General features: G+C 41.2%; 2 long non-coding RNA genes across 3 annotated transcripts; one reads left to right on the top strand and one right to left on the bottom strand.

The window, feature by feature from the left end:
* Window positions 1-4,748: 4,748 nt before the first annotated feature.
* Window positions 4,749-20,346, bottom strand: LOC134738566 (uncharacterized). Its single transcript, XR_010124370.1, has 3 exons — window positions 20,320-20,346; window positions 19,454-19,532; window positions 4,749-4,798 (listed from the first exon to the last, which is right to left on the bottom strand). It is a non-coding gene; the product is annotated as an uncharacterized LOC134738566 (long non-coding RNA).
* A 582-nt stretch (window positions 20,347-20,928) lies between these two features.
* On the top strand, window positions 20,929-51,476 carry LOC129015704 (uncharacterized). Of its 2 annotated transcripts, none has more exons than XR_008494637.2 (4): window positions 20,929-20,985; window positions 47,612-47,851; window positions 48,568-48,820; window positions 51,306-51,476. It is a non-coding gene; the product is annotated as an uncharacterized LOC129015704 (long non-coding RNA). The 2 variants fall into 2 exon arrangements; XR_008494636.2 differs by lacking the exons at window positions 20,929-20,985; window positions 51,306-51,476 and adding exons at window positions 45,695-45,743; window positions 46,876-46,921 and having other exon boundaries at window positions 48,568-49,221.
* Window positions 51,477-72,089: the final 20,613 nt, after the last annotated feature.

Raw genomic sequence — 72,089 nt, forward strand, 5'->3', positions numbered from 1 at the left:
CACTTAATTGTGCACTTTAAATGTACATTTTATGGTATGTGAGTTATATCTCAATAATAATAAAAGTAACCCATTCATACCCCTATACTCTAATGACTCAGCCCAGTTAGAGAGCAAATGTGAATAATTCATCACCTCTGATGGCTTTCCATCACACTTAGAAAAAGTCCAAATGACTTTCAGACATTTAGCAGACTCTGAGGGTGCCTGACCCTTGTCATCCAGCACTTACCCTTCCTGATCACACCTGCACAGCAGCATCCCACTGCAAACACTTGCAACTCCTCACCTGGGGATTGTGCCTTCTTCAGAAGAGCCAGGAAATATAAATAAATTTAATCTTAGGCTCCTTAGGGAGCCTAAGATGGGTGGAGGAGTAAGAAGCCCACTTCTCTCTGGAGGAAGCAGTGTGCAATGTGCTGTGTACAGCCTCATGGACAGTCCCCGTGGGATAGAGCCCCATATGGTAGCCAGGTCAATAACACACTCTTAATTGGAATCTTTTCCCTCCCTCTCTCACTTCCCACTCACCTTATTGTGCCCTCCCAAATAGCTGTTTGTACTCAAACCTTCATCTTGTGGTTTTCTTCTGGCGAGACCCAACCTAAGACAAGGCTTTTTTTTTTTTTTTTTTTTTTTTTTTTTGACATAGCTGCCACCTATCTCTTTGACTTCATCTACAATTTGCTTCCTACCTGACTAGGTTACACCCATACCGAACTTTTTTCCCTTCTCAACACACCAAGTTCATTCCTCCCTTAGGTCCTTTGCACTTGCACTTGGTCCTTTTTGCCCATACTATTGTACCTTGGTGGCCTCTTCTTGTTTTGTGGCCACAGCTCACATGTCACCCTCTAAAAGAAATATTTCTTGAACTCTGCCTAAATAATCTCAGTGCACCATCCCATACCCAACCAGACCCCATTTTGTTACTGCAATGCATCTCCACATAGCAGTACGTGCTGGAAGTTTTTGGTTTGCTCATCTAGCTATACAGTCTCCACCTTTCCCCATCCTCTTCTGTGCCAAGGGAGGCTGATCCTTATGGACTGCAGTAGTGGGTTCCCTGAACCTCAGGCTTCCAGTTGGATTTAGCTGGGGGAGGGCAGTCAGGCAATAGGAGTATGAATCAGAATAATGATGTCCCCAGTCCCCTTCCTGCTGGGCTGCCATGGATTAAGGACACGCTGCTTCTGAAGGTTGGGTTTGAATCGGGTGGTCCTTTCCTTCAAGCCTGGGTCTGGTAACAGCTCCCTGCAATTGCTAGCTCTGGGGTACTGCACCATCCTTCCTTTGTCCACTGTGAACCTACTCACACCTTTATAAATAGTCCTGTATGAAATTCTCCTTAATGATTCGATTTGTGTCATGGGTTTAGTAGCGCGCACGTGTGTGTGTGTGTGTGCGTGTGTGTGACAGAGACAGAGAGACCTAGCTATTAAAACTCACAATTAAATTGTTTCATCATTTTCAGCATTTACATTTCTGTTGTCTAACACCTTCTACAAGAATATAAACCCCACAAAGGGAGACACCTGGTCTTCCTTGTTCACAGCATGACTGTATTCTCAGTAGCTGAAACCATGCTAGGCATAGATTAGTCACTTAATAATTTTTTTAAATGTATACTCTATTTATCTGGAAATTTTTAGCAAAGAAAAGCTGGCATGTTGCTAATGGATCAGGTTACCTACATTTCTTGGGGTGACCCTCTTTTTCTAATCCTGTTGCAGCTTCCAGGCAACAAGGTTTTCTGAGTTCATGCTTTTTTTTTTCTTTCAATCTCTTTGGCCCTGGATGCTGCGACATCGGGTTGCAAATGAGTTTTTCTCTGGCATGGATTCAGCTGTAAACTCCTTCTGTTACAGGTTAATAAAACCTAGGAAATTACCTCCGAACAGCCAGAAATACATTGTGGAAAAATGAGGAGACAGTTGAGAAATAAGGATTTGAGTTTTCAACATTTTTGTTGGCTTTCACTCCTAATAAATATTTAAGTTAAATTGAATTTTACTTAACTTGATGATTATTTAACTTTAATAGTCATTGTTTATAGCAGTATTTTCAGCAAATTTTTAGTGAAGACTCTTTGGCTCTTAACCAAAATGCATTATCAGAAAACACCTTTCTCTTTCTACTATAAATTATAACTGGAAGTTTACTCATGTAATTGTTGTATGAAGCCAATTTCAGTTGTTTTTCTTTGTAGAAAAACAGATGGAAAAGAATTCCTTCGCATTTGGAATTTACGTAGTATGATTTACTTCATAGGATAAGTTAGAAATCGCAGTAGGCAGAATGGTGCCCTTTTTCCAAGATGTCCATGCCCTAATCTTCAGAACCTGTGACGATGTTACTTTCCTTGGCAAAGAATTAAGATGGCACATGAAATTAAGGCTGTTAATCAACTCAACTTAAAATACAAAGATTATCCTGGATTATTCAGGCAGGTCCAATCTAATGACAAAGGTTTTTAAAAGTGGAGGAGAGGGCAGAAGATGATCACAGAGAGATACGATGTGAATAAGACCCAACTCACCATTGCTGGTTTGAAGATGGAGGAAGGGGCCATGAGCCCAGGAAACCAGGTAGACTCTAGAAGCTGAAAAAGGCAAGAAATGGGTTCTCCTGAGAGCCTTCAAAGGAATGTAGTCCTGCTGACACTTTGATTTTAGTGAGACGCATGTTAAAATTCTGACCTTCAGAACTCTAAGTGATGAATCTGTTGTTTGAAGACACCAAGTTTTTGGTAATTTGCTACATCAGCCATAAAAAAACTCCTGCAGGAAGTTAACTGCATTCTCCCCCTAGAGAGGTAGGCACAGTATCTCTCTTCCACACTAGATATCTTTATTTTTGTATGAAATTTCAATCCAGCAAACATGAGCACAGATTCACTTGGGTACACTTTTAAGTTTCCATTAAGTCATTTATTTTACAAGCATATAGTACATTCCAAGTATTCCCATCAAAATGGGAGGTGCCCATAAATCAAAGTAGATTTAATCTTTCAATTCCCAGCTCTTTTGCAAGAAGCAAAGAAGAGAAAAAAATGCAAGCACCTAACATTGTGTTGAATATGGAAAGAATATAGAAGTGCAGCTCTTCACTTTTTCCACCCAGCAGAGGTGGTGAACTGCAGTACCAGGGTTAATACCCATGAATAAGATTAGACCTGAATTGTGAGGGAAATAGTAGATACCTAGAACAGTATGTTATTTTGAAATTACATTTTCCTACTTCTTGCTTTCCTGCTTCCATGGCGTGAAGGGAGCTTGTGCTTCTCGACGTGTTCCAGCTAGCTGAGACGCTCCGAGTGCGCCAAATGACTCAGTCTCTGGACTACTACCAAAGTTTTTTAGGATTGAATCCTGCTCTTATTTTCTAAGGAACAATGTTTAACTGGTCTCTGTGGCATGGTGTCAACTGACATCACCCTTTAATTGCAGATATGTCACGTTAGACTATCCCCAGTATTGAGGGAAGGATCCCAAGGCAAGTTAAACATTATGATGGAGGCTGTGGGTGCATTTTTTCACACTCCTGGTCAAGGGGAGGGCCCATGTCATGAGGATAGGTATATTTTGAGCCCTCTCAATCTGACCCCAAAAATGCTAAAGCAAGTCCCATTTATCAAACAGCTATATAGCAAGCCAGTATGAAAATCCCTCTGGAGGGTACATCATTTTGCATTCATCTATTTTAAGTAACTCTTGTGAATCAGATAGTGCTCAAAACATACCAAGCTCAGTTCACACCAAAAAGTGGTTTTTGTAAATTTCTCTTTGTGATTATGAATGTATGTGCAATGAATTATGAGACTTAAAATAAGTATTCCCATATGATTGCTTAGGGATTCTGAAACTTAATATCTACATGGAAGATGATGAAGTCATCTGCCCAGTGGCCTCTGAGTGAGCAAGGTCCTGTGAAATAGATCCTGCTCAAACTTGTTTTTAGTACCAGGAGACTAGGAGTGAATACAGGGAGAGCTGACCTTTGTACGGGTCCTTTACAGAACTGTTGTTCATCCAGATCTGATCTCGCACAAAGTCACTGGTTGGCCCTAGATAAGACATTCAACTTTTCTTTTGCATGAAAAACAACACCTGACTTTATTATCTTAAAATGATGAGAGTTGGTGATCTCTCACACTTGTGAGAACTGAGAGAGGGGATCTGCTTAAGGACCCTGGGGAGGTCTTACGAGGCTCTCTACTTCCTGGAGAATGAAGGTAACCAACCTGTAGGAGCCTTGAAGGAGGTGTGGAGACAAAAACACATCAACAGAAGACTTACCACAATGCTATTGGGGGTCTTTGGATTTTCCTTAAAAGAGAATTTAGTTCTCTGGCTGAGGGGTACAGATTTTCCTCCTTTATGGGCAGATATATAGAAGAATGTAGCACAGAAGCCAGCTCTAAGTAGAAAGCCAAGACGGGAAAACCAAGAAAGCAGTTTATGAGCTAGACATAGAATTGGGGGTATGGTGAGAATCAGATAGCAAGATGGCAGACCAGGAAGTGTCCATTTGAAGAAGGTTTTCCAAGATATTCACAAAGCACACTGGACTAATTTCATACAGCCTCTTTACTGTGGGGTTTCTTTTCTCAGTTGTATTCTGATGCCCACGTGTTAGCTCTTTCAGTTTTATGGGTATGGTCTTCTGTTCCTCGTATTTGACTGGTGAGCTCTGATCACCTGTGTTGTCTGCCCCATTGCAGCTCTGCAATGAAGGAGGGAGGGAGCCAGGGATAGCATGGGCATGAAGGAGCAGGGGACAATTGCTTGGATGACAACTGCAGAAGGAATGAAAGTAGAGCAAGGGTCACATATAGCCTTTGTGATGGCCCCTTCAACACCAGCTAATGTCAGCTTTGTCAGTGTCACCCACTTGGACTAGGGACACTCCTCATAATCAGGACATCGTTTAAATACATTGGACATCATGTGCTGAGAAGCTTGTCATTCGGTGTCTCCATCAGAAAAATCATTGTCCTTTCCAATATAATAATACTTGATTTCAGGCAAAATACTAGGTACTTTCCATGTACTATTTAATATTTCCCTGACACGCTCTTTCAAAGAAGCTCAGTAAACAACCCAGTAATTTGGCCAATGCTCTCCTGGATGATCTGGCTTTGTGTCTGTTTACAAAGATACTGGATAAGGCTAATATGTACATTGTTTAAACTAAGGTCAGATTTGAAAAGGACCTTGATATTCTAATGCTTGTGTTCTATACTTTTGTCACTCAAGATGACTTCATATTCTGAGGCTAAAAGGAGGTATCAAGCCGGACAGGATGATCTCTGTAGAGTTCAAATAAATCGGTGAAAGAAAAAATAATTGTGATCCTCTCCGATTTAGCTGTGTTTAGTTTCATATAATCTTGCTGTCTCCCTTAAGCTTAGGCGTGTTCCAGAAGAGTTTTCAAAGCATGGTTTTTGTCAGTCTTACCAGGTCGAGGTCTTTGAGTGTGAGACTCTGTAAATCTAAACTTTTAACAAACACTCCCAGGAACACCTACTCACAGAAAAGTTTTAAAATCACTGTTCATGAGGATAACATCTTAAACTGCAGAACAAAGGGTCTCTTCCTCCTTCTTTCCCTCCTTCCCTCCTTCTCTCCCTCCCTCCCTCCTTTTCTCCTTCCTTTCCTCCCTCTCTTTCCCTCTCCTCTTCTTTTTCCTGTCCCATGCTTTTTTTTTCTTTTAAGCTTTAATCACTTCTTTTCTCCCATATTTTCTGCCAAAGCTTACTCTTGTCCACATGCCAGTGACAACCAAGATAAGTACAATGAAATCAAATGTATTTAGGTAGTTAGATTTAATTACATGATGAAAAATGAATTCACCAGGCTTTCTTTCAGGAAGAACAAGTTATTTAGAAAACTTTCTTGGCAAGTACTTAGGATATGAGCTGAGGCCTCTAGGGGCTTGATATGAACAGCAAGGCTCTGTAGGGGGCAGACAGGAATGTGTTTATTGCTCCTGAGCTGAGGAGGAGAGATAGGGAGGTTGAGGCCCAGGAAGTGGGAGAGGACCAGAAGGATCAACTGGGAGGGGCTTATAAACCACAATGTGGCTATTCCCAGCACTCTCTCAAAATTTAAATAAAGTATATCAAAAGGCTTATAAGATTTACATTAGTGGAGATTTTGAGTCATGCAATGAAAGCTGAATTTTGTATCCAGGTTGGTAGGAGAGAAAAAGAAAATTCAGGGAGGCACAAAGAAGCAAGTGGGAGTGAACCTCAGGAACGCACAGATTTCTGGGAAATCCCGGGGAGGGCTTCAGCTTGCTTGCCCCAAGCCATGAAATTGGGGTCTAAGCCAAGTTGAAAGATCTCTTAGGAATTGAGCGGCTGCATAATTTGTCAGAAAATCAGGACACTTTTGAGAGTTAAAGGGCACGTTTGAAATAACCATTTAAGGACAATAGGCATACACTGGGGAAAATGGCCATTCTCTCTAGAAAGGCCTTTGATATTTTGGGTTCATAGGAAAAAGGAGAGAAAAGGTTTGTGGAGGTGATTTAGAAGGTTTCTCCTAGACTGGGCTCAGGCTGGTAGGGACAGAGGTGAAGTGAAAGCAATTTGACAGCAGCTGGAGAAGCTCAGGAAATGAATCACAGATGTCTCCACTTCTGTGAGAAGATTAATTTTCACGTGCTTAGGTAAAAGATGATAGCAAATTAAGTTTTGATAGGAGTTAAAAGATACCCAGGTAAATTACCAAAACTGATAAAATAAAGAAAAAAAGGATAAAAGAAAGAAGGAAGAAGGGAGTAAGAAAATAAGGAAAAAAGGAAAAAAGAAATGAAGGCAGGAAGGCAGGAAGGGAAGGAGGGAGGGAGAGAGGAAGGAAGGAAGGAAGGTAGGAAGGGTAGTTTGAGGCTGTTTGTTCCTGGCTGTTTTTCTGGGTAAACTGACTGCAGAATTCAGAACTTTGATTTGAGTGATGCATCACAGAACTAAGACATGGCTGTCAAACAACTGCTCAACTAAATGGTAGGCAGTGTGGTAATGTGAAAAGAGATGAGGCTTTGAAATCAGGGAAACCTACCCTGCAATCCCAGGGAAACAACACGGTGGCAAAACAGAGTTGACTGCATGGAAGAACAGTTTCTCAAGGCGAGTCACAGTTTCTAAAAACACCCTCTCCTTTTGCTTTCTACCACAAATCCATTTTTTAAAAACTCTGTCTATTGTTGCATCATGTAAAGACAGTCAAACAATATCACAAAATTTTCAGGATTTCTTTGCAATGGGTTTCCTTCTACTGTAAGCTTTATGGCACATATAAATTTCAGTGTAGGGGTTACAGAGGTTTCTAAGAAATAGTTATTCTCCAAGTAGCTGAAACTGAAGTTCAAGGGAAGATCCTGTGATCTCTTGGTAGGAGAGATGGCACAGATACTGAAGATGCTATATACAGAAAATCATCACCAATAACATCAAAAAATCCAAAGCATTCAAGCAGGAAAGACACATCAAATGTCACAAGAGAGAATGTTCCAGGCTTGAGAGGTTGATTTGCAGTTGGACTTCTCACATGGGCAAGTTGATGGAGCACTTTCCTGGGGTATGTTTATCTGGACTAACACAGGGAAGGCAGCTGGTCTAAATTAGATCACATGTGCAGAGGCCTTGCAATGGCGTGTACATATGAGGGGGAGGTGGGGAACCATGCGATGGGTAAATCAAGTGAAGACAGGACCAATGGCCACAGTGGGTCACTACCGAGCAGGGTAACCACTTGTTGAAGCCACCAGACTTGAGCAACAGTGGTGTATATGTGTCAGGACTAAAACTGCCTTTCAAGTCCTTGCCTAGGTCTTGTCAAAGCTGGAAGCTCTATCATTTCAGATCTGCAGGCAGTTTTCTGCTAAAAACATGACTACCCCTTTAGGGACATAGTACCCTATTTTCTTGTCTGAGAAAAATTACCTGGATGGGCCCTTTGGTGGTGCACATAGAAAAAACCAGCATTGTCCAGGGTCCTTGAGGAAAACCTGTAAGGAGCCATGAAATTGAATATACATTTTTAGAAGAAGTTTGGTAACTTAAAATGGAATGTTTGGCTGAGCCATAGCTCTGTTTTCAGGTGGAACAGAAGTGGAATTTTTTTTTTCCATTGAGATTCCATTTGCACTGTGCCTGTGAACCAGGGCTTGTCCTTGGTGGTATTAGCGTGTTTCTGTTATAATGTATAAGGCAGAAGATGGCTGGTGAATGCTCCTGTCATCTTGAAAAAGCATGGTGAAAAACAGAAAGTAGACCATCCTGGACAAAGACCACCCTAAACCATTGTGTTGATAATCTATGGGCAGAGTTCTTGAACATTTAATGGCTCAGGCTTGGATAACTGCCTGGATGTCAGACAACTGCATTCTGATCACCTATTTAGCGTTATGTGTGTGTGTGTGGGTGGCAGGTGTGGACGATGGGGAGGAGATGTGTTTTCTTGAAGACAATGGAAATCCCCATTGTCTATTATCCAGGATTGAGGTCAATACTAGGACAGAGATAGAAAGCTGGTCTTAAACATGATGCAGGAAGCACAGTTCCCTCCCTCTGCATCCCATGGTGAGTAGGCATGGACTCTGGGACTAAGACATGCTTGAGATTATTTCCTAGAGAGAGAAGCTGCTCTCCCTGCATGGAGAAGTTTAGAATGCACACAGCGAGGCAGCTCTGTGAAGACCTCATGAGGAAGGGTCTAGGCCTAGGGTGGGGGTGTTCTAAACAGGCTCACCGTTAGTTGCAAAAATTGATAGGTTCTTGTTTCCTTTCATTTACAGCCCCAGATACAGTCAAATATTCCTAAAAACAAAACGCAAGTCAACCAAGCAACATCAACAGCAAAGTTCTAACTTTATGCAGAGGAGGCTTTGAAGGGAAGGGAGGGCAGCTCCCCAAAACCTGACCCCAGAGTTCAGCCTCGTGGGATGAGCACCCACCTGAGGAGGCTGAGCAGAGGTCTCAGCAGAGTGTGAGAGAAAGGAGGATGGGGCAGGAGCCACACAGATGCCAGAGAAGGTTTAGGGCACTGCCACTTTCGACACACTAAGGAAGAGAGAGAACCTAGCAAGCATGGGGAGCTACAGCAGCCCGGCAGGCGAGGTGTTGTCATTCACGTCCAGTCTCTAGCTCGGTGACCTCCTTTGGACTTCTAAGTTGGTGCAGTTAATGCAACATACAAATTACAGCAATAACCATCGTGATGATGTAAAATAACGATATGATGACAGTAATACCATGATTGCCGTCTTTAAAACAAAAAACAAAAGACGTGCTGCTCATAAAATCTTGAACAATTGTAAAATGCTTTTCTCACTCTTCCCCTCCTATCTTTCTGAGCTGACTGTTCCCTGTAAATGAGTCATTTCAATAGGAATGTTAATGTATTTGACATGTGTCAACATCACCCTGAAAAAAAGATGTTGGATTGTTTTACTGGCACACACAGTGCAAAGAGAACTGACAATGTGTGTATTTGTCTGGGCCTTACACTTATGAGGCATATATAAATCTAACATCTCACGGAATCCTTCCGTCAGCCCAGGAGTCCACTCACCACCTACGTTCCTGCTGTCTCTCCTTAGAGTTAAAAATTTGCTCTTCATAGACTTGGTGTTCTTTCTTAAATCAGAAACATTGATGGAGGTTTTACTGTATGCACTAGGTATTGACAGTATGAGAATAAAGTATCTACCACAACATGTGAAGATAGTAATATAGAGGCAACACATACTAATGCACTTGAAAATGTACTTTGCTTGGCTGGGCGCGGTGGCTCACGCCTGTAATCCCAGCACTTTGGGAGGCTAAGGCGGGTGGATCACGAGGTCAGGAGTTCAAGACCAGCCTGGCCAAGATAGTGAAACCACGTCTCTACTAAAAATACAAAAATTAGCCAGGCATGGTAGTGGGCGCCTGTAATTCCAGCTACTCAGGGGGCTGAGGCAGGAGAATTGCTTTAACCCGGGAGGCGGAGGTTGCAGTGAGCTGAGATCGCGCCACTGCACTCCAGCCTGGGCGACAGAGTGAGACTCCATCTCAAAAAAAAAAAAAAAAAAAAAAAAAAAAAGAAAAGAAAAAAATGTACTTTGCTCTTTGGTAACTTTGATTTTAGGTAACAAGTATAAAAATTACATATAATGGCATTGGTTGTATCTGTGTGCTGGCTGTATACTGACTATTTTTAGACCTATTCCTTGGGAAAACTGAATCCTGAAAACTATATTTCTCCCATTCCTTTAGGAACTGGCTCCTGATTGGCTTTAGCCAATGGGAACCACTGGTTGCAGTGGGAATGCGAGAGAAAGAGAGTAGCCAGGATACTTTTCCTTTTCTTGTTATGCTCTGATCAGCATCTCCAGCAAATGTTTGTCTCTCCTCCAGAATTCCAACTCCACCCAGAAAGCCTCTATCATCCAAGCTGCTGCCACACAGCTCCGGCTTTTGAGTTTTGAGAAAGCCACATCCTTTTGTCTCTCCAGCCCTAGGAGAATCTAGCTGCTGCAAATCCGTGGGTTGCTTCCTCATACCCTTTAATGTCTTTGTACCTTATGATATGGTTTCCCATATTGAATGTTTGCCATTGAGCTCCTAGGCTTTGATTCTTCTTCTGGCTGGAACATAACTAATCTAGAACATCTAGAACATTCCAAACAGCAATACACATGTAGAAGTGAAATGTCAGTGTGCTGTTATCTAACTGGCCGGTGACTTTTCAGTTTGTTTCCTGCTGGCCTGAAAAACATTCTGAAAATTGCATGGACCCATAGGTATTGTTCCACTCAAGCTTTCTTGGTGTGCGTTTTCTGATAATATTGTCAGCATATGTATGAGTGATTCTTGATATAAACAAAAAATAAATCAACTGAGGGATATACAGTCTGAAGGTTGGAGGTAGCTGAGAAAAAGTTTTCCAGATGACTCTGAACTTTGGTGGGGAAAAGCTTGTTGAAACCAAAAAGAGATGGCAAATCTCAGTAGAGTAATTGGCTTCTCTCTCAGATCACCCCATGGGCTTTATCTAGCTGGGGTATTTTTTTCTTCTTTCATAAAATAGGCTGTTTTGCTCCCAAGTCACATGGAAGCTTGGTAAGATGCTTGGATTTCATGTTCCCTTGTTCACCAGACTTGTTATATTTGAGAGAGAATTTGGTCTTGTCCTTAAGGACTTTGCTATAGAAGACATGAGGCCTGGCTTTTCCGGAACTTCCAGACAAGTTGCACAAAGGCAGTAATGACTCCCAGGTTGAAAGGATAGGAGGCTGCAGGTCTCAGTGCTGGGTGCCCAGGACACACACACACACAGTCTACTGTGCTCAAAGAAACAGTAAGGTGAAATCAATCAAGGCTTCATGGTGAAGACTTGAGTTTGTCAGGTGCTAGCAGGAGTGAGACAGACTCAAACTTGGCCAAGAAAATTAGCAATGGGCGTACCTCATAAAACATTTAAGTTCAGGCTCATCTCAATTAAGCTTCCCAGAGCCTCAGGTGTTTGTCCAAAGCTTACCTGGGCCTGAACTCCTGGAACCAAGCAAGTTTGCTGGGGCCTGCAAGAACATGCTTCCCCATGAGAAACTTGGCAATAAGAACCCCCTCTCCTCATTCTCATACCCAGTCTAAAAAGAACCATGTGAAAACTATGAAAAGCAGGTTTCAAACATTTCTAAGCTATGAAAAATTTGGATTTAATTTTAACCAGCTATATCTAAGTCTGGTGTAAAAACTCAAAAGTTATCTCTCTGTCTCAGGTGAAGCTGTTACTTCTACAATACGGAATCATAATCTCTCCATTAGACAATCAGTGATGGGCATTGCCTAAAATGTTTTCCTCTCTTTCCTGAACTCTGGGCTGAAAACTGGATTGGTGTAAGCTAGATTTGGGGGTCAGATCCGGTCAAATGAAGTTAGTTTCCTCTTACTTCCTATAGTCATTAAAAGTCTTTATCTAATATTTTAATAACAATGATAATGACAATAATTATTGACGTTAATGGAACCCTTACTCTATGCTGGGCATCACGCTAAGCATTTTACAAGTGATTATCTCGTTTCATCCTACACTTTGGGTGGGTACTGTGATTATCTACCTACATGGTAGAGACAAGAGAAACAGGTTCTGGGAGGCTACATTACTTGTCTGAATTCTCTCAGTTATTAAATGGCAGGAATTAAACTTGGGTCTGTGGTTCCAGAGCTCATGCTTCTAACCACTTTGCTGGGTGAATCTCTGTTGAGATACTTTTCATGAGAAGGAACAAAGCTATCTAAATAAATTATTCTGTTAATAAGATAATGGGCATGAAAATGCTGTGAGAACTGCAAAGTCTCATAAAGGTTAAGAATTAATTATTACAAGGAAATTCTATAGCATGGGAGGAACACCAGAAAAGGGAAAGCGAAAAGAATATTGATCATGAAATTAAAAGACCCGTATCTCAGAAGCATATCAGTGTAATGATTATGAATTTATAACACTTAAATATTCAAGGCCTGCAAGGAAGAAATATGGTGAAACAGGGAAAAAAATTAATTTGTGGGGAGCTATGAAAATGAAGATAAATCTTTTCTTTCTTTGATTCTGATTTCAGTGAGATCATTTGTATAAATCTTGGAACCAAAGCACAGACTGTATGAATCCGTGTTGAACCCCAGACTTTCAGGACTACTGTATGGCTAACCACAGCCCTGCAAGGCCAGGCTCAACATGTCACAGTTTTGCCACTGAACAGGAATCTTCGGAAGGATCGCAAACACTACATGGAAAATGACTGTATTCTTTCTGCAAGGCCACTCTCTTAGACATCACCCTTACAAAAAGAATTATGGGTTGGAAGAGGAGAAAGGATGCAAAGTTTGTGCCTTGACCTAAAAAAGGTCATGAGCACCTCTGTTGATCTTTGGAAACATTAGTTGCAGTGGATCTCAAATTCTACTGTGCAAAAGAATGACCTGGTGACCCTCTAAAAGTGTAGATTCTCTGGTTTCACCCCTAGACCTTGTGACTCAGATGTCCAGTGAGGCCAGGAACTCCTCATTGTTAACCTGTGCCCTATTTTAACAAGCCCTGCTGGGAGTTGGGATGTTGGGGGTCCCCACACCACACTGAAATAGAGGAATTCCCTGCTCAAAGACCCCTTTATGTCCTGATTACAATCTGCAATGAGATTATAGAATCATTAAATCATGATTAAGCCAATGTGGAGACTGATATGTGTTGTATGAAGCTATTACTGATTGGGTTTGTTCTTAGAAAACTAGACTTTCAGAACAGTGGCCAGGGTGAATTTGGGGCAGACCCTATACCCAGCCCTGTGTGAGAACTTTTATCTATAGCCTCATTTCATACTTAAAATAACTTAGGGAGATTAGTGTTACTTTGCAGGTGAGGGAACTAAGGATTAGGACAGCAGTTTAAATACCTTCAGTGAGGTCACATGGCTAAGAAGTACTGAAATCAGGATTCTAAATCAACATATATATTTGACCATTTTCAGTATACCATGCAACATCTAAACTCCTGCCTTCAAGCAAAATGTGTCACGGGTTGATCGTGATTGGAGCAACAGTGATTCACGGGAGAACTTGGACATTATGGATGAACTGACTAAATTCACATTGCCGCAGTCAGCCCTTGGTACCTGCTAGTCTTACATTGGGAATTTATATCCTAAGGACTTAGTCTTTTTCCTAGTGGAATTGCAGGGTTCAGAGCCTCTACTCTGGGGTCATCAATGCTATCTTTCTACTCCTGGGGGAGCCTCTTACTCTACTTCCCCATTTGGGACTGAAACTAATGGCTGCCATTGACCAGCCCCCATGACAAAGGATAAGCTTAATATATCCTGTATCCTGGTCTTGACTTGTCATGGTTATAAAAATGGGGAAAGCTTAGCCTTTCTGCAATTATAATTATTCTTCTAAAATATTTTAAGAATATTTAATTTTTATGATGACAAAAAGAGCAAACAGTGAAATATAGCAAATAAACCACTAAATACATAGTATGTCAAGTGGTGAACATTGGTGTGGAGAGGAATAAGCAGGGCAAGAAAGATAAGGAGGAGAGAAAAACTAATGTGTACGTAATATATATATTAGTTATACACACATACGTATCAATCCATATTAATATGTAGATACTCTGGGAAACATTGAACACCATTTAAAAATATTACCCCTAGTTCTGCTACATACAGATAACCACTGTTAACAGTTTGGCCTATTTCCTTTTGGGTTTTTTTCTCTATATTAAATTGGGATTATGTCCAATTCGCTTTCATAAGGTAAGCTGCATTTTTCACTTAGCATGTCATAATCATTCTTTCATGTCATTAACATTGCTTTGAAAACATGATTTTATATTTAAAGGTTTGCTAAGTACTATTGTAGGAAGGCACTGAAATTGATTAAGTCATTTCCTCTGTTGTGGGACATTTAGATTATTTCTCATTTTTTCACCCACATAAATATCCCACGGATGTACTTTCTTACGTATAAATCTTTATGTGTATATCTAAACATTTTCTTGGAATAAATCTGTGTTTTTGAGTTCGTTCCCCCAGGCTCTGGATGTATGTTGCCAAATTACCCCCCAGAAACAGGGTGAAAACTCCACAATTCAGTGATCTTGCCACTCCAGGGCTAGCAGATGCTTTTACAAGCTCTCTAAAGAGTTCTGTTCTGGGCTTTCATTGAACTGATCCAATCTGGTCTAGTTCTCCCAGGTCCACGAATACTTACATGCCACTTCCCAGTGTGATGCTCTGAAATGACCCTTCCCATCCACACCCTGGAGTGGAATATCTCTTCCCACAGGGGTGCCTTTCCCAGAGTCTGGAGGGGCAACCTTAGTCCCTTCCCCTACGTTTTGCTTGAGTGAGTCATAATCTATTCCTGGCCTCTCAGGGCCCCCCTCCAGGATGCTGTAATCACAGCACTAACCTGTGTTCACATTTCTCATTATTGAGCAGAAATCCCCCTGTGCCTCCACACAGCCTGGCTGCTTCCTAATGGCCCCAGCTCCCAACTATTAATGGCCCCATCCTCATTTCTCCCAAGAGCCAGCTCTTTTTGCTAGTGTTTTAAGAATCTTGATCCAGACGAAAATCCTCCCATGATGTCCATCTGGTCAAATTGAAAGTGATGTAAGCAATGAGACAGAGAGACGGGTGTGTCTGCATCGATAGGACAGAGGAACCTCCCAGGACCATCCATCTTCTGTCTCCTCCAGTGACATCCAACTGCCCCCCTCCTAGTCTGGGATTTGGGGATGACAGACAACATCCCTAATTGCCAGTGCCACACTACAGAGACGGGGTGGATGTTGGGCTCTGAGCATAGCCCCTGCTTCCAGCCCTGACAACAACTTCCTGGAGATGCTACTTCTTTCTTCATGCGCAAATCCCACTCAGAAAGTGGATGTTCCCCTTTGCACTTGATCAAGTGGGAGATTTAATCATTGGAGGAAATGGTAGCAGGGACAGCAGAGACTTTTGTGGATGTGGATCTGATCCAGGGTTAGAGCTGTTTGTCCTATCTCAAGGAGAAGGCCCTCATCCACTCTTGACCTCAACTGCAGCTTCCTCAAAATGGATAAAATGCTGTGCTGATGTAAAGAATGGTGATCAGAAGTGATTACAAAGCATGCTGCAAGCACAAACATAATGATTGTTTTAAAAAAGGAAAATGTTATCAGCATTGGACAATGCCAGCATCTCCTCTATTTTTTTCTTTTTTTTTGGATCCTATGAAGCCACCTGGGGATCAAGTTTTCCATTTCTCCCTTCCTTGATTAGGATGGGATAAGGGTCACATGCTACCATGACCAGCTGCCAAGTACACGGGTTTTATGTTAGGCCCCTATTTCTGGGAAGAGATGGGTGGATGATCAGGGAGAGAAAGTAGAAAAAAAGGTTTTCAGTTGCAAACTCAAGAAGTTATCTCTGAACTTCGATGTAATAATTAACCAGTAATTAAATTATTAAAACAAAAATAGCCTTCTCTCCAAATCCCCAAAGAATTGCTAAAGAGTAAACTAGAGCTCTTGGAATGACAATAACACAAAATGGCAGCAGGAAGCTCCAGATAGGTGCAGGCTGGGAAAGCTGCCTGCTGAAACTCCTGCTCACCTGGATGTTGAGCTGCTTCTAGCACTCCTGCCTCAGTCAGGTTTAAGTAGAAAGTCATGTGTTAGCTCAAAAAATCTGATGATGTTCTCACTTGGTTCCAGAAATACTGATAGGGGCTGGAGGTTCAGAGGTGAGTAAGCTAGAGAAAGTTCCTCGTTTCATGGAACTTTCATTCTAATGGAGTAAAGGAAGATCATCAATTGGTAAACAAGCCAACAGACACAATAACCTCACAGCCTGATAGGTACTTGAAAAAAAATTAGTAAAGGTCATAAAATGTCAGTGTTGTTAGCAACGGACTGAGATTAAAGTCTGCTTCTCTGTCTTCCATTCCATTCTCAGGAACCAAAGATAAATTTTTGAAGGGAAAATGTGATTATGCATAATCATTGGACTTCGCCATTTCATTACTGACCCTTTAAATATTATCTTTTTTCTTCCACGAAACTGCACATGTCATGAAAGTGGAGACAGGGCTGCTTTTTCACTTCACTTCACCCCCTCACTGTTGTACATAGTGGGAGCTCAGTAAATATTTGTTGGATGGATGGATGAATTAAGAGAGGTTCTATCTGGTAGTGGTGGAGGGGACTGCTGTGACTGATACTTAAGACACGTGCAATCCAATTGGTATCTATCAAGGGAGCACCCAACTGGAGAAGCAATATGAAGCAGAACGTAGGTTGCCGGTGGAGTTAGGAAACTGACTCTAGGTTTGGCTCATCATTGGCTCCGAATATGTCAACTTCATGGCCCTTTCTGCTCCAACCCCGGCATAGAAGTGTGGAAAGGTAAACCTCAGAGCAGCAATTTGGTGGTATTAGGTCTAGAAGGATTTCCATTGTTAGGCCATTGAGAAGAACGGTCAATTCAATGACTTAATGTTGCAATTTAGAATCCCAAGAATGCAGGAGAGGTTGTAGGGTCAAGAGGAGATGAGCCTAGCCCTCAGGGATTCTTAAACACTTAGATTATGGTGTTTATGAAGCTACTCTGAGTTCTTCCTTTATTTGCAGAATTGGCATAATCACCAAGTAATGAGCTTTGCTGTTAGTACCCTGATTCTGTTTATACCCATTACCTTTGCTTAAACATTATATCCACATCATTCCTAAAATGGTTATGTTTCCTGTTTAAGCCAATTGGAAGTCTGAAGGCTAAAAGCTTTTTTGAACAATCTATCTGAAAGTCAAACTGGCTTCATCAAAAGGGCAGTGAATTTCCTAAGAGAAGACAGATTCAACTTGAGGCTGGACATGTCAAGGATGCTAAAGATCAAACACTGGCAAATAATTGAAAAAAAAATGTTTGTATGAAATGCTGTCTGAACCTGACATTTTGTGAGCCTGTGACATAAAACATTCATTTGGTGAGCTGTCAAAGAAGACTTTATCCTCCTATGCATCCATGACAAACACTTGGGATGAGGATCCAGGGGTTTTTCTAGTCCTTGGTTTTCTCATCTGTGAAAAGGGGTTGAAAAATTCTATCTCCTAGAATTGTTGTAAGGCTTCCAAGGGGTAATACTTAGGAAATACCAGGTTCCTAGTCAGCACTTAATAAATCTCGGTTAAATTTGAATCTGAACTCTTTCAATGCAGGGGCACTGAAAGTTTAGCCTTTCTCAATAATATAAGCTACCCTGAGCCAAGGCAAAAATCAGTAGGACTCCAACATTCCCACTCCCTGATTATGGAAGCAGTGAAAAATGTGTTGATTTTGTCCTTTTGGTGAGCTGTACACCCACCTAGCAAGACCAGGCCTAAACATATGGTCCCAATTTCTTGTCTCAAGGGAAAGACCAGTGTTCTTAGAGAAGCTAATTTTTACCAGTTTCTGTAAAAAGTAATTTCCCATCCATGGAAAGTGGATTGGCCTGAACAGGCTCTGTTAACTGTTCTCAGGGCAGATGCCAAGCCCAGCAGAGGGCATTTGCCTGTGCTAGCTCTACTTCTATCCACTCTCATCTCCAACTTCTACCCTCTGTCTATCTATGAGACCTCACAGGTCTGTTCCTCTATGAAGCCTGTCTTGGTTGCTCTAATTGGGTTTAAGTCCCTTTAGCGTACGTTGTCACTGTGTCATGAACATACATCTTTGTAGTAGTGTTAAGTTTGGGTTTGTGAAGGTTTGGGTAATATTATTTCTCCCACTTGACTGTAAGCCCTGTCTGTGTTGGCTCCCTATATCCCAGCGTCTAGCAGAGAGGCAGAACACACTCCACAGGAATACTTACAGAAGGGAGAAAGAATGCTTGTGAAGCTGTTGGCTGAAAAGAAAACTGAAAGCAGGAGAGACAAACCATTGTGTGGATAGGCGTCTCACTACACCGGGCAAAGCCGGGCAAACAGAGGGAGTGGAGGGTTACAACAGGAGGGATTTAGGACAGTGTTCAGGAAGAAAGCTGTTTTGCAAACATCCTTTAAAATTCAGGGCTGCCTAACGAGTTACAGTGGGATCCCAGGGAAAACAGCCAGCAATTATATCAGCCTCTGCAAACAGAATAATCTGCTTTGCTCCGATCCCGATTTTTATTTTCCATAGGTTTTAAAGAAAAGTTAGAAGATAAACTTTATGGCGAAAGATTATAAGCAGAGTTCTGGCTAGGCTTTTTAAGCTAGGGGGATTTAAGGAAAGGAGACAGTACTATCTCTCTGAGACCAAGTGAGTTTCTGGGGATGGGTGGAGCCGAAAACCTCTCACTTGCTGGGCGATACTGTCTTGTGTTGACGTTCAAAAACATCTCCTTTAAGTTATCAAAAGAACCATCTCTTAGGTGCTGTCTGTTAGGGTAGGAGGTGGGCATGCCTAGGTCTTCTCCTGCTGCGAAGGGAAGAAGGAAGCTAGCTGGGGCCTTTCTGCTGAGCCTGTTAGACAACAGCACAGTGAGTACAGACACGTTTCCCTCGAGTGCCAGGCTCAGAGCAAGGGCGAGGGTGGCACACAGGTGCCTGCTAAGCAGAAAAATGTCATGCCAGCAGGGGCTTCTTCACCGGCCAACCCTGCTCCTAGCTGGCAGGCCACTTCCCAAGCAGTTTACAAACAAAAAAACAGAAGAGACTTCATTTCTCACCTCATTTTTTTTTTTTTTTTTTTTGGCTTCTGCATTCCCAGTCCCTACATTCTGAATAAACAACCTTTTGTTGTAAATGGATAACTTGTAAGCCATAGGCACTCTGGGAGAGCAGAGAAGCTAGCTAAGGTGTGGGGAGTGGGAGGGGGAATCTGTGCTCCAGGACTGGGCCTGCCTACTGTGTTGTTATGCGACTGGGCTACATGTGTCTCCATGTCTCCGCGTCCTCACCTGGAAAGAGGGATAATTCTGCATGCCATATTGACAACCACAATGGTGAAGCCATACAAGATGAATTAGAAGGAGGCACCTGGAAAAAAAGAAAAAAGGAAACTGTATAAGAAAAAAAACCCCACACAGTTTGTTAAATATGCTCAACTTGATAATTCTTCATAAAATTAGAATCACAGTGACTTCCAGTATGCAGTTGAGTTTACATGAACTCTGCAGTCACTTGTTAGAGAAATGCTTTTACAGACTTTCTTCACCAGGCAGAGAACTGGCTCTACTGTCTCACAGATGTGGGAAGTGACCAGCTTTGATCAGAGTAGCCTTGATCCAGTCACTTTCCTCTCTGAGTGGTAGTTCCCACATTAGTTGAGGGGAAGCTGCAGAGGTGGATATGTGTTGCAGGATGAAGACAAGATGTTCCCCAAACACACAGAACATGTGTCTTTTCTACTCATTCCTAGATTCTTGAGGAAGATCCACCTAAGATGCAAGTGTTAAATACAGTGATGGGGCAGGATGGGCCAAGGGTGATAAACATGCTCCTTCTGAGAATTGGTAGTTATGCGTAGGACTGCATGGGGCTGGCATAGCCCTGGCGACGTAGGTTCTACTGAGACCTATCCGCAGATGGGGGCCATAACCACATGGGCAGTTGTACAGCCATGCAACCACACCAGTAAGTGGGTAGAACCAAGAGTTCCCGTCACACAGACGTTTCCAGTCCTGCTTCTGCCTCCCCTGCTCAGTGTCTCTGTTTACCCATGGGCACACCAAGCTCTAAATAGGATGAAGCATGGCAACTACTCAACACAGTATCTGGTAGAAAGCCCTCAGAAACGATAGTATTATTAACTATTATTACTAACCCGAAGTACCTGGGGCTGCATATATCTCAGTTCTCTTTTCCTCCTGGGCAATTTCCATTTTCTAAAGTGAGGTCCTGCTTTTTCAGCAAGGAAACTGTGCTAAATGCTCCGCATCAGCGTGTGTGTGTGCGCGGGGGCGGGGGGGAAGGGGCTCAAGTGTTGGAAGGGGCCCAGAGCATGTGTGTGTGTGTATGTGTGCACGGGCTGGGGGCTTAAGTGTTGCAGGTGGTCCAACGTGTGTGTGTGTGTGTGTGTGTGTGTATGTGTCTAGGGGCTGGGTGCTCAAGTGTTGAAGGTGGTTCAGCGTGTGTGTGTGTGTTTGTGCACGTGTATGGGTGTGTGTAAGGGCTGGGGGCTCAAGCATTGGCGGTAGCTCAGCGTGTGTGTGTGTGTGTGTGTGTATGTGTGTGTGTGTGTGTGTTCAGGGGGTCGGGGCTCAACTGTGGGAGGTGGCCCAGAGGCCGGTTAGAGACTAGGAAGGACGACAGAGGCAAGACACGCAGCGAGTGCTCTCGCGAGAGTTCACCGAGTTGATAAAGTTATTAAAACACAAAATACACATTTGCATGAGGGGGGAAAAAAAACACGCGTGTCCGTCCTGTCCCTCCAGGCTGCGCAACGCTGGAGTGCGATGGGAGCGCGAGACATGTCGGACGAGCCTAGCAGGTGAACCTTCCACCGGCCCGAGCTCCGGGGCGCCGCGCCCCCAGCCCCGCCCCCCCTTTAAAAAAAAGAAAAAAGAAGAAGAAGAGAAAAAGCCGCGGGGAGAAGCACGGAGCCCGCAGCTTCCCGGGCTCCAGCCGCAGCCCAGAAGAGGAGGAGCCCAGACGCCCCTCGCGCGCCATTGGTCCATCCGCCTAGCAACAGCCGCGGCCGGACCAATGGGAGCCGCGAAGCGGCCGGCCCCGCTCCAGAAACTTGGCTGCGGAGACGTTCGCTGTCGCAGCCAGGAAAACAAACCACAAGACCCTTCACACCCCAGCCCTAAGTTTTCATTCGTACCCTGCCTACCCTCCCCCTTTCCCTTTGCAACTTGTCACCATTCCCAGCTGATGCATGCTTTAGTCGCCAAATTCTGACGCGGACGGAGGGCCTTTTCAGAAGGTCGTCTCTTCCCACCCAAAGGAGAAGTCTCATTAGAGGCAAAAGAACGGACAGGTTGAAAACGATTTGTCAGGTTTCCGAATCTCTCTTGGTCTTCTATTACAATAGCTTCACTTTTAATATATAGTGTGTTTTTGTTTGAACTGATCTGCAAGATCTGTGCCCAAAAGGAAGGGCAATTTGGAACACTTATTATGTACCCGGCTTTGACCTCGATTTTTGTTTGCTTTCTATGCCTTATTGCATTTAATCCTCTAATTAATTGTAATTCGGAGAGTGGGTTGCCCTGTCTCCATTTAATAGATGGGAAGTTGAAGTTCAAAATGGTGAGTGGAAGTGTCAGAGAAATTCTGTTAGTACATGGTTCCACGGGATTCAAACCCAAGCCAGTCTGATTCCCAAGACACTCTGGTTTCATGATGCCAGGCACCTCTGCAAGCACTTTTCAGAACTGGCCATAAAGAAATTCTCTGACCTATCTTGTTGGTTGTAGGTCCTGCCCCATACTGGAGAGGAAGACGTGCTACATGGAGAAGCTAAGAAAAGTTTGAACAGACAGGCCATGCTTGGTTTTCTGCCTCAGTCTCTTGCTATTAGATGAGACTCTTCTTTGTCCAGCCCTACTTCTACCTGGGTATCCATGCTTCATCAAACTTAAGCCCGGGTAAAAATAGATACCCGGGGTATCTATTTTTATCTGGGACTTTGGGTCTTCATTTTGAGGGCTCCCATGTCACATAAAACTATGATTAAATAGATTTATTACGGCTTTTCTCCTGTTAATTTCCTGTCAATTCATTCAGCAGACTCAGATTAGAGCCTTCAGGGGGAAAGTTTGAACTTTCCTAAAGAAATGGTGCATATTGCAAAAATCGAATCCAGACTCTCTATGTGTTATCCTCAAACCCCAGCTTGCTTTGTGGGTGTGTGACCAGCCCAAATGCACAGATTCTGTACTTAGAAGGTCTTACACTTGGTTTACTGCTCTGCTGTTGCTGTTTTGAAATTACTAATACGATTTGAAGAAGAGGCCCCGTGTTTTCATTTTGCACTGGGCCTGCAAATTATGTAGCCGCCTCTATGAATACAGCTTATTTAAATGTCCCAGAGGAATCTCACGTTTTGAGAATGTAGAACCTCAAGGAAAGGAGAAAGGTTGTAAGCTGGCTGCCCCAACCCACATCACACACACACTTAGACTTCTGCACACACCCTGCAGATAGTCAGTTTTATGACACTATAACTGTAATTTGAATCCCCAGTCTATTAAATGGGAGTGTATATATTTATGGCTGTGTTTATGTGCGTGTGTGTGCATGCACACGTGCGTGTGAGAACTCAGAGAGGGAATAGAGGTTTGGGGCATTTACAACACACAGATACAGCCCTGATTATTGACTCTATCCTTTCCCTTTGGAGACATTACAGGGGATTTGGACAGGCCCTGCTTTTATGAAATACACTCTTAGGAGGTTTTGGAGTGCCTGTAAACACTGGACTGTGAGTGAGGTTGGTGTGATGCCGGCTGGCCCTGGAGGGAACAAATCTTGAATACACTTCCACTGGGCCTGGCAGAAAAGCCACCTATTCTTGCATCTGTGTTACCCTGAAATCTGAATCTTCTTTTCTAGTAAAGATAGGCCTAGTTTTTATTCTCTGGATTGTGTTGATCTAATTCTGTTAGCTAAGAGATGAAATGATCAGTAAATCACCAATGGCGTGAAAGTCTGAAATAAATGAGAAGAAAGCCTGAGTGTTTCCCTCACACTTAGTTTGCCAACAAAGATAATCATACTCTGTGGCAGTTGTAAGGGACTCTGACATGGCTTTGAAACCATCTCCAAATTTTGGAGCACTTTATTTGGTGTTGAGGGAAACTGACGCCCTGAGAAATAGGCTAAGTTACTACACGTTACACAGCTAGGTGGTAGTGATATATAGGTTAGAATCCACTTTGCCTGACTTCTGACCCAGGGCTCTTTCTTGCTTTTCTGTATGAACAGAAAAATACCATAAAACATTCCGTAATCAGTTCCTGTGAAGAGAGGTTATTGACTTAATAAATAACCATATGGGGTCACAAGGGAAGGTGACCAGTATGTATTAGTGGTTGCTGTTTGCTCCTGTTTTGTCTATATCATCTCATTTAAGAGAATCTTCTGGATAATATTGAGAGAACATAAGCAGCATTATTTCCACTTAACAGATGAAGAAAGTGAGGCACAAAGTCATGGAGTAACTTGCATAGGTCCCTCAACTTGTTAATGGATTAGCCAAGATGTAAACTCTGTTATTCTTCATTCCTAAATAGCAATATTAAACCATTCAAATTATCATGGTGCCATGGTAGCCCATTTTAATGACAATATAGATTAAATAAATGAGTCTCATCCTACCAAACAGAAGTTAACTATTTTGGTCATCATTAAGCTAACTTTGGGTCATTAATTGCTCTTAATTCAGTTTTGTCTCAAGTTTTTTGAGGCTTTATGGTAATGATGTGTTACTTCCCTTTGACATTGCAGACCAATTTACAGTTTATTTAATGTCAACTAAAAATCTCAGTCTAACCAAAATACAGTCTAGTGATTTGCTTGGTGTTTCAGAAAAAATAAAAAATAAAACAATTATTAGCAAATGGCTTCGTTGATTAAACCATTTGGTTCTAGGTGAAATTGGCAAATATTACCTGGGGTTTGTTGCACATTCTCTGAGGTCTCAAAGCAGATCTGCTGATTCCCAGTCTCTACGGTGGTACTCACACTGGGCTGCACACGGGAATCACCTGGGGAGCATTAAAACTCCTGATGTTTGAATCCCATACCCTGCATTTCTGATGGAGTTGGTCTGAAAGACAGCTCGGTCATCAGGAGTTTTAAAAGCTCCCCAGATGAATCTAATGTGCAACCGAAGTTGCAATCCATAGGAGGAACTTGGGAAGCTGTGTGTTTAGTAAGCATCTCAGGTGATGGTTCTGATCAGAGGAGTTTGGAAACACTCCTGCAACTTACATGCTCTGTACAAACCAGGAGCAAGCACTCTGACAGGTTAAGAGAAGTTTGTGGGAGAGAAGCCAGAGACAGCCTAGAGATTGCCTACAATCAGGCTCACCTGGCATAATTTGTGCATTTTCTAGGAAATAGAGTTTTGAGTGATGAATTGAAGAGAGAAAGAACTAGCCAGAACCTTGAAATCGCTTACCATTAATTCTGTCATCCTCTTACACAGCCACCCCTTTATCCTCCAAGTCTATATTTATTGGTCATCTATTATATACTATGAATCACTTTAGTGAAGGGCTAATAACCCACTGATGAATAATAATGTAGATACCTGGGATCTTGTAATATTTAAAATGCTTTTGGCTGGCTTAAAAGACTGAGGAAAGTCTTGACTGAATTAAAATAAAACAAACAGGATAGTATATTTGCATCCTGGCCCTTTTCATCGTACTTCTTCTTTCTCAGAGAAAGCTTACATATAATGGCAGCAAAATCCATTGAAATCCTGATTTAGAAACACTTAGCAACCCTTGTCAACAATGAGTCCCATGGTATTTTTAGCATCTCATCAGAATTAAAACAAATAAACAAACAAACAAGCAAGCAAAATCTCTACACAATGGAGCAATCTTGGAGAGGGAAAATTATAGCTTACTGATCAAGTTTTAGGGACAGATTTCTAACCATCTTACTGATCGAGTTTTAGGGACAGATTTCTAACCATCAAACCATAGGCGGTAAAAGTACACGGATTCCAGCCACTCCTGGGCAGAGAGAAGTTGACCAATTTGGAAGGTAATATTCCGTCCTAAGTAAAGGAAAGAGTAGCGATTTTCTTCCTCCCTTCTTCTCCACTCTTCTTCTTTCCCTGAAAGGTTTCATATTCCAGTTCATATATATGTGTCCAGTTCACACTAACACAACTTTTGTTTTTGAGATGGAGTTTTGCTCTTGTTGTCCAGGCTAGAGTGCAGTGGTGCCATCTCGGGTCACTGCAACCTCCTCCTGGGTTCAAGAGATTCTTGGGCCTCAGCCTCCTGGGTAGCTGGGATTACCAGGAGCCTGCCACCACACCTGGCTAATTTTTGTATTTTTAGTAGAGGCGGGGTTTCGCCATGTTGACCAAGCTGGTCTCGAACTCCTGACCTCGGGTAATCCATCCGCCTCAGCCTCCCAAAGTGTTGGGTTTACTGGTGTGAGTCACTGTGCCCGGCCATACTAAGACACTTTCAACCTTAGCATGTCCAGTGCTCAAATCCTGTCTGGTGGTGCTTTTATACTGGGCTTGGAAGAAGCATTGGATAGCAAGAGGTATATAATCTAAGTGATAATTTTGATTTGCATTTGTAAGAGATTGCTGGGCTTAATTTTTATATTCCTGTGATTTAGTGGAGGGAAAGGAGAACAAGGCAAAAACTAAGCCTTTGATTGAACTCCAATAAGGCCTCTTCCATCCCTGCTGTCTGGAATAGCTTGGGATGGGGCATGTGTTCTGTTCCACGTAGAGTCTGGCGTTTTCTCTTATGTAAGTGTCTCATAGGGACAGATCTGCCTGCTGTGCATCTTGGAATGATAAGCAGGTATGAACAAGCCTGGTGGCCCCAGGACATGGCAAGGTGTGCATACCTACATGACACTGAATGTCCTCAGCAAACCTGGGTGTTTTGCAATCCCCTGTGTTTTAGAGCCTATGAACTATGTAGGGGTGTCCAATTCAGCAAGCATCATTCCAGTGCCCGAAAAGATGTTCTGTTTCTAGGAAAAAGCTGAAAAACTCATCATTCAGATTGAGAAGGAGACAGATTGAGAGGGAGGGTCTGTTGGAGGCAGCATTTCTAATGCCCACTTGTTTCTACTGGAATCTTTGTTGGAGTTCTGTGGTTCAAAGCCCAATGTGCTATCTAGATTATAGGTTATACTCGGGAGCTATATTTTATTGTGGATGCATGGACAGGGAGGTGCTAAAAGTCAAACATCATCATATTCGATGATTAGAATTGCATCTCATTCCTCACTGAAACCCCTTCATGGAAGAACATTTGTTCTAATGGTCATTTCTTTAAAAGGAAACATTCTGGTCTTTAAGGAGGTAGGATATTGAATATACATTTTAAAATTTCCACTAAGGTGCATTTTCCAAAATTCCTATTTTATATATATGTGTGTATATACGTGTATGTGTGCATATTTATATGCATACATATGAATATATATCCATATGTACAACATTCATATTTATATATAAATGAATAAATTCAGCCTTTGATTTTCTCCATATCTGAAATTAAGTAAAGAAGATCTAATTTACAAAATAATATTAATTGTCATGAATTGAGCTTCTGCACCTTGTGATCTTTGCAAATTATCTTTAGATGTTCGAATTTCTTTCTTGTTCCCTCTTTCTCATTCATCTCTTCCCAGCCAGCTCCCTCCATCTCCTCTTCCAACCCTTTCCTGCCTCTCTCTGGCCACACAGACTTGAAGAACCAGTTTCTCTCCTTGCCTTTACTCCAAAGTCATAAACTTAAAAGAAAACACATGGCCCAGAACAGGGTGCTGTCTTCAGTTTCCTTTTGCCTTCTCCTGATACTTTCTTGTTAGTTTTGGATTCTGCCCTGAAAACCCCAAGAGCACACTTTCTAGGTATGGAGAAAATAGGGTGTTTTTCCCCCCAACCTCAGCAGAATCTTGCTGAGTGTGTGGGATGCACCAACTCAGTGGTGCAAGATTTGATTGGAAGCAGCTGATGAGCCCCAGCCATCTGGTGAGTGTGCTCACCAAACAGCCTGTCCCTTGTGGTTGCTTAAGAAAAACATTTGTAGTCTCTGGGTCACACTGCTTCTCTTTTGTTCTCTTAAATGTTGAATTTAGGCTTGCCTTTATCCCAGAAGGACGGGACAAGGCAAATAGAAAGAGGGCTGCAAGCTCATGGGAGAGACTCCAGGTCTGTGCACCACTGCGACCTCATATCTAAACATTGACCTTCTAGACCCTTCCCTTTAGTGAACATAGGGATTTATAATCCCCTTCCTGCCCTTCACAGATCATTGTCTTGGGGCCTTTTATAAGGCAGAGCTTTGGTGTTACCTTGTAGTAGGGCCAGCTCCCTGTTCTTTTTCAGGAGACTTTAAGCTCCCTGAAGCCAGGCAATTGCTCTGATCAGAGCCTGACACAGGGTTACCACTTAATACATATTTTTAGGATGCTTCAATGCATAAGTGAGTGTTGCCTCTTTTCTTAGCCTCTCCAACCTACTTAGAAGTGGAGAAGGGAGGTTTGACCAAAGGACACAGACTTGATTTTGGAAGTCATGGATTCACTACGTCCCCAGCATTGTCCTTAAAGGACCCCCTTCTTCAGAAGGTACCAAGATTTGCTCTGGGGACTTCCAATATCAAAGGTACCCTTAGGTTATGGATGCTCCTACTGGCCAGATGGGCTCCAGTCTCAGGGAGTGAACATGCAAAAGAACTCTCCTCCTGAACATTTGCCTGGCTGGGGCCCCCCTTTCACCTGGTCATGGTAGTGAGAGCTTGGCATGTGGGCAGTAAGGCAGGCCTCTGTTTGCTATACGCATTCTTAACGTTTATTAAAAATTTATTTTTGTATTTTTTATTAATAAACTAAGAACAGTTTTAGATTTACAGAAAAATTGGGCACATAGTAGTGAGTTCTCATATTACCTCTTTCCCGCCCCCTGCACTCAGTTTTCATTATTAATATATTAGTGGGGCGCATCTGTTACAATCAGCAAACTAATATCAATACATTATTATTAACTAAAGTCCCTAATTTATTCAGATTTCCATGTTTTTTCCCCTAATATCCTTTCTCTATTCCAGGATCCAATCGAAGATTCTATATTCCAGTTAGTTGCTGTGTCTCGATGAGCTGGGACAGGTTCTCAGACTTTCCTTGGTTTTGATGACATTGACAGTTTTGAGAAATACTGGCCAGTTATTTTCTAAATGTCCCACCAGTGGAATTTTTTCTGATGACTTTCTCATGATTGGACTGCATTTAAGGGATCTTGGGAGAAAGACTCCAGAGGTAAAGTGCCCTTCTCATCACACCACATCAAGGGCACATACTATCAACAGGATTTGGAATTGTTGCCATTGACCTTGATTACCTTGATTACCTGGCTGAAGTATTGTTTGCCAGGTTTTCTCATTGTACAGTAACTCTTGTCCCCTACCTTCTATACTGTACTCTTTGGAAGAGAGTCACTATAGCATATGGATTTTTGTTCTCCACTGTGAGTAGCATGATGTCATTTCTCAAGGGTGTGTATTGCAATAGTTTTATGTGGTCTTATATATGTATGTCTCCTTATACAGAGAATGGATTCTCTGTGTGTTTTTGATATTAGGTTGGTGCAAAAGTAATTGCAGTTTTTTGCCATTAAAAGCAATGCTTTGCAAATTTTATAAAATACAGAGTTATGAGCAAAATTATTTGCGTGGGTATGTGTGCGTTTGTGTGTGTGTGTGTGTGTGTGTGTGTATTGTGAGGTCAAAATTACATGCAAAAACTTAATAGATTTATTTCTGTTACATTTTAAGAAAAAAAAGATATGGTTACCCTGTATGTACCTATTTCTTTTAGATTATATTTAGCTAAGACAAAGATGGCTAAGTTGACAAGAGTGATGTAATAATAATAGCAACCTCTGACATTTATCAGGTGCTTAGTAGGACCAGTCCTGTTCCAAAGATTTTACATGCATCTTATTTGATCTTATATCAACCTTTGAGATAGCTGAGCGGCTTTGGATCATCCACTTAACTGCTCTATTCTTCCATTTCCTCATCAGTTTTACGGAAACTAGAGAAATATCTACCTTATGAAATTTTTATGTGGAATGAATGGGATTGTATGTGTGTGAGTCTCAGATAATGTAATAACCAGCCCAAGGTCACTCAGTTAATAAATGGGAGAAGTGTGGCTCAAATCCAAGTGCAAATCATTCCATATCCATGTTTGTGAATACCGTACTGTATGCTGTATGTCCTCCTGGATAAAGTACCATCTCATTTGAGTTATTCTGGAAAAGGAAGGAGTAGGAAAGGATGATACTGGAGACCCAAGGATGCAGTTTTCTGTTTTTTCCTATCACCACATAATTTTGGGGTAGGGTTGGCCATGAATCAGAAGCATCTGTTGAATGGGTTTTTCATGAACTGTCCTTTTATTTTCTCTTCTCAGAAGAACATCCTAGCACATCCCAAGACCATGACTTTAAAGCTGCTTTATTTTATTCCCTCCTAAAAGCTGAATTTGTGGAATCTTCTGAGCTAACACTCATCTCCTTCTTCCCTTGTTTGATGAGTTGTTGGTCAGTCTTCAAAGAGCCCATCTTCCTTGAAAGTATGATATGCCTCTGTCACTAGTTTGATTTGGAGAATTGCAACCACTGGACATGAAGCTTAGATGTACCCTGAACTTGAAATGATCCCCAAAAATTCCAAGATTGGTGAGTAAACTACTGTCACCCCTGTGAGGTTATTATGTTGACTTGTTTTAATTTTATAAAACTCAGAGGCGGGGAAGGAAATCATCCTTCACCTTCTGTTGCTGAAAAGCATGCTGCAGAAAAAAAAATTGTGATTCTTAGCAAAGATGCTAGGGACAAAATTTCTCTTCGGAAACCCTGAGAAGCAGAAGTCCTTTCTCTTTCTGGGCAATCTCAAGGTAGCTTGAGTTGTAAATACATACTGGTTTTAACTGTCCTCCTGAGTGGCCTTGCAACCCATGACCAGAACTGGTCAAAGATTTTTATTTCACCCAACCACAGGGAGGAACATGAAGGCACGGTCACTAGGTGTTTAATCAGCAGGTGAAGTCAAGCCTTTAATTCTTTGTATACTGCAGTCAATAGAAAGTTATTGCTTAATTAACCCCTTTGAATGAATACCTGATAATTAATAAACCCATAAAGTATACCCTAAGGCTTTAAGTTGAAGAAGGCTCCCCTCTTCAAGTGGAAAAGAGAAGAAGAAGAAAAAAAAACATGCTGAACTAATGGGAAAAAATTCCAGTAGAAGGCAAAGCAATTAGGATTAGTGAATTCCATTTCATTTAAAGTTCCAAGATAGAGGAGCCATTTATCTAACAAATTAATAATGGGAGTGACTTGCCTAATATAGTAACAAGTCCTTATATTTTATTAGTGGAAATCCAAACCAAGTAATTTAATGATAGACAAGTTTCCATATATATAATTTTTTTGTTAGGCTTTTTAAAAAAATTGTCACCATACTCAGATAGTTTTAGATTTATGCATCGCTTCTAAATTAGTCCCCACTTCAGTTTGGAATGATACATTTAATATTATGGCTCTGTAGAAAAATCAATATTTTTTTAGTGTTTTCTTTCATTTTAAAGAGCTTCGTCATCTGGCTAATTGTGTCACCATAAAAAAAATAGAAGAGTTGAGGAGGTGGTTCATGTTTTGCAAGTATCATTAAATTTGCCGTGTGTTACAAATGGGGTCTTCTGGGGGCCTGATGAATGCAGGAGCTGTGGGGCAGAGCAGAAGGGAAGGTATTAATGTAGGGCTACTAAACAAATCTGTCTTTCTAAATTGAGAGAAAATATGAGATATATCCTGAAAAGTGTTTGCAGTAGCAATAGCATGACAGAGATCCACTATGGTCTTGAGTTCTCATGGAGCCTCTGGGGTTTGCCTGAGACCCAAGGCAGGTGAGGAGGCCTTGAGACTTCTACCCCTCTGATCTTCTCCCCAGATAAGGAAGAATTTATTAATCATCCAGCAGGTATTTACTGTGCCTCTGCTGTATGTCAGATATTTGATGCTAGTCCTTGCCTTACCCGCAAACCAATGAGGGAGCAGCTACAATAGCCTCACGTGGCCTCTGCTCTCAAAGTTTGCCTCTGCATTAAATTCCTAGAGAAGAATATGCTTCAGTGTGGGGAAGGGCAAGAGCACTAGTCGAGGGACATATAGTTCAAAAAAATCAAAGATTTTGGAGAAAAGCACAATGGCACCGAAGTTCCATCGGCCATGACCTTGCACAGGGCTGAGCCTCAGCTTCTGCAACCTGCAAAACAGATATTTTCCACACACACTAGTTATTGTGTTGTACATAAAATATCTGGTATATGGTGAACACATAGAGGTCCTGGAGAATAAAATGAGACTGCAGTGAAAATGTATTTTGAAAGTCAAAAAAATACAGCATCAATTTAAGATACTAATAATTTTAGCAAATGGTGGGAGAAATATATTGCTTGGAAGGCAGTTGAGATATATTTATTTATTTGCTAGCTACTCTATTTTGATGCCTCTGTCTTTTGATTTTGCCCAATGACTAATAGCCTTTTTCAATTGTTTCTTTTCCACTTTCACTTTCTTTACATATGTAAATTCTTAGAGGGGTCCCAAAGTGTTTAAATACCACCAGCACCAACAATAATAATAACAGCTCAGCAACACTAAGACTAAACACCATATCAGGCACCCTGTATAGATCTTTCTAAAATAGTTCTGACAACCCTAAAAGAGCAATATTATTTAGCCCATTTTAGAGATAAAGAAACTAAGGCTCCGTCTTTCTGATATAATCTATTACAAAGACTTTTATTAGTAATAGTGAACATTTATAGAGTATTTATGACTATGTGACAGGCAGTTGACATTTTCATCTTGTTTATTTCTCATTTATTCATTCAACAAATATTTACTGAATGCTAGGTATTCATAGTGGCCCAATCAGTATAGACTGGTCAACAGGAGAGAACTCATAAACCCAGTCAGGAGATAGTATAGAACAACACTATGAGGTAGGTGCTTTTGTTATCTTTAGTTTATGTCCAAGAAAAATGAAGATATGATTCAAATCCAGATACTTCACTTTTAACCATGACACCATATTGCCTCCGAGGAAAGTGCTTGGGATCAAGAGAATTGAGACACTGGGGATGGGATGGTTTGGTTGACATGAGCCATCCTCCTCCGAATCTATAAGAGAACTGGGCCTAGATAGTCAGTGTGACTGCAGAGCATCCCTTGCCTTCTCAGGAGGGGGACCAAGGCTCTGAGGCAGCAGCCCTAGTTCCTCCATTTGCCACTAATTACCATGTAACCTTGGTAAGTCACTCAGTTTTGCTGTGCTTCCCTTATCAGCCAAATGGGGATAGCCATGCCTGACTTAGAAGTCCTGGAGATTAAAATGAGATTGTAGTGAAAATGTATTTTCGAAGTCAAAAAACACAGTATCGATCTAAGATACTAGTAATTATAGCAAATGATGGGAGAAATATATTGCTTGGAAGGCAGCTGAGATGCATTTATTTATTTGCTAGTTACTCTATTTTGATGCGTCTCTTTTTTGATTTTGCCCATGACTATTGATGATACATATATAAAAGAAAAATGCTCATTGAAATGGAAAGTAGAGACTTTAAACATGAAAGTTCAAGATAGATCAGATTGATTCTATTCATTTTTTTGCCTATTTCTGTTAGCAATAACTGGTCCTGTACTGCTAAATATCTAGTTGAAAATATCTTAGCAGACACATTCTACCTTTACCTAATAAATGAGACTGCCTATATAGACTGTCTGATAGTTGTACAAAGGAATCAAATGCATATATCTAACCATACACAGGTACTCAAAGATCAATTGTATTCAATAATATAATGGATGTGTTTTTCATCTATAAAATTCCTGCAAGAGTAGTTATTCTTCACAGATTGAATTAGCAAAGTAGGAACAGATGAAGTCAATTGTCAATTGTTCCAATGCAGGTACATATTATAGAGACAGATCACAACCTTGGGGGCTGCTAATGTGAGAGGATAAATCCCTCCTCATAAAACGAGTATTAGTAGCAATCTGCACCAATGCATTTAATTTCTCATATCCTTGTAAATCTTCAGAGCTCGAATGAGGTGCTTACTTCCTATTACTTCACTCAGATCAGAAGGTTTAGAATAATCCTAAAAATATCTTTTTATTTTTTCAAACCTGCTTCATTTCATTCTCAAAAATGCTGTAGCATCAACATTAAACAGAGCTAGTTAACAGGGGTTTTAAGAAAATTAAAGGTGTGGCCAAGTCTAGACATCCCAAAATAAGTGGATGGGGGGTACATGCTTTTGGTCCAGTTATTTCGGCCACCTTCTTAATGGACAATTTGGATCGCTGCGCAGTCAATCCGCTTAATTGCATCTGTGTTGGCCATTAAAACAAATTGAATGCGCTATGGCCAATTTGGTCATGTCATAAAGAAATGGCCTATAGGGCCCAAGGAGATGCAGAATTTCAGCCATTATTCGATTATATCTGATCAATGGAGACAGCTTGTATAGGGAATCCAGGAGCTAAAGTAGATCACACAGGAGCCCCCAGCCTACTTTGCCGACCATGTTATTAGGATCCACTGTTGACAGCAACAAAATTGGCCAGGTGGTTGACAAAGCATCACTTTACTTTGTCCTGAGGAGAGAAAAGTCAGTGCCCCATGACTTTGCCTAAAATATCCCGTCAGCAAACCAACAGGTCGTCTTTTCCACTTTGAGTCCTGAGTAATTTGAGAAGTAGAGAAAAAAAATCTAAAATGTCCACTGGCTATGACCTTTAGTGTTGGTATAAAAATAGACCTTGTGCTGCATCCATTGTGATTAATGCTGGGTAAAGGTAATTTAAGAGGGGCCTAATTTTCTTATTTTTTCAGATCTCGTCTCCACGTACTTTACGTTTCCCTGCACCTCTGCTTGTCTGAGAGGTCTCAAGATCATCATTTGGGACCTCCATTTCTGCTGGGTTTGTCGTCTTAGATCGCCTTGATCTTGAGCATCTTTGTGAAGTTGAACAGGGGAATGGCCTTGTTATGGGTATTTGTGGATTATACTCTATATATTTAAGCCATAACGTAAGGAATAACTGTGGGCCATATTTACTAAACATTTGATATATGTTAGGTGCTATCTGGCGTTTTAAGTATATTGTCTTATCTAATCCTCATCTGACCCTGTGAGGTAGGTTCTGGTGTGTTTACTGCGTGGATGAGGGAGCTGACACTTAAAATTGTAATCACTTGTCAAGGTCAAGGTCATTCAACAGGATCAGAATCAGGACATAACCCCTCGTCCCTCTGGGTCCAAAGCTTGTAGTCTCAAATACCATATCATCCTAAGCATCATTGATGATGACTCATTTCAGGCCGGCTTAAGGGATAAGCTTTCACCAATTTGTTCTTATAAATATTTACTGTTTTCAAACCATGTGTTAGGCATTGTGGGAGTACAGAGTTGAAAGAAACACAGTCCTTGCTTCTAAGGAATGTACAACTAGTTGGGGAGATAAACTTGCAATGTGACAGTATGAGTTGGGTGCGTTCGGTCTGAACAGACAGCAAAGCTCTTTCCTTGTTGCCTTGCTGAGTGATGAGCTAATCTGCTCACCAACTTCTGCTCCCTTAGCCTATGAAGAGAAGAGTTCTCTGCCAGGGGTTCCATGTTCTTCAGGAGCTTAGCACTGTGATAGAAACCAAAAAGCGGTCACCACCTGGAACCAGCAGTGGAGGTTTTGTCACCATTCTAATGGGGCCAGAGACCGTGGGAATATAAAACACGGACAGTGGCCACTGAGAACCACTGTCCATGTGGCCAAGCAAGTGAGGGCTGAGTCCTGGTGGATTGTGAGAAACCACGGGAAAATGGCTAGAGCCACCTCATTCACTCCAGGCACCTTCTAGGAGTCAGTGGCCTTGGCATGATTTGATTAGTGGATAAAGAAAATGTGGCACATATATCCCATGAAATACCGTGCAGCCATAAAAAAAGAACAAGATTATGTCCTTTGTAGTAACATGGATGGAACTGGAGGCCATTATTCTAAACAAACTAACACAGGAACAGAAAACCAAATTCTTAATATTCTCACTTAAAAGTGGGTGCTAAACAATGAGTACACATGGACCTAAGAAGAGAACAACAGACACCAGTCCCTACTTGAGGGTGGAAGGTGGGAGGAGGGTGAAGATTAAAAAGCTACCTATTGGGTACTATGCTTATCACCTGGCTGACAACATAATATGTACACCAAACCCCACCACCAGCAGTTTACCTATATAACAAACCTGCACATAAACACCTAAACCTAAAATAAAAGTTAAAACAATCATAAATAAATACATAAAAGGCAAAAAAAAAAAAGAAGTGAAAAGAGCCATTATCCAAGAAGAAGAAGAAAGAGGAGGAGGAGAAGGAGATTGTATTTGGAAATATTCTCATGGAAAGAGATGAGATTTGCTTCTTACCTCCACCCTCATATCCTATTTGTTCCTCTTAGGGACCCTATCACCTTATCCATTTCTTCTTTGTCAATCCAAATTCTAGCCACCAAAAGCAAATTGCCTCACCTCCTTTGTAACAATTTTTCTGATCATCTCAAGGAGAATGGTTGGAACATGTCTTCTCATTCTTTCTGGGTTCCTCATTTTCATTCATTCATTCAGTCAATCAGTCAGTCTGTCAACAAATACCAAGTTCCCAATAGATGCTGACCATTGTGCTAGGTCTACAGCACTGAATCAGTGTTTGCTCATTCAGTCACCCATTGACTTCTTATTCCAACAGGCATCCTTGAAAGTGATTTTTGGATGAGGAGAATCTAATATATGCAAGATCACAGTGCAGCATAGACAACAACTGTATATGCTAAACCTAGATTCACAGTATTGGTATAAACTCATGACATAAGAGAAGACCCAAGGCCAAAGAAACTTCAGTTAATAGAAGAGAGTAGAAAGGGCATTTTGCATGTACTGGAGGAGCTAGGATTGTCTAACTGGTTCAGCTATTTGTTTAGAAAAGAAAACGTGAAGGAGAATGTGTAATGCAGTAATAGTTTCTTAGCACAATATCAGGACAGGTGGACTAAGCCAGTCCAGATGCCTTCTGGAACTGGAGAGGGGAGCTTTTAGGAGTGCATAAAGGCCTTTACGACGGTCATTAAGTTTCAGAAAGAGAAAACATTTCACCATTTTAGGGCTTATTCCAAAGAAACACCATATAGCCAAATAATTTTGGAGATCATTTAAGAGAAGAGGACTGCTCCAATATGATGGTGTCCACAGAAGACAGGTCTGAAAGTAAATAAAAGATGGTAGAATCAATGAAGTCATTTCAAAAGAGCAAAAGGAGAAGAAAAAATAGTGCACATGGCAGAAATAGAAATACAGGGGCACTAATAAAGTATTTGTATTCAGTGGGAGCATATGAGACAGGTCTCTGGTTGGAGAATTAGATTTGAAAAGAGGAATAACGAGAACGGGAGATGATAAGATAGACTTATATCAGGTGGGTAGTTGTATGGAGACACCAAGAGAAGGATGCTGGTTAGAGGTTGAGTGTTGGGAGAGTGGAAGCTGAATCAAGGGCAGTGAATGAGAGTACGTATTAGTTCCAAGGCTATTAAAATAACAGTTTCCATGCCATTTCCTCCACCACTACCATCACCACTGCCAGCACCACCACAATAACAACTATCACCATCATTATCATCACCACCATCACTGCCATAACTACTATTACTACCACCATCACCATCACCACCACCACCACCATTAACATCACTAGCATCATTGCCACAATTACTATTGCTACCATCATCACCACCACTATCACCATCACCATTACTACCACAACCACCATCATGCTCACTATCATCATTGCCACAACTATTTCTACTACCATCACCATCGCCACCATCACTACCACCATCACCATCGTTACCACCACCATCACCACCACCACAACCACTGTCATGCTCACCAGCACCACTGTCACACCTACTATTATAACCGTTACCATCCCCACCACCACAGCCACCATCATCACCACCATCATTGCCACAACGATTACAGCCACCATCACCATCACCACCACCACTACCACCATCATCATTACCACCACCATTATCACTACTACCAGCACCATCACCATCACTACCACCACCACCATCATCAACATCATCATTGCCACGACTACTATTACTGCCACCATCACCATCACCATGCCCACTATTGCCATCATCAGTATTATCACCATCATCACCATTAGCACTACCACCCCCAAATTATTGCTCCTTTGCAGACAGAGACAATTGTACTTCTTTCTTTCTGATTTGAATGCCTTTTATTTCTTTCTCCTGTGTAACTGTTCTGGCTATGACCTGCAGTACTACACTGAATAGCAGTGGTGACTGTGGGCATCTTTGTCTTGTCCTGATCTTAGAGGGGAAAAGCTTTTAGCTTTGCACTGTTGAACATGATGCTAGGTGTGGCTTGTCATATATGGCCTTTATTATGTCGACATACATTGTTGTTGCACCTGATTTGGTGAGAGCTTTTGTCATGAAAGGAGATGATCTTTGAATGGCTGCTATTTTCGTGGACTCTTTGGCCCTCTCTGGGTGCAGCTTAAGTCTTCAGTAAGGACTCTAATGAGTAAATTCTATGCAGCTTGACATTCTTGTCTGAATAATAAAAGTTCTGCAAAGCAGGTGGCTCCAGGAATTGTTTATTATCATTTCTCTTTCCTATTTAGAATTTATCATTTTTCGTGTGTGTGAAAACAAGTCTCTTCATCGTTTCTAGGCTATGCTATACTTCTGTATCCAGAAACTCTGACTTAGAGAGCCTGGGAGATGTGAGAGCATTTGACAGAAATATAAGTTAATGAAAAGAATATTTAATCTAAGTTTTTAGATGGGAACACTGAGACCCAAGAACTTGGAATGTCTATACCTAACTGCAGGTGAATTTTTTAAAAGAGTTTATATTAAGTGCCTCATGGAGACTTAGAAGACTTACATCTCTTAATGTTTTGAGATTGACCAATCTTAAATTAGAGTTGTTTCCAAGAAGAGGAAAAATAAAGAAATGATCAACCTCTCTAGCAGATAGATAGTCACAGCTTTCCTATAACACAATTTAAAGGAATCACAATTTGTAAATGCACAGATTACAAAAGGACTATTCATCTTATAAACCAAGATGCTGTAGAACTCATTTAAATTAAAGTTTTGCAAGTGAATTTTAAATCACATTGAATTAAGCAAGAATCAATTTACATGCAACTTCTAGCAAAGAAATTACTATGTAGAGTAAGAGACACCTGTTAACTTCACTACCCGAAACCCATTGCCACGATTTTTACCCACGACATTTTCTTAGGACAAAGTGTTAAAAGATTGGCATCTTTGATTTCAAGCTGTTTCCAGGACCCCTTTGAAGAGTAAAGATGTTTTTATAGCTTCAGTTGTGTGTGTGTGTTTGTGTATGTGTGTTATGTGTTTGGCAATAGGAATATTTCAGGAAGAATCTCTGAGCTGATAGAGTTCAGAAGAGCAGGATATTCTGAAAGGGTTTTCTGTCTCTCTGAGTCAGTAAAAAATCAGGCTATGGTTCTCTCCTTTCATCATCTAGAAAATGAACATTATTTGTCTTTTAATCCTTTGTAAAGATAAAAAGTGGGTAAAAAGGTAAGGGTTAGGGTCAAGAGACCTGTATTCAAGGTCTGTGATCTGTCACTTACAGTCTAGTTAATCATGGGTGAGTCCCTTAACTTCTCTGAATCTTAGTTTTCTTATCTATGAAATAGGGTTAACACCTGGTGCCATTAGGATTAAGTGAGAATGTACTAATGTTCAAAGAGTATGTAAAAGTCAAACATAGTGCCTGACATAAAACTGATACTCAATAAACTAACACAAAATAGACACTGAGTAAACATGTTGAAAAATATGGAGATTTATGTGTTCACAGTAATTGGTTTAAATCTTAAACCCAGGAAAAAATCTGAACTGCAACATGCAATGAGGAGTAAACCTGGTTTGCTAAGTAAATGTTAAGATTTCAAAGAACGCTCTCCTCCTGTAAAACCATTTTGCCTTTGAAGAGACCCACATATTTCTCATGCAAGCAAAATGGTTCTTCATTCCTTAAACCCACTACTCGTAGGTCCCCGGACTGGGGTGCAGTTTCTCCTTGGTAGGATTTTTCTTGCCAATTGAGGCCAGGTAGCGCATTATCAAAATGACCCATTCTGGTGCTTGGATGATGTCATGTCCCTTGAGAGGAGGGCAAGTAGATATATCAGGCCTTGGGCACCCACAGGTTTGGCTCACTGCTAGTGAATGTAGAGCTCCCACACTGGCTAGACTGGTTCCAGAGAAATAAATCAACCTGAGAAAGCCGTTGGCCAGGGATGAGTCTGGGAAAGAGGTTGACTTTTCTGGCTCCTACCCTGCTTCCGGACTGTCATTTAGAACTAGCTCAGGCATCCTGTCTGTCTGTCCTCTCTGTAAAACCTGCAGCAGATCACCAGAGCCACAGAAAACCACTCACCCTGCCAATGGAGGCCCTCCTGTGAAGATGCCAGGCTTCTCTTTGCCACCACATGGCTTCTGCATCAATCAACCTTCCTCCTCAGTGCTGCCTCACCACCCCAATGCGTGAATCACTGCCAGGGATCTTTACTTGCAGTTGTTCCTCAATCACCACCCTTCCTGTCACCTAATCTAATTCCACATACCCATCAAATTCTGCCTTAAACATCCCCCATGCTATTAAGAAGAAGATGTCTTCAGCTCTTGCCTGCACTGATGTTTGGCATCCAAACTCCTATTGTTACGATTCCATCTCCATTCTTGGATAGCTCATCCATAAATTGGGGATAATGATGCCAACATCACTGGATTTTTATGAGAATTAAACCAGATAATTTTGTAAAGAGCACGTCAGAGTTGATAGACTCCATTGCATTTGACTTTGGAAATGGTACGTAGAAAGTGCCCAATAAATTATAGCTGGCAACAAGTACTTTAAAAATAATTGGACCTACTGTCATAGTTGATATTCTAGGTAATTTGTATCCAAACACATGCATACCTCTGGAGAGCAAAGAATTCATCACAAACATTTGTATCCCAAGTACACAGTATGTGCTCTCAATATTTGTCTATCAACTTCTGATAACAACTGGATTTGGATAGTCGCATTTCTTTCTTGCTTTTATACATAAGCGTGTGTCCAGTGTCAACAAAATCAGTTTAACATGGCCAAATGCTTACAATGTACCCACTCATTTACTTGCCACAGCAATGCTCTGGATTGGATGCTATTTTATCACTCAATTTCAGATGGGTAAACTGAGGATCCAGTTTATATCATGAGTAAACAGTGAAGGTGATGTTCAAACCCAAGTATTCTGGCACCAGAGTTCGGGTTCTTAACCACAGTGTTGTCTCTCCACTGCCATAGCATGGCATGGAAACCCTTTCAAGACCTGGTCTCCCTCTGCTGTTTCAGATTCTTTTCCTGCCAGCCCTTTGCTCAGTTTTGTTCTTTCCCCCTGTTATATGGAAACCTAAGTGGTTCTCTGGACACAATGCTCCTGTTCATGCTTCAATCAGATTGCCAGAGAAAATATAGCATGCCAAATTAAATTTGAATTTCAGATAAACAATGAATACTGTTTTAGTATAAGTCATGTCCCAACTATTGCATAACAAATATTTATACTAAAAAAAACTCATTATTTATCTGAAATTCAAACTTAGCTTGGAATTCTGTAATTTGGTTTTCTTTTGTTACTAAACCCAGCAACCTTCTGCTTTTAGGCCTTTGCTCAAACAGCTCCATCTGCTTGGCAATTTTCTGCGCCTTCTCCATCATGCACTATCTTGTTCATCCTTTTAAGTCTAATACAAAGGTGAGTTCTCTAGTGAGAATGCCTCCAGTGCCTCGCTGCACTGTAAAATCCATCACTGGCATTTCCAGTACTACCTAGCCTTATAGACCGAACGCTAAGCTCTCCAAGGCAGGGCCCATGGACTCAGCTCTGAATCCTCAATACCTGGTGAGACATGTGGCATGGAGAAGGCATTCAATACTGAGTCATGAATACAGCTATGGAGAATGCTCCCTAATTCTCCCATTCCCTGTCATATATTTCTCTTTTATCTTTGAAATTCTTTGAAATACACCAAAATTCCTGCATAGAAATTGCTTCTCTCTATATATTTTATTTATTTATTTATTTATTTATTTATTTATTTATTTGAGACAGGGTCACACACTGTCGTTCAGGCTGGAGTGCAGCGGTGGGATCATGGCTCACTGCAGCCTCAAACTCCTGAGCTCAAAGTGTCCTTCTGCCTCAGCCTCCTGAGTAGCTGGGACTATAGGAGTGTACCACCATGTCCAGCTGATTAAAAAATATTGCAGAAACTAGGTCTCACTATGCTGCCCAGACTGGTCTTGAACTCCTGGGCTCAAGTGGTTCTCGTGCCTCGGCCTACTAAAGTGTTAAGATTACAGGTGTGAGCCACTGCTCCCAGCCGAGAGTGTTTCTCTTTCTCATTTTGAGTAAAAGATATCTGGCCATTGTAAGATGTCTGAAACATATTAACCTTTGTATTAATCTCCTAGGGCTGCCATAACAAATTACCACAAATGAGGTGGCTTAAAACAGCAGGAATTTATTCTCTCACAGCTTAGAGGCTAGAAGTCTGAAATCAAGGTGCCGGCAGGGCCACACTCTCACTGAGGACTCTAGAGGAGGGTCTGATTCCTGCCTTTCTCTTAGCTTCTGGTGGTTGCTAACAATCTTTGGCTTTCCTTGGCTTGTAGACACATTGCTCCAACCTCTGCCTCCATTGTCACATGGTGTTCACATGTGTCCTTCCGTCCTCTTCTTTCTGTACATGTCCATATCTCACATGACATTTGCCTCCGTGTGTGTGTCTCTTCTCCTTTTCTTATAAGGACACCAGCCACGTTGGGTTGAGGGCCCACCTTATTCCAGTACAATCTTATCTTAACTTGAATCGTAATTATATCTGCAAAGACCCTATTTCAAAATAAGGTCACATTCACAGGTATTAGTGGTTAGGACTTCAACACATATTTTGGGTGACACAGTTCAACTCACAACAACCCTGGACAAGTGACTTCTGCACTCCAGGCCTCCATTACTGCATCTGTAAAATGGGCATAATCTTGCCTACCTCGCTGAAGTCAGGAGTTGAATGAGATCATGCATAGTGCCTCCTGCATTGGAGGGCTGTGCCTATGACTTCTCTTCCTCTTTCTTTCTAGCTGTTTGCAGCATGAAAGCATGAAATATTGACAAAAAAGGAAGTTCCAGCAGGTAGAATTTTGGCTCACAGAGGCCAAACAGAAGCACAGCGTTCTATGTGTTCTTTCAGAGCTCGCTTCCTTCCAGCTGGAGGACTTTTCTTTGTAGTGTAATCCTCTGCTTAACTTACTCTCATCTATGTAGGACGCAGGGGCTGGACATGTGAACTGACTTTAATAAAGATTTTGGGTGATTCTAGGACACCAGGCGGAGATGTGTGTCTTTGGCTGCTTACCCCTGTCATGAGTGGTTATTTTTTCATGGTCGAAACAAATAAATACATAAAAAGTGCCTAAAACCTATAGGGAATCAAGTTTCCAAACTCTGTTCTTGCGGCTGACTTCTGAATCATAGTGTTATAATTAAAAAAAGAAAACACGAAATTGCACTTGGCCATGAAACATAAATTGTACCTTTGTAAAGGTCAAATACTAGTTGTGATTAACCAGACGAGTCACACTTTACTCTGGTTAAAACAATACTGAATTTTAAGACTACTTATAGGATTCCACACCCCAGCCCCCACCCGACCCTCTTTCTTGCAGCAGTTTACGGTTGGAATCTTATTTGAAGTGGGGTTTTATTTTCATTTGTATTTTTTTTTTCAATTTGTGAGATGATTTCCATTGGTTTGGCAATTTGCACTTGAGTGATGCTATATAGCATTATCAGGGTGCCGACAGCTGCTCTGGCATAAACAAGCGGTGATGCGTTGAGCTGGCACATCCGTATGGTTTGGAAAATAAAATGACATAAAATAAAAACATTTGTTATCATTTGTGGAGTTTTTGAACACAACCAGCTTCAGCACAACTTTAATGCCTTGCATGGCTTTCTTTAAAAAATAAATAAATAATTATAAATGAGAACATTTTGTTTCGCTAGGAAGAGTGGTTTACTGTGTGGATGGGGAGAGAAGCCTCGGTTTCTAGCAGCTGTTGCTCATCTTTGGCCCAGGGTCTCGTGATGGGTCTGCTGTTGGCTAAAGCCCAATGCCGGATCAGTGGAGCTAATGGAATCTCCATCTGCGTATCATCTCAGACACTGCAGAGCATTGGCCCTCAGAAAATCCTGGCTGTCTAACCCCCCTTCTCTCCCGTCCCCTCCCTACCACTCCAGGAAATTCTATGGAGGGCTGCTATGGAGGCAACAACACCTAAAAATTTAACATTGCTTCTTTCTTCTAGAAAGCTAAGCTCAGGATCAGGTTTGGTATTAGAAGACCTTATGCTTTTAGGTGGTACTAATAACAATGCCAGCCGCTAATAATTATGGCAATCAGTGGTGACAATTTAAAGCACTTTTTTATTTACAAAGTACCTGGGAATATGTAGCCTCATTTTGGGGGTCTCTGGTGTCAATCACTATTCCTATTCCACTTCCTAAAGATGTGATGTTGGCACTTCCCACTTCTTAAAGGTGTAACCGCTCCCATTTCACACGTATAAAATGGGAACTGGGAGTTTTACCCCGAGGGCTTATCTATGACTCTTTTTGGTGACTGGCAATATGAACGAAAATCAGACACACACTTAGACATCTTCAACACCCACAAAGTCATATAAAATGCCTTTACTTTTTGTGACAGGACTTTAGTTCATTGTGACCACATTGCATCTTTCAGCTGATCGGAAGTTCCACTGGGCAGTTTTACATGCCTTCAAGCCATTTCTTAAAAATGAAAAATAAATGAATAATTATATAATAAATGCAGATTTTAAAGGGGACGGTATCTAAACTCCATGTAGGCAGCGACCTAAACTGTCTTTTTCATCCTGTATTCCTAGTGCCTGGGAGAGGGTTGGCACTAAGTGTTTCTGGACAAGTCAACTCACTTCTCTAAACTTCAGCTTTTACATGCATAAAATGGGGACTGGATTTCCTATTCCAGAGGGCTGGCACGTAATAAGGGCTCAATATATATGAATTAAATGAATGAATAAATAGATATATAATCTAGGAGTAGGAAGTGGATAACTGTAGATGTTAGGCAGAAGTGTGCTGATAAATTAGCTTAGTCCTGATTGATAATCATGGCAGATTTCACACTGCCGTTAAGAGGTTACTGAATGCTGAGTTGGAAAGAGATCTTTCCAATCAGCTCCCGTGACCTGGGGCACTCGTGGCCCAGCACACCTTTGACTTGGGTGGTAAAATAGTTGCAAATCCCTGTTCCACTTCCTGTTTATTTTTGGGAAGTTTCTCCCTCAGGCAGAAAGGTTTGGGGACTTCCAGATTGCTTCAGTTTACACAATTCTAATTCTCTGGTCAGTATCAGACCATTTTTCTTTCTTTTGGCAGAGAAGAGAGAAGGGTATGAGTTGCCAGGTAGTGGACGTAGATGGAAGCGCTGGTGGGCCCATTGGTTGATCATTGGTTGGGACCATCTTGCACAGAAAGTTCATCCTCTTGCCCTTTCCCACTGTGTTAATATGGGAACTCTCCTTCTGTTCTCTTTTATGCCTGTAGTGATTAACCCGGGCATTTTTAAGTAGGCTGTGCCAGGAAGCACCTTTGCAATTTCTGCTATTTCATAGCCTTTGCAAAAGTCCTAGGTTTTTGTTTTCTCCCCAAGATTCGTTTCCTACCAGTTACATCTACTATTTCCCATCCTCTCTGGCAAAATTGCAAGGAGTGGCATCAGCACATCTTAGTACAGTAGGCGAATATATTTGGAATGCTTATTTCTGAGAGCTGTTGAAGACGACTAACAATTTTACACCACGCAGAAGGACTGACAATAAATTTAGGAGTGGCAAATGGAACCACTGTTCTGTTTCCCTCTCAGTAAATAAATAACTGCAAAACCTGTACTCTAATACCAGAGCGTCAAATCCATGGCGCTCTGTTGATTAACACCGAAAATGTCTTTGTGAAAATGATACATTTAGAAGAGTCCTAAGGCTCGCACCAGAAGCTGACACTGAAGGTTTATTTTAATGTAGCACAAATTAGAGCGAACGACGTGAAAAAGAGTTCTGTTTCTCCTGGAAGGATGCCACTTGTTTCTACTCCCGGGGAAATGTCTTCCAAGTTCTTTACCAAATCTGCAAGCTGAACCAACTCAACTGTGGCTGCCTTGCCCACCTGAAGACCTCAGGATCCACCAGCAGCCCAAGACACCTCGGAAGCTGGTGCAAGGTCAGTACCAGAAATCGTGTTTTTGAGAGATTTGCAATGTAATGCAAAACTCAATGGAATGAGGAGTTTTTTGTGGCCTTGTATTTTCTTTCACACCACTGAATGCCAGTGTTTATGTTGGGGCATGCTTAGAGATGGAAATTTGGAAGGAAAGTCTACCACAATATTTGTGTCAATTGGGGATCCAGCGATAATATCTGTTTAACGACACCAATAGAAAGCAGATGAATGTATATTGACCACATTAGAAGGAAAACGAGAAAGATGTTAGAATGATATGGAGGAGAAGGAGAGAAAAAGACAAGGAGGGAGAGAGGGAGCAAGAGGGGAAAGAGAAAAAAATGGATGGATTGAAAAACTTTGCTACCCTTTGTAACAACGTGTTTGCACCAGCTATTCCGTTGTCTTAGAATGCCATTCCACCCTTTCTTCACCTGGCGAACTCCAACTCAATCTGTGACCTCACCTTAATGTTATTTCCTTGGGGAAATCTTCCATAAGCCACAAGACTGGGTCAGGTCCCCATATTATGCAGTCTGATGAATCTGTCTTTTTTTTTTTTTTGTAGCACACGTCATGATATAATGATTATAATTATGTATCCTGGTCTATATGATTGTCTGTTACATGCTAGTCTTCCTCAAGGATCAAAAGTTCTGAACTAGTAAGATTCCAAAAGCCCAGTGCTGGCCTTAGCTCTGAACAGGGCCTTCAAGCCACCCATTGCATAGGGGAATGATGAATGAATGGATGTTTAAGAGAACTGCATTTTATTATCTGAGCCTTGCTGGTTTAGCATAGTGCTGTCCACATGCACATAACACAGGCCAACCTTGTGACATAAGAAAGGAGCTCAATCCCCATAGCTTTTCAGTGACATTTCTCAGGTCCCAACAGATTCACTGATTTGTCAAGAAGAAGCATCAATGGGTCAGAGGCAGAGCGTGAACGGAATTCAGTCTCCCAATGCCTGGGTCCCTCCCTCACCTCCCACTCCTCAGTAGACAGGTCTCTCTGCAGAAGGGGAAGGGGAGGGTTGAGGGTTTAGAGAAAGGACAGTGAAAAGGCAGGAAGAGTAATCATGACAGAAGAGATTTACTCCGGCCTTCTTCTCCTTTCTTTTTGCATTAAGGACAAGCGTCGCCTGCACATGTCAGCACAAATGGGAACATGATGAGGTACCACTTTTTCCAGGGCTGTGACCAGCTCCTCAGGGCAGCAGGCGAAGCTGTCCCTCTGAGTTAGCCTTTGAAGTTTTCCTTAAATCTCTTGCTGCAGGGAAGCCAAGCCAGTCAACCCTAGGCTTCCACTGGGAGCTATATTCCTTCCTTCCTTCATTCATTCCGCAAATATTTTTCAAGGGTCCACCATGTGCCAGGCATTGTGCTAAAAGTGGTTTGTGTAGGCTTGAGTGAGGCCTGCGGGGTGACCAGCTATCCCAGTTTCCCTGGCATGAGAGACTTTCTGTGTGCAAACTAAGACAGCTGGTCGCCCTACTTTGGGCGTGAGCTTAGCATGCAGTGTAACTTTCTGTAGAGTGTAATTCTTAAGAATCACACCAAGATCACCTTTCTTGCTAAAATGAACATTCTCAGGCTCCAGTCCATACCAGTGATTCCAGATCCTCTGAGGCTGGAAACCTATGTTGAATCAATTCCCCTAAGCTATTATTATGCATATTTAAGTTTGAGAACACCTGAACTAGTGCTTAAGGGTACGAACTTTAAAGCCACTCAGGCGTGGATTCAAATTCCACTCGCACCATGAAATACCTATGCACATTTTTACAAATTGCTTAATCAATATGGACTCTAATTTCCTTATTTGTAAAATGGGTCTCATAATACTATTTTCATAGTGTTCTTGAGTGATGCTGCCTGGAGTTAAAGGAGGCCAGGAGCACCAGAAGCTGGAGGAGGCCGGAGTGGATTCTCCCCTGGAGGCTTCCGTGGGAACATAGGCTCCTGATACTTCGGTTCCATCTCTTGTTTAAAGGCACCCAGCTTCTCATTATTTGTTACAGCACCCTGGAAAACTCACACACAAGTGAAGCCCCAACCCATCCCCGAAGTGCCCATCTGAGCACCCCTCGTGGATTCTGAGCAGGGGTGGGTACTCCTTTCATTCAGGCTTACATGCCCAGGCTCCATGTAATGTAAGTAATGAGCAGGCTACATATTCTTGAAAAACCTGTAGGCCCAGATGATAGCAATTCTTTTTATTTTTTATTTTTTTTGGAATGCAGAACAGCAACAATAACAGAAAACCAAAACCAACCTGAACTAGAAATGCAAGAGAAAAATGAAGCAACCCAAAGTTGTATAGCTGTTTCTTCCTTCCCCCGAAGGTATGCCCAGCATCTCATAGGTAGCTTGGTGACATTTCATGGTGATGTTTTACAAGTTGGTTTTGGCAATAGTCGCATCCTTTTTTTTTTTTTTTTTTTTTTTCTGAGATGGAGTCTTACTCTGTCACCCAGAATACAGTGGCGTGATCTCTGCCCACTGCAATTCCACCTCCTGGATTCTCCTGCCTCAGCCTCCTGAGTAGCTGGGATTATAGGCGTGCGCCACCAAGCCTGGCTGATTTTTGTATTCTCAGTGAAGACAGGGTTTCACTGTGTTGGTCAGGCTGCTCTTGAACTCCTGACCTCGTGATCCACCCGCCTCAGCCTCCCAAAGTGCTGGATTACAGGCATGAGGCATCGTGCCTGGCCCCCCTTTTTTTTCTTATGTAGCTGTGAAGCCTCTGGGCTGCTTCTGGGTTCTTCCTTCTTGATCCAGCACGAATCCCAACCTCTTGGCCATGTTCCTTTCCTCTCCAGGGTCGCCACCACCAACTCCACGTCTTGCAGCCCCTCTTCCCTTCAGTCTGGCTGCCACCTTCTTCATTGCCCTGAAAAAAAAATAATGAAGTTTCACCATTTAAAGGGTTTCAGTGCAGCTTGCTATGGGAACACTGGAGAGTAACACAAATGGCCAATTGTCCTAATAGCCACCATGGAATGGATGGATGCTAACAACAGGCTCGGAGTTCTCCATCTGTTGCCTCCTTTTATCCACATGAGAATCAAACAAGTAGGTGCTGCTGGTATTACTGTATTTTTCTCATTTTAAAGGTCAGGATGGGGAGGGTTGAGGAGGTTAAGGAAGTCATTAGAGGTTACACTGAAGTCAAGAAAGGAAAAAGGACTTAGAAACTTGTTCTTCCAACTTTAGAACCATGGTCAGTGACCAAGGCCCTGCTTAGAACTTTCTGAAGGTCACAGCTGGCCTTCTACCTGGAGTTTTGACTTCCTTTCTGAGAAAGGAACTTGAGTGGCAATTACAAGAAAGTTGAGAACTTCTCTTTCATATTTTAAGCATTCATTTATTTTTTAAATTTATTTTAATTTACAAATGCTAATTGTATATATGTATAAGGTAAGATATGATATTTTGATATGGCTACCTTGTAATTAAATGAGTCTCATTACCAAGTCTGGCACTTCACATATGTATTTTTTTGTTTGGTAAAACATTGAAAATCTATCCTTTTAGCAATTATGAAATGTACAATGCATTTTTAAAAATTATAGTCATCATTCTGTGCAATAGATCACTAAAGCTTATTCCTCTCGTCTAACTGAAACTTTGCACCCATTGATCAATATCTCCTTTTTCCCCACCCACACCCCTCCCCAGTCTCTGGTCACCAACATTCTACTCTCTGCTTCTTTGAACTCAACTTTCTTAGATTCCACATACAGGTGGGATTATGCAGTATTTGTCTTTCTTTACCTAGCTTATTTCACTTAGCACAATATCCTCCAAGTTCATCCATGTTATTGCAAATTACAGAATTTACTATTTCTAAAAGGCTGATAGTATTCCTTTGTTTATATAGACCACATTTCTTTTATCCATTTATTTGTTGATGGGCACTTAGGTTGATTCCATATCTTAGCTAATGTGAATAACGCTGCAATGAACATTAATGTGCAGCTATCTCTTTGATATACTGATTTCAATTCCTTTGGGATATACCCAGAAGTGGGATTTCTTTTATTTTTGAGTGTGATTTAACTCCAGATCTTAGTTCTTTCTCTGAAAATCAGTGTGAACTAATTATTGCCAGATAGAATCTATTCAGCAGGACTTTTGTTTGGGAGGCGTCTCTAAGGACTTGCAAATTAGGAGAAAATGTTTTTCTGGACGTCTGCAACAACACAAGCCATTTTGTTGGCCAGCATTTCCTAGAAGTCATTCCAGGTAATAGGTGTTCCTTGGGCAAAAAAATGTTTTCATGAGCAAAGACTTGTAGGAAATCCTGCCATGAAGGTTTTATAACTGCTGGAATTCAGAGCCTTTTGTTTGCTGATGTAGTTTGAAGATCTCTAAAATGGTGCTATGATAGGCATCCATTGTCTTTTCATGAAAGGTAGCTACATTTGGGCTTCCACAGAGCAACTTTGGGGACACATTGCTTTGGTTTCTTCCTTGCAATTAGCATTTTCTTCTCTGTGACTTAGGAAGATGTGTCCATATCTTTCTTGAGAGTTTATTATTTTCCAAGCCCCATCTATGTAAATATCAAATCACTTACAAGACATGGCAGGCCTTCCCGATGATGAAATTGTCATGACTTCATCATTCCTATAATCACCCAAATGAGTTCTGAAGTATGGGCCTTTCGCTGCTGAAAAATAGGAAACAGAGTCAAGTCTGGCCCTATCTTGAAATGTATGTGACAGCTCATGCTCAGTTTCAGTGACAAGAAATGTGTTGAGCTAAAAATATTCTAAGCAGATGTGAATCTGGGACATGTGACTGCAACTCACCCCTGCCTGCCATTTTTTCGACTTCTAGTGTCTCTCAATGCACAGTTGCTACAATCTCAGGCCACCATAGCACCCTCTGTATGCATGCAACTTGTTTCTGTGAGTGCATGTCTGAGGTCCCTGGAGATGGCTTGGCGGACAATATCCCTACACCAGCCAGCCACAGTGGCTCCTAGCAGCCCCAGAGTGGATGGGAATAAATAAATTTCGTTGCAGATTAGGCATAAGTTCTTCTCAAGCAAATGCTTGTGCATTTGTTTTTTTCCTCTAGTCTTCCATATCATTAACAAGAGCTTGACTCTGTCCTCTGGTTGGAAGACACATTGCTCCCATGATTCTGTAGAAGAAGTGGGTTTCAACTTGGTCCAGGAGAACTTGATGCCCATGGGCAAAGGTGGAATCTACTCTCCATGCAGAATGGTGTGTGGGACTCTCTTGGGGGATAGAGTCTTGTCTGGAAGCTGAATTATTTTAAGAAGTCTCTTGGCTCACCTGCAGAAGATAAAAACTAATACCTATCTATCTTTTACAGAATGACAAACAATTACTATACTTCACTGAACACATCTTGTATACTAGGCATAAGAGCCAATTGTAACTACTTTTATTTATTGGGCTCTGTCGTCAAAGCTTTTGGATACTGTCTTAGTGTCAAACCATTATGGTACTTTAGTGCATTGAGATGTGAGCTTGTGTTTCGGTGGAGCCAACGTAAGTTTTTGTATCTCTTCTTTTCATCTTAGGATCTTCCCGGAATCTAAAAATGTGTGTGAGATTTCACCTGTAAAATCTGAGTTATTTTGAATCTGCGTTTTCCTGAAGATTTTTCTTTGTGTGGTCAGCTTTGTTGGAAAAATCCAGAAGCCTCCATGAACTTACAACCCTGCATGAATAAATGTAATATTTCGTTTGGAGATTGAGAGCTGATATGTAGGACAAGGATAACTGGCCCAATACAGACAAAGTTCCCTTGAGTAAAGCAATCTGATCATCCTTAAGGAGAGCCTCAGTATGGAGCCTAGTCAGAGCTGGCAGAAGTTTAGACTCTCAAAGAGTCAGCCAGGTCCTCTTGGGAGGCCCCTACTTGAGAATCCTGCATGACAGAATTTGACATCTGGCTCTGTTACCTACATGCTTGACTTCATTCCTATAATCCTCCATTTCATCATCTTTAAAGTGGGGATGAATTGTGCCTAGACGGACAGAATAGAAGACCATGCAAGGTCATCATGCCACACTGCACATAAGTGCTTAGCATATAGTGAGTACTACACAAAAGGCAGCTTCCATTGCTGTTGGTAAGGGTACGACTTGCTGGGAGAATCATCCATTTATCTTCTATGTGCTAATTGAGTGCACGCCTTTCTTACCTCTGAGTGTTAAAGCTTTGTCAGGAAAAGTGGCAACATCTCAGGCTGAATCAGCCCTATCCAGGACTTGGCATTCCCTGATCTGGGCCCCGACCTATGAGTCATGCAGCCTTCTCCATGTGGACACCACAGCAAATCACTTTTCCCATAATGAACAACCAGACACACTCCATTGTGGTGACGGAAAGTAATTACGAACGTAAATGATCTAACCAGACATGGGTTCCACCAAGGTTTAACCCCTGGTTTCCTTTTCTTCGTGGCAATCACACACTGTCCTGCGGCAGCCACTGGAGGAGAATCATTATGGAGAATTATGTGGTCCATCTGCCCACTGAACCACAGGCAGGGGTGCAGGCAGGAGCATGGAACATCTGGCTTTATTTTGGGGTCTGGTGACACCAGGAACATGGATAAATGCCCTACCTTAAGTATGGGCTGTTCCAGATCCAGGAACAAATATCTTACAGGCCACATTCCCCTTTTTCCCAGCCAGAATGGAGGTTTCCATTCTGACATGATATGGCCACAGTATCATTAGAACTACCAGCACTCATATTCCCCTCACTGTGATCCCTGTAGCTCAAAACACAGCTATCTAGGCTATGGTCTGCACAGGTCAATATGACTCTAGTAATTCTGTTACTACCTTTGCAATTGCTCTTTATGCTAGCACAAATACTGGTATTAATTCTCTTGATACCATGGCTGGGCAACCTTTATTCTGTGCCAAGCACTGAGCTAACCATTTTCACATATATTTTCTCATTTCATCCCTATGAGGTTATACTGATATTACTCTCACTTCCTAGATAAATGGACTGAGACTTGAGTGGGGTAAGGTGACATGCCCAAGGTCCCATAGATAATATACAGCAAAGCCAGAATACCAACCCAACTCACATGGCTACTGGGTCAAAGCTAGATGCAGCATATGACAACTGTCCTCTGCAATAACAGGTCCATGTTACCAACATCAGAGTAGATGAACTGATTTTGTTAACGTAACACCTAGGAAATCTAACCAAGGCCATTTGTTGTTATTTAAATTGGACCAAGAAGAAGATTGCAGTTATGAATGAAGGAATTAAGCAATTTTGGTATAGCGAGAGTATCCTGACATTTGTTGCCATTATTTATTTATTTATTTATTTATTTATTTATTTATTTATTTAATTTGTTTCTTGAGGCAGGGTCTCACTCCGTCACCCAGGCTGGAGTGCAGTGGTGTGATCTCGGTTCACTGCAACCTCTACCTCCCAGGTTCAAGGGATTCTCCTGCTCCAGCCTTTGGAGTAGCTGGGATCATAGGCGTGCACCATCACATCCAGCTAATTTTCATATTTTTAGTAGAGATGGAGTTTTGCCATGTTGGCCAGGGTGATCTTGAACTCCTGACCTCAAGCAGTTCACCTGCATCAGCCTCCCAAAGTGCTGGGGTTACAGGTGTGAGCCACTGGTCCAGGTGCCATTATTTATTTAGTTTTTTAAATAAGGAGTAATATACCTATAGTCAGGTGTACATAAAGTATGCTAATCTTAAGTATACAGCTTAATGAGACAGGTTACCCATGTACACACCCCTGAGAGCAAGATAGAAAACATCTCCACTCTCTAGAGGGCTACCATGTGCCTCCCTCCACCACTGTACTCTTCCCTCTACCACTATTCAAATGTCCATCATCATGGATTTGTTTTGCCTGTCTTTGAATGTTTTATGCTTGTGTGTGTATATATATATATGTATATATGTATATATATATAAAACAAAGAGTGTATATATATATACTTATGTATGTACACTTATATATATACACATATATAAATATATATATACACACACACACATACACACACACACATAGACACATACTCTTTTTGTCTGCTTTCTTTAACTCAACAAAATATGTGTGGGATTCTTCCAGACTAAGTTATACATGGACAGTATGGTTGTACCAGTAGTTTGTTCTTTTTAATTGCTATATGGTATTCCATTGACTGGAGACACTGCATCTATTTATGTTTTGGCTAAGATAAGTAAGTCATTTGTAAACATTCTTATATATGTATTTTTGGACATATGCAAATATATGGGTATATATTCCTATGAATAGAATTGCTGGGTTATAGTGCAATTGTAAGATTCATTTTAATAGAAACTACAAACAGATTTCTAAGGTAGTTTTGCCATTTCATATTCTTAGCAGTAATGTATGACAGTTCTTCTCACATCCTTGCCAACACTTAGGGATGTCCTGACATTTGTGTTTGATAAGCCCCTTGTACATTCTCTGCTTTATAAAATAAAGCCTGAATTGTGTCTATGAAAAGAATCACACACCCGATCATGCTTTATTTTTATCTTTTTGTGAGAAAGAGTTTACGAAAAGCGTATACTGGCATTTACAGGTCTGCCCCTGAGATGGGGAATGGAAAAAACAAAACAAACAAACAAACAAACAATCAAAACAGGCTTTGAAAAAAAGACCTTCAAGTCAGGATGGAACTTAGATGAAGGAATTGCTACAGAAAGCCTACAACCAAAGTTTTATTTCATGTATGCATAATTCTGGGTTTATTGCAGCCCTCAAATCATATTTTATAACAAGACAAGCTTAATGACTGATTCTTTGCCATATACTTAATGAGCTGATGCATATACCCCAAGTTACCCAAATCATCAGATGGCAAATGTTTTATTTAGCCTACAACATTAAATATTTATTGAGCCAGTCCATGGTTTACTCATTTATTCACTCCTTCATTCATTCACAACACAAACATTTATTAAGCATCCACCATGGGCCAGGCACTGTGTTCAGCCTGAGGATATGACACCAAGTAAAACCAGCATATATGTGCTGCCTAAAAAGACATAATTAAATCAACACATGTGATATGGCTTGCTGTGTTCAACAATAGGGAAAGGCAATGTTTCATTATTCATTCATTCATTACGCACCTAACGATTGACACTCACGCACATACATTGCTCATGTTCTGTACACTGGGGATGAGAAAGATACCTAGACCCTTCAGCTGCTCCTAAAAGCTTGTAGTCCAAGAAGTGAAGGGAAAGTAGCCTGAATGCTATGGCCAGAGGTAGCTGAAGTATGGCACAAGGAATGAGGAGGTTTCAGATAGCAGATACTAGAGTTATGCCCCATTCCAAGAGACCCTTTATCAAGAACAACCAGACAGCATGTCTTGGTACTGTAATCCCTCCCTGCATTCTCAAAGGCTTGTCAAGCACAGGGACTTGGCTATGAGTTGATGGAAAGCCAAAACCATGCTAACCATGCTGTGTACCAGGGATTGGACTTGCCATGTACATTAGTTGCCCTGCTTTTTGCTCTTTCTCTCAATCACAGGCATTAAAATTAACATCCGTGTCAAAACACATGCTAATGCATTTGCATGTAGAGAACTCGAGAACTCAGACTTTAAACCCTGGATGCTTTTTATTCTCATGTCTAGAATTTTTGTAATTTTGAATGTGTATGGGTTCTCAACTTAGTGTCACTGCAATAGCAAAGGATGACCAGTCAAAATATTTAGGAAATCTATTTTTGCACTGATGAGAGTGCTGACAGTATGACGATAATGTGTATACTATCAGGTAAGAATTGTGTAGATTCTGACAATCATCCGTTCTTATTCCATTTTACAGATGAGTTAACTGAGGTTCAGAGAAGCATTTTGTTGCAAAGTTATCGTGTAGGTAACATGTAGGAGAAGTGCAATTTGAGTTCAGGAGGTCTGACATTCAGAGTTCCAGGGTCTGAAGCCACGAGGCTATATTACCTTCCTGAGACATAGAGGATCTTTTGAAATGAACTAACCTGTAATTCACATCAAATGTTTCACATACTGCAGGCAATGAGATTATTTACCATATTCTCAGTGATACTTGAAAACTCATGGGCTTAGTTCAGATTTAGGTAAGGTACAAAGGCACATTTCAACTCTGCTATCCTTTAAACCCTTCACATTCTGGAAGAATGAGGTTGTCTCTGTTTTGTGTGATGTCAGGATTTCCCTGCTGGGCTGTGTCCACTCTGTTGGAGTTCCTTTGTCCTGGGAATCAAATGACTTAGTCTCTTTAGAGAAGTTGGGCATGGAGCCCTGGCTCTCACATGGCCATTGGCCACGCTAAGTCAGAGAGCCAGGAGATGTAATCTACATCTCCATCTCTGACAGTGGGAGGGGACTTCTGCACCACAGGTGTTCTCTGAAATGGAGGATAAATACCTTTTAGAAGTATTTTGCTATCGAACACCACCTGCAACCCTGGTATTAAATGTATCATATCTTTCAAAGGGATCCCCAATGTCTTTTTTGTTCAACAGACTGTGTATCTAACACGTGCTACTATGTGAAGAATGCCACAGACTTCCTACAGTTTGGTACCTTCTGCAGAGATTGGTAATACCCCTCAAACGTCAGACTTTCTTAGTTTTTCTCAAACATGACATGAAGTTATTAAAAATAAACATCTGCTTAGAAATGCTATGAACTTTCAGATGTTAAAGTACACATTTTTTCTCACTTTTTTTTTCTCACCAATAATTTGAGAACTAACCCCCACCCCAGGATTAGAAATGGACACTTTTCAACACTCTCTGACTGTCTCACGATCCAAGTTATAATAAGCAATATGCCATTCAGAGACAGCAAGTCCCTAAGTAAAGGACAGGCTCTTTGATGACTTGCAGCCCTTCTCATTCCTCCTCTTTGTGGTGTGTCTATGAGAACTGGCTTCTGGTTGCTGCAACACTGGGAAACAAAATGCAAACCAAACAAATAATTCATTTCCAAGGTTTGCTTACAGAGAGAGAGATCTATTTATGAAACATACATTGTTCGGTTTCAGGGGAAAATCATGTAATCATTGCAAGGGAAAAAGCATGGAAAGTGCTTTATTTTGCATAAAAATCCCCTTGCTCTATGATTTATGTAGCTGAGAGTTTTAGTCTGTGGGAGCATGGGTCTAGTATCCCACCAAAAGAAGATGGAATCTAAAATGCAGAGAGAATTGCCTCTGACAACAAAGCATTGACATTTATTAACCTGGCATGAGGAAGGGCAGTGTGTGTGTGGTGGGGGTGGGGTGGGGGTGGGGGGTCAGGGAAAAAAAATAAATGTACTTTGCTTGTGGGCGATATTACAGAATAAAGATGGACCCAAAGCTATGCATCACTCCATAGAGCAGACAAGTCATTCCTGGCAATTAATATTTGAGGACTCAGCTGGGTTCTGCTGAACTTACATAGGGTGTATAGGAAATCAGCATTGATTCAATTTACCAGTTACTTAGATGCTGCAAAGAACTGCCCTTCTCTCCACTCTAGTTGAGAATGTTTTATTGCAGTCAGCACCTGTTTATGAAATGCCCTCTGGGAATCTCTCCCACTTAAGAGGTATAGTCTCCTAGGACATCAGGGCTGGAAGGAAACTAACAAGTCTTTCAGCACAAACACCTTATCAATGCTTCGATTTTCACCACCACATCCCAGAAAAGAAGCTAGAAAGCTTCTCCTTCAGCACATCCAGAGATGGAAAGATACAAACCTTCCAAGCAACCTTTTCTATTTCAGATAACTGCAGTTGTAAGAAAGTGATCTCTTAACATTGAACCGAAAACTGAGCCTCCTCTAACTTCTGGTTTTGCTCCTTCTTCTGCTCTCAGGACTACTGATTAAATGAAGCCTTTGATGAAGTGCATGCAGTTTGTAGCTTGATTCATGGGAATACTCATCACAGACTGAAAGTGTAACCCAGGGTCTCTGGGTTTTGGGGAATGCACTGTGTAAAAGTATCTACTTGTAACTGTTACACCCTGAGTTGTTGTTGTTTTAGAAAGTTCCAAGAAGAAGCTTAGCCTTGGAAAAAACAAAAACTGGTTGAATCCAGAAGTGGAGATGAATTTTTGCCGACTCTCCTCGCTGCCACACTAAAAACCCTGCTCAGAGAGGAGCTTATTCACCATTTTCTGTTCATGCAATGTGTGTGGAAGCATGATCTACAACAGCATGCGTGCTGCCTTCACCCTACCTCTGCATACAATGACTCAGTTAACCTGCTGAATAAAAGCCCTGTTTTCACCTTTGCTGGGGGAGGTGCTGCTTTGGGAACAATTCGCAGTGTCCACTTCACTTTTTGCAAGTAATAGAATACCCTTATTAAATGCTACTTGGTTGTGGTCATTATACTGTCACCGGCCAAGCAATCGATCCCACCCAGGGTTAACAAATGTGGGATAACAAATGTCAGGTTTTAGGCAAGTTACTTACTCGCTCAAAATATGAAGATATAAGTTACCATCAGTTGTCAATAATGGTGAGCTTTGCTCTGCTGCAATAACAGACAATCACTACTCTTAGTAGCTCTAAATGACCAGTTTAAATAACACCTCATCTTTGTAGTTTTGATAGCAACAGGAGGCAGCCAAATGCCTAGGCAGATAGGGGAAGGTTCCCCATGAAACTCCATCTCCAAGCCGAAGACAGTTTAAAGCCTGAAAGCCAAGCTCCACATTAAATCCTCCGACTGGATTGAGAACTTGTCTTCCTGTTTGGTGTGCTTTTCTCTCATTGGTTCCCGCCATTCACCTATTTCATATACACCTAACATTTTCTAATTGGTTTTCTATACTGTCATGCCCACCTTTGAGTGGTCTTTGCTTTAACCTTTTCTACATATTCACAAACTGATCAGCATGCACCCCCCCATTCTGAGTCCATGAAAGGCTCTGGATCTAGCCACACAGGGGAACTTTCCCATCTTCAGGTAGGGGGGCTACCCCCAACATGTCCCCTCTCCACCAAAAGCTGTTTTCATTGTTCAACAAAATTATTCTCTGCCTTCCTCACCCTTCAATGTCCAGCATATCCTCATTCTTCTTGGGCATGGTACAAGAGCACAGGAACCACTGAAGGTGGGTACAAGTTATAATACAGGCAAGTGGGGGCATGCCTGCTCTGGCTGAGTGAGGCCCACGTCAAGCATTACTGTCAGGGGATCCCTGGCTTGCAAAGTGACCAAGAAGAAAAGTCTTACATTAGTTTGGCTAGGGTGAGGCCCTGACCTCTGTTACCTTCACTCAGCCATCTCGCTGGTGGTGACTCTGTATTGATAGGCACTCCACCCAGAAATTGTGCATTCACATTTCCTGGCCAAAGAAAGTTACTCAGCTATGCCTGATTTTAAACTGCAATCCTAACATGACCCAGAAGGTGAAGAGCCAGAAATATTTGATGACTACACTGAGCCCACTTTCCCTCACAGGCTTGTTTTGCAGGGTTAATGATTTAAGCCACGTGATATATGGTTCACAGAGTACCTGGCACCTGCCAAGTATTCTTCCCCCAGGAGTTGGCAGATCCTTGAAGGCACTCTCTGGTTTAGACATTCTTAGCTCCTTCCACTGTTCCTCATGCTACATTATCTTAAATCTTTTTATTTTTACCATCCTGGTTCGTCTCCTCTAAAAATCCTACCCAAATGTCCCTGTTAATTCATGATCCACCAGAAACAAACAATCTTCTAGCTGAATACAGAACCCAAGAGAACAAAATGATCTCCTTCTTTCTTCTAGATAATGCATCCTAAAATCTGACTTTTTTTTTCTTTTCTGGCAATCAGAGTGCACTGTTGAATTTACTGTCAATTAAACATTCTCCATCTCTTCTATGTATTTTTCTGTATTTAGACATTTTTCTCCAATCCCATACTTGTGTCATTAGCTTTTCAGTCACAAATAAAAGAAGTTTCACATTGTTCCTTATTAAAGATCTTCTGTTTGACTTGGCCCATTCTTCCCACCAGTTATAATCCAGACCAAGGTTGTTCTCATCCAACATTCAAACAAACACTATGGAATGGGAGAGGTATGAAAGCATTCATCCCAACAAACAATGGTCTCACCATTTTGGAAGGCATCTTTTTTACTTCATTTTTTAACAGCTGTATTAATATGTAACTGATGTACAATAAACTGAATACATTTAAAGGGTACAATTTTTATAAGTGTGGACCTTTGAATACAGCCATGGAACCATGACCAAAATTAAGACCATGAACATATCTGTCACTCCCGGAAGTTTCCTTGTGTTCGTTTCTAATCCTCCCTTCTTGCCTAGGAGACATTTTTTGTTATTTGTTTATTATTTTTTTTAAGGACTCTCTCTCTGTCTCCCAGGCTGGAGTGCAGTGGCGTAATTTTGGTTTGCTGCAACCTCTGCCTCCCGGATTCAAGCGATTCTCCTGCCTCAGCTTCCTGAGTAGCTGGGACTACAAGTGCGTGCCACCACACCCAGCTAATTTTTGTGTTTTTAATAGAGACAGGGTTTCACCATGTTGGCCAGGATGGTCTTGATCTCTTGACCTCATGATCCGCCCGCCTTGCCCTCCCAAAGTGCTGGGATTACAGGCGTGAGCCACTGCACCCGGGCTAGGAAACATTTTTAAATCACTCTTTCTATTCTAATGACATATGTAGCAACTAGCACAGTGCTGAGCACAAAATAGATGATTTATACATATTTGTTGGAGTTCTAAAGACGTGTCCAGAATATCTGAATGCTTGTCATGTCCATATAACAATGCCCCAAGGTTGGTCCTTATGCAGAAGGTACCATTTGATGGCCTGCATCTCACCCATTAGAACACAGATGATTACACAAGGGCAGAGTCCCTCATCCCAAGGTGCCCAAGCTATGGACAAGCCAGTGGCATATGGGAAGACCTGGTATAAGGCCTACTCCAGAGGAGACAGCAATATCCAATTGAACCACTCCAATCCTTCTTTGGGGAAATGGATGTCATCATTCTTCTCATGCAGAAGTGGAGACATGTTGTATCAACTTACAGACCTTTCATCCTATCCAAGATATATACATTCAGGTCATTCCAAAGTATTTACTGAGCACTTACTATATTACTATATATTGGGTACTATTCCAGGTGCTGGGCATTTAGCAGTGAAAAAAACCTGTTGGAAGCCCAAGGGAAAAGTCTATTACTGTAGATGGAGAGTAAGATGATGCAGAGGTGGACAGAGAAGAGGGGAAAATATGTAAAAAGTAAAGGGCGGGAAAGCCACGATCATTTGGGGGAACTCCAGAAGTGACTATCACCCTCTCAGCCTTATTACCGTGATATATTTTTGCTTTTCTTTTCTTTAGGCAAAGAGAGTGTTATCTGACATCCTCTTTTCCACTTCAACTCTTCCTACCCATGCAGCAATAGGAGCACATGTTCTAACGTGTCTGGAAAACCACCTCTCGTCAATTAATCACTAACTGTTCTCTGGAGCTCTGGGGGTGGTGCCTGGGACACAGAAGGCATGATCTTGAAATAAGGGTGTATCACTGTTTCTTTTGCATTGCAGAAGGTAAGGGCACTAACCTGCTGTCACAGCACTGGACTGACCTCACAGGACTGTCTGCTTAGTGGGAGAGCAAAGGGAAAATGATTTGAAGAAATCCAAATTCTATCGACCCATGCTGCACAAGCCTTGAATTATTCAGCTTTAAGAACTAATGTATAATGTGTGCTATTACCATCAAACTTCTGTTGCAAATAATTCATGCTTTGGAACTCTTAAAAGATATATTGTTAACATTATCACCAGCAGAATCAGACGGGACGAATTCTTGGAATTTGATGAAAATGATCACTCTGGTATTTGAGATCCTCTTTAAGTGTTTAAGTATATAAATCTCAGCAAGAGGCTAACATAATAAGGCAAAATTTGGCTCAAAATTTACAAAAAAACCGGTCACTGGGTTAATTATCTAATGCTGATTGCTACATTTTTTCAACACAATTTAGATTCAACCCTCTTTGTCAAAGATCAAGAGTGCTACCTGGTTAGTGACTTTTTTGTTTGTTTGTTTGCTTTTTTGTTTAATAGCTTTATTAAAGTGTAATTTTTATACAAAATGGTTGGTGTTTACATCAACAGCCAAAGTAGAAACTCATTCCCGAGTCTTGGATGGAGGCCAGGAACACTGCTAAACATCCTACAATGAACACAGCCTCCAACACGAAGAGTTAACCAGCTCAGAATATTAGTCATGCTAAGGCTGAGAAACCGCGTTTCAAAATGAGCCTCAGTTTTCTCATCTGTAAAATGATAGTGACATCTACTTTTCAGGATTGTTGCAAGGCTTATTGACAATGCCAGTAAAGTACCTATAATGGCCTGGCTTGCACCAAGCACTCAAAGTAGGTATTCTCATGTGAAAATGATGGTGATAAATATTATTTCATTTCTTATCCTGGATTGGATCAAGTCTCAAAGAAATAGGCACAGAAATGCCTTCTGGTCACCAAGTAATTAGTCTTTCAACAGCAAAACGTGCGGTTTTAAACTAAGGTTCTAAAAAGGTACAACACAATGTTTGTCTTTGGAATGTGTAGCATTTTGGGTAAGGGCAGCTTGTTTGTTTGTACTCCACTCTGAATATGACCCACAGTCATTTCCTCTTCTTTGGCTTTGCTCTTGGGTCTTTACCATGATGAGGAAGTGGGGTCTCTCCTCACACAGGCTCGCAGTCCAGAGGGAGCTCCCACAGGGAACGCCCAAGCCTTTTATGAAATAGGATTTCTGGTCTGGTGGTGTCTGAGTGATGCCACCTCCTTCCTTACACTCAAAATAATTCTTCCCCTCTATCTAGGACAATAGCCACAAAAAGAATGCTACAGGCCACCCAGTGTAAGGCCGAAGTACTGTTTAAGTCAAGGGAATGCCCCTAGAGTTGTGACTTGAACCTTATAGGTAAATGAGGAATTCCTCACCCTTCTGTTTCTTATCACAGAGCTTCTTCAGTTCAGATCCTAGGGGGCCTCCACTGTATACCCCCATCTCTACTTTCTTGAAGGAATACCAGGAAGATTTCATGGCAGGCTCCTTGATCCATCACTGAGTAATAGGAAAGGGACTACTACCCTTTGGGGACTGGCAGCTTCAGAATTTTGCAGGAGCAACTCAGGGCTCTTAGAGCAATTATTGTAGAAGCACTAGAAAAGCCAAGAAGCATTGCTTGCATAACAAGCACACTGGTTTTACATAGCTGACATGTTTATTGGGGGTATCTTGGGAAGAATCACCGTTCTGGGGGATTGAAGGACTATACTCCCCAAATCACCATGGGCTGCCACCCCTGCATGTGGGTTGACTCTTACGTCCAGTTTTTTTCTTCTCACCATCCTCAGGAGAACTCATCCCCAAATCACAACCAATAGTCTTCTTCACCCAATAGTGATCGGATTTTGGAATAAATATGTTTATCATTTCATTCAGCAAATATCTACCAAAAAAACCCACCATGATAAACTCTGGCATAAACAGTCAGTGGAGCTTGTAGCTTAATAAATGTGATAATGCTTAACATGTGTACAATTGATTATCATTTTTGGTTTAGATCTCTCGGGTCTGTTACATCATTTAATGCTCATAGCACCTCCTCCATCCCAAGACAAGGAGGATGGAGGTGATAGATGCCTTTTTGATGGATGAAGCAACCAAAGCTGATAAAGAGTTAAGGGGACATCAAAACTCAAATTCAAGCCTTCTAGCCCCAGCCTAGTGCTTTCAAGCTACAGATAGCTCTTCTCCCTCTTCATCTCCTGCACCTCTCACTCATTTTTTATAAGCTCTTTTTTGTTCTAATTTTTTTAAATGTGTATAGGTACGTAGTAGGTATATATATTTATGGGGTACATAAGATGTTTTGACACAGGCATGCAATGTGAAACAATCACATCATGGAGAATGGGGTATCCATCTCCTCAAAGCAAACAACCAACAAAATTAAGAGATAGCCCACAGAATGGGAAAAAAATATTTGTAAACTGCTCATCTGACAAGGAATTAATAACCAGAATATATAAGGAGCTCAAATAACTCTATAGGAAAAAAATGTAATTATCCAATCAAAAAAAATGGACAAAAGATCTGGATAGACATTTCTCACTCTTTCTTATAGTGGTGAGAGAGTCCTAGGTTGAGTTAACTAGGCTCGACTTTTATCAACCCTTCCTCACAAGGGATGAAAGCATGGTGTGGATGGAAGTTATGTTATTCAACTTGTAACTTTTTATCTTGTCACTACCCTCATTTGAAATATAATCAGATAGGGTGGAAGTGAGACTCTAAGACCTTTCAATCTGATCTTTTCATTTTATGGATGATGGTCCTGAGATCTGGGGCATTAAAAATGACTAAGAAACAACAACACTAGTGAGAGAAAGTCTCTCATTCTCCTAATCCCAATTCACCAATCTTCTTAAGTTTTCTTAAGGCTCTTGTCTAAACCTAAGAAAAAAAAGTGATCTTAGCATCAAATAATAATTCTTTCTTTCCAATTTCATTGGAAAACATTTTGAAAACATTGTGAATTGCCACTTGAAATAGGCAACAGTTCTGTTTGCAAATAACTCTCTGATGAAGCTGGAGTGGGTTTAAAATCAGAAACAAACACAACTTCTTTGCTACCTTGCTGGAAACTTCAGGCAAATATGTGTCATACAGGGTCAATTATATACATTATCAAAGTTATTTTTGTTGAGTCACTACATGCTTCAAAAGATGTATCAATCCCTGAACATCCTGTCCATGGAACCCTGGTATTAACTTGATGAATGGGATAGCATATTCTGAAATGACACTGCTTAATTTCCTGTAGTTATTGTAAAGTTTAAGTTCATTAGAACCTTGGGCTCAGCAGTGAGCGACAGCATCCTTCCACTGAAGGTGCAAATGGCAATGATAAATTGGCCTTGCAAAGTGATCACAGTGATACATAGTACAGTACATATACACTGCATATCATTTCTTGATAACCAATAAAGAAAATATCCAAATTAATTGACGCATTCTCTGGGGATCTTTTCTCTAGGGCTGTCTCAAACTAATTCAGTAGTGAGGTTGGGGCTTGCTTATTTCTATGGACTTATCTTCTTGAGAAAGTCACTCAGAAGGGCAATCCAATTGCTCCTACTTCAGTTTTCTAGCAGAATGTTGGAGAATAAAGCCTTTGGCAAGAACTTTCTTGGGAGGCGAAGGGTAACTGTCTATAAGGTGCTCTTGAAATGTGTTTGTTTGCCTTGGTGATCCTCAAAGACACCTGCAAGATCTTCTCTAGGCAAGAAGCCTTGGCATGGGCACTGCCACGCTGATTATTCGTTTTGAAGTACAGCATATAAAGTAAAAACAAAAGCCAAATGCTGCTCCTAAAAAGCATTTTCTACATTTCATAAATAACGGTAAGATTTGCTTGTAATGGTAGCTATCATTTTTAGAAAACGAAAAGCTTACTATTTTGTTTCTTATAGTGAATATTCCTGGAAGGCAGTGAAAAAAGCCCAATTTATTTTAGAAATATTCATTGAGTCCCTCTGGCCTTTTAGACAGAGTGCTGGGGAAACAAAAGTTCTTAAAATAATGCCTGCATTCTTGAAGAAGGCTCCCACAGTCTAGTGGAAATGGAAGGTTCGTGAACAGTCATGACGCAATCCTCAGGGAGGCTACCTATGATGAGATGAGTTGGGAAAAGCATAACCAAAAGGATTTCTATGTTTGGGCTCTGAAAGAATGCAAGGGTGTTCACTGGGTGAAGAAAAATGGAAAGGGCATAGGGCAAAGAGAATATCATGTTGAAAGTTGCAATAGAAAGAATGTGTGATGAATTCAGGAATCCAGAAGAAGACCTATGTTATGGAAATAGAGAGCTCAACAGAGGTGGCTTTCCCTACCTGCCATGGGGAAGCACAGGGAGATTTGTGCAGGGGTGACATGATTCACTTTGTGATTGCAAAATATCATCGCTGCAGAGGGTGGGGAATGCTGTGCATGACAAGGTGGGTGAGGAGGCCTCTAGATGCAGAAGAAGGAATGCTGAAGGTCTCAGCTCCACCTTCTGGAGCAGGATCCAGAAGACACCTCAGCGGTAGAGTCATTTATTTAGTCCTGTTAACACACATTTATTTTTTTGTTCCAGGTATCCTACTAGGCTCTAGAGACACAAGACAGATAATAAGACAGCCTTTGTCATGATTTCTCTGTCCTTGGCTCACACATTTCTTGTGGAGCCTACTCTGAGTTGGTCCATAAGCCAGACCTATTGTTAAGTGTCCCCAGAGAACAATATCATCCAAGTGTGCACCTGTATTTCCAATTGCCATTTAGTACAATCTAGTATTTCATTCACTGTCTTCCCTTCCTGCATATAACACTCATCAGGAGAGGGACTCCTGTGTTTGTCTCATTCCATGTCTTGCAAACCAAACGCATTGTAGGTGCTCAATAAATATGGGTTGAATGAACACATGAACAAAAGAGCTCACAAATAACAGCAAGAGATGGACCTGATAAACCCCAGCTCCACAGTCTCATCAGTGTGCTGATAGAAGCATATACAGGGGTGGGGAGGGACAGCAGTTCTTCTCTAGGCCACATGGTCCACAAAGAACTTTGTGAAGTGACCAGGCTGGATCTGAGTCATGAGTCATTCACTTGGTGAATTCATCCCTGGCAATGGAGCCTTCCTCACACCTGCATGTTGCTTCTTAATCTGGAGAGAATTATGGTTCCCTCCTCCACAGAAGCTGCCCCAACAAACGACGTCATAAAAGCATCCCCAGGGGGAAGCTTTGTGTGAGAAATCCAGGCTGTCTCCCACCTTCAGCTGTCAGTGAGAAGGTTACAGCTTCCTGGATAATGCCACGCCAGAATGTGGAGGCTGAAAAGGGTGAGGTGGGAGGGCGGGAAGTAGAAGAAATCAAAGCACATTTGCTGGCAGCAAGAAGCTCCTCTGATCTACCCACAGAGGTAGCCTCTGTAAAATACTCTGAGGGCAGCCTGAATATCGACCATTTCTTTTTTCCTCTGTCTCTGGTATGTGGTGAAACCTCCAAAAGAAAGCATATCTTGATGTTTATTCAAGTCAGAAATATTGAACCAAAATCATGGGCTCAGAAGTTGGTAGAACTTGGAGGAAATGTGAAAATCTTATAATGAATTGTTTATCTTTTTAAATGAAATTATACATATGTTCTTAAAATATTAATGCAATATGGCTGGGTGTGGTGACTCATGCCTGTAAACCCAACACTTTGGGGGGCCAAGGTGGGTGGATCATGAGGTCAGGAGATGGAGACCATCCTGGCCAAGATGTTGAAACCCCATCTCTACTGAAAACACATAAATTAGCGGGGTGTGGTGGTGCACACCTGTAGTCTCAGCTACTTGGGAGGCTGAGGCAGGAGAATTGCTTGAACTCAGGAGGTGGAGGTTGCAGTGAGCCAAGATCACACCACTGCACTCCAGCCTGGTGACAGAGCAAGAGTCTGTCTCAAAAACAAAAGCAAAAACAAAAACAAAACAAAGTACGTTATTATAATATACACTTTCTGTATCCACCACCAACTTAACTAGAATATAATCCTCATGAAGATAATGCTGCATGCATGCATTCATTTAATAAATATATTTCAATCTGACCATGAGCCATTTAGTGTGCTAGGCTATGGGGATGTTATGATGGATATTAGGATAATACAATCCCTACTCTCAAAAAGCTTATACTCTAGAAGTTTTACCATATCTATAATTTGTACTCAAGCCTAGTGCTCATGATCAGAGTGCATTACATATTTGTTGAATGAATGACTTAAACAGCAATAAAAGGAGGCTGGGAGTAATATTGTTATTTATTGCTCCACAAATACATTTTCTAAAATTGGACAGCAGCCGCATTGAGAGTAAACCATCCTGATTTTCAGAGTCCAGATAAATAATTCAATCTGTCTGTGCTCAGATGATTTATCAACGGGAAAAGACACTTTAAAAACATTTTCTTTGGGGGGATGAGGGTAAAGAGGTGCTGGCAGACTTAGGAGCCTGCTTTAACACCATTAAAGTGGGTGTGGTCACTGCGCTTTGTATGGTTTCTGCAGGGCTGATTGGAAAAAGAACAATCTGCATTCATGAAGAATAGCAGTTAACACATTGGCCTGATATGGCACACACTAATTGTGGGATGCTCAGGACTCTTCTTCCTTGCTAAGAGACCTTGAGTTTGTTTGGGACAGCAAGATCCTATGCAAGACATTGTCCATCCCAAATTCTCTATGGGGGGGTGGGTGGCACAGTTTTGGCCATCATTTAGAAGTGGAGTCTTCTCACAGTTCTGAGACAGCAGTTTTTTTTCTGAAAAATGAAAAAGACAAGAACATGATAGGCACCTTTTCTCCCTTCTGCTATTTTCTGGTCTGGAATAAGGATGTGATTCAGCAGCCCATCTGAGGCCATGAGGCAAAGGCCAAGAGAAATGCAGAGGGATGGGCCTTAATGATATTTACTACTGGATCCAGATTTCTCAGCCTCAGCACTATTGAGATTTGGGCCAGATGATTCTTGTTCTGGAGAGCTGTCCTGTTCCTTGTGGAATGTTTAGCAGCATCCCCGAAATTTACCCACTAGATGCCAGTAGCATTTAGCAACAACCAAAACATGTATCCCCCAGTTGTGATAACCAAAAATGCATGCAGGCATTGCCAAATGTCCCATAGGGATGAGGTGGTTATCCCTGGTTGAGAACCATTATATTAGACTAATGCTCTATACTACCTACCACTGGACTTCATGCAACAAGGAAACACTAAATCTTCATGTGTGTGTACCTCTGGAATCAAGTGTTCTGTTACTTGCAGACGAAAGCATTCCTCATGATATACAGAACATGAATATGGCCAGCATATGTATAGTATCTAACTACATCTAACTACTACTATGACAGGATATTGGATAATGGTGCTTTCTACCTTTTATGCCTATCTGGGCTCCTAGCTTTCTTCAAGGGCTACTCTCAAGACTTTTCCTCCAGCTCCACTCTAGACCTTCTCAGAACCTATATATTCTATTCTTATCAATGTAGAAACATAGGACAGAGCCTGGCACTCAATACTGTTAGCTGAGGGGCAGCTTCATGTAGTGACTGAAAGCTCTGAATCTGGAGTTAAATTGCTTGGGTTCAAGTTCTGACTTTTAGAATTTGGGGCAAGTTATCTTGAGGAAGTGACTTAGTTTCTCTGAGCCTCATTTATCTTATCCATAAAACAGGATAATAACAGTATCTGCCTCCAAGTCCCTTAAGAGAATTAAAGGTTTTCATCCAAGAAGTGCCTACATTTTTAAAAGTGAGGTGATATAAAAATGGGAACATTGTATAATTGAGGATCTAGTATGCTTCCCAACCTTCAATCCCATTTATTTTTAATTGATCACAGGACCATCCTAGAGGATGGTCTAATTTGATTGAATCATACTAAGTCCTCAATTATATAATGTTCCCACTTTTATATCACCTCACTTTTAAGAATGTGGGCACTACTTGGACCCTAATCTAGTATGAGGATCTAGAGTGAGTCAAGAAAGAGAAATTGGATTGAAGGTTGGGAAGCAGTGAACTCTAAGATACCAACAGGACACTCTACTTTCATGGACAATTTCTCCACTTCCTCTGAAAAGGGTACTGAAGTCAGTGGAATCAACATTCTGAATTTTGTGTTACAAGCGTTGAACCACAGGTTTATGTTTTCTTAAAAAATTTAGAAAATATTTTGGTTTTGTCACATAGCTACAATTCAGAAAAATCGGTAAATACCTCTGAAGGTCATCAACTGTATCCTTCAGCCTCCAGTGAGAATATCCTTCTGATGCACCTGGCCATCCATTAGGTGTATAAAGACAATCCTGAAGCTGAGGCACTCATAAACAAACCTCTCATTGATTTCTGCCTTATGCTGTGAGGAAGCGCTTTCTTTTATGTAACTCACATTTCTCATGGTGCCCTGCAAAACCGTGTTCTCTTGAACTGCCCTTTCAGAAAACAAATCACAGCCCAAGAGATTTGAGCACCTCAAAACCACATTTAGGATGTTAGATATATTTGGATCTTCAGGAAACAGTCTCTTGTGTTTGTGAGCTTCATATTCTACTCTCAACCCAGTGCCTCCATCTTCATTAAAGGAGACCCAGTACATACTTTTTAAAAATATGATACAGCCCACAGTGAAAGATTTCTGCAGGGATAATACCAACCATTGGTCATGTCTTAAAGTAGCACAATCTCTTAAGAGAAGCAGAGTGGTTTTTCTCATCTTTCTCTTTTCTTGGCTACAGGAATCAGAGTGGAATCTCTAATAGCTGAAGTTTGTAATAATTACAATATGGGCCCTGCCATGATTTTGGTGTGGTGTGAGTGTTAAAAATGGTATTTCTTAATTTGAATTATTGATCAGCATGTTCACTCAGGCAGCCATTTTCCCCTTCAAATAGGCAGTAAATCTAAGCTGACAAGTGTTCACACTTTGAAAAATACCAACAAACTCTAGAGCTTCAAATACAGTCATGAGCCTTCTCTCTCAGCTGAGAGCTGTCTTTCTAAGACATTCTTCACAGAGTGTAGGTAAAAACCATTTTTTAAGGACATTAGGAAAGGAGTGAATGATCTGTAAAGCAATGTCTTTGCTGTGGTAGTGTCCTAGGACAGGGCTTCACAGCCCTTAATGTGCACCTAAATCACCTGGCGATCTTGTTAAAAAGCAGATATTGTGGGTCTGGGGGGTGGGGGTGGAACCTGGGAATCTGCATTTCTAACAATTCTCAGGTGGTGTTGATGCTGCTGGTCTAGATGTACCCGTTCAGGAAGGCTGTAGTACATATCTTGGCTAATGACAGGCCTGATTGTGTCATTGAGCATATTATTTCTATCCAAATCCTGCCAACTCCCCATTCCCTGAGTGGGAAATCAAGACAACTGCATCTTGTGGTAGGATGTTCTCAAGCAGTGTGATCCAGTGAGAAGGTTGTCTCAAGGGAACCAGGCATTAGTAACTATACACATTTAGTCAACTGTTCCAAGAGATTAAGCAGAGAATGACCTCAAAACAGACCTGCAAGAGCTTGAGACGTAAATGATAAAATAGTAGAAACAGAAGAGAAATGAGATGGCCAAACTCAAGAAAGCTGAGAAAAATAAAAGGCCTTTATAGAAGTCAATACCTTTGGAAACTGATTTGTAAGGCACTAAAGGAAGAACTGCTGACAAATGATTAAGAACAGAAAGACTGACTTGAGACAAGTGATTAAAACGTAATAATAGGCTGGGCATGGTGGTTTACACCTGCAATCCCAGCACGTTGGGAGGCTGAGGCGAGCAGATCACTTGAGGCAAGGAGTTCGAGACCAGCCTTGCCAACATGGTGAAATCCCTTCTCTACTAAATATATTATACAAAAAATTAGCCAGGCCTAAATCTCACCACTGCACTCCAGCCTGAACAACAGAAAAAGACTCTGTCTCAAATAAATAAATAAATAAGATAAAATAATAGTAAAATTCAAAAATTAAAAGGGATTCAAGATAAAATGATAGCAATGGAATAAAGTAATACAAGCATATTTGACGTAACTGATGTATGTTAAGAATATGTATAGCTGATATATCTAAACTACACTAAAGAAATAAGAAAAATTTAGAAGAAAAGACATATTTAATGACATATATCAAGAATGTTTTCCTAAAATGTAATGACTTATGAATTTATGGTTTGAAATAATTAAAAGAGATTAGAAATTAATTAATGACTCTGGAAGACAAAAAAGATTAAACAGAACACAGTTGTATGTCTAAAGCAAGGATTCAATAACATAAATGAAATAGAAAAAAATTCAAAGATATAATTTAAGAGAGAGCATAATGTGCTCCAGGAAAAACCGGTAGAAATTAACCAATACTAAGACATATCTTGGCATAGTTCTCACGTTGCAAAGAAAAAGTGAGAATCTCATGACAATCCAGTTAAGTCACCTATAAGGAGAGAAAAATTAGACTGGTTTCAGACTTTATGTCAGTGATAATTCAATACTAGAAGACAGTAGGACAATGTGTAAAATACCCTCAGGGAAAGAAAATGTTACACCTAAAATTTATAGCCAGTCATTTTATCATTCAAATACAAAGGTAACAGAGAGATTTTTTTTTATCGTGCAACAACTCAAGAAATGTTGTTCTCCTCCATTGGATTTGAAAGTGTCTCTTCATTTGGATATTTGGGAAGAGACAATTTGGCTGTTTCATATTATTAT

This window comes from Pongo pygmaeus, chromosome 18 (assembly GCF_028885625.2).
Source record: "Pongo pygmaeus isolate AG05252 chromosome 18, NHGRI_mPonPyg2-v2.0_pri, whole genome shotgun sequence".
In the NCBI taxonomy this organism is placed as follows: domain Eukaryota; kingdom Metazoa; phylum Chordata; class Mammalia; order Primates; family Hominidae; genus Pongo; species Pongo pygmaeus.